Genomic DNA, 67,639 nt, shown 5'->3' on the forward strand with positions numbered 1-67,639 from the left:
CCAAAATGTAATCGTTTCTTCCTTGGGTAATGTCTGACCTTCGCTGAAAATTCATCGAAATCCATCCATTACTTTTTGAGTTGCTAACAAACAGACAAACAGACAAACAGACAGACAAACGTCGGTCCCCGATGAAAACATATACCTCCTTGGCGGATGTAAACAAGCAAGTACACAGTATAGTGCCAGAGATGTAGGTGCAACACACAGAATAAAAAAGTCATAGATTCAATAAGTCACACACATTTATCTTTTTTAGAATAGTTTATTCTAATAATTGATTTAATTTACACAAATATAATTTTCTTCTTTGATAATACAAAGGTAACATCTAGAAAAAAGAGAAATGCTTCCAACACCATACAATAAACATTATATACAGGCAACATGATTGGTAGTTTGGCAAGCGAATAGCCTCGAGCACTGAACAGGATTCTCCTTTCATCACAAATGTAAACAATGGCAAAACAATTTATACAATTTACATCACACTAATTAACACAAAAGTGCATTCACCATTGATGATAACCTGATGTGTTGATGGTGAGGTGATCTGCATAGTTTGAGGGAAGAAATCCTTCTTTTTTAAAAAAAGCGCTGTATTGTTTTAAGACAAGGAGAACTTAACAGTTGGCTGAGCAGATGCTGCATTCAGTGTAAGTCAAAAATTAGGAGAGCTGACATTTTGCATTATGTTAATGTGAATGAAAAAAAGGAAAAGAGTTTGCAGTTCAAAGTTTTCATCGCAAAACTCACTCCTGATTTTCCTCCAAGTTACCTTGAATGCAGCATGAATATAAAAGAGGTGTTTCAAGTGATGAAGGAAACTACTCAAATCATGAAGGTTAAGGTAGCCTATTCCTACATTAGAAAAGAGAAAATATCTAAAAAAAAAAAGACACTGAGAAAACAAAAGGCGCAATAGTGCTAATGAGTTAAATTAATTATACATTAATGTTGTTTGTTTATTTGCTTGCAAAAGTAAAGCATTTATTTATACATTAAGACTTATATCAGTTAAAAAACATCTCTCAAGCCAATAAAAGCTGTAGCAATTTTTGTTTAAACAAATTATTTGTCCTTATAAATGCGCCACAACAACCAATGCTTGTTAACCAATGAGTGTCTGACTCTGGAAGGGGACTGTCAAATATGGGTTAGATATGGACACGGGTCAGACATCAAGGTGAAATCAAGGTTACACCCAGTTCAGAGGCAGCAACTCCATTGGGGTTAAGACTGATGATCAACAGTGACTGAAAAGAGAGCTGTTCTTCCACTAACAACCAAAACAAGGGTGATCCAAAACCTCTGTTAGTCCTTCCCTCATCTTGCATTGAAATCTTAAATATTGTTTATATTGTTATTGATTGATCTAAACAGATCTTTATGGGTAAGCACTTGTTTCTTTCCAAAGACAAAACACTATTCGGACTAACCTTAACAGTACCACTGCCATGGCACAGGGTCATATTGTTTTGCTTTAGCTGTTTTCAAATAGGTTTATTGGGTGTTTCACATTTGCAATAAAAAAACTGTTTTTATAACGTCTTTTGAGTGGCCTTTTATAACAACAGCATCTACTTCACTTTTACTGTTTTGAATTTTCCAATTGGTTGAGAAGCTGTAGTAACTCAAGTTTCCAAGGGAAAATATGCAGGTGTAGGTGATAACAAAGCTATTGTACTGACTGACAAAATGATTATACTATTATACCAGCGAGACCAACATACATCTGTTGTAAACATATACATCACAGTGACAATCATACCTCTGAAAACACTACAGAAAATAAGAAACTGTCCACACATGGTTATCTTTTTATACATGTTTATATTCGGATGTAAAATTGAAAATTGACAGGGGGTATATGAGCAAAGAGTCCAATTTTTGTAGGAATTGAATTATTACCTGTGGAAGTTCTGGAAGAGTCAACAGAAAAATAAAAACGAATAAACAAACAAGTGTGCTACTGAGCAACTGCTCAATGAGCACATTAGCCAGTTTAAAATAGAAGCCAAACGAGGACTCCTGCTAAACCAACCGACCAATTAATTGAAAATAAAAAATACCAACAACTCTTCAGTTTCCACAGTGAATATGCAAATGGAACATTCCAGATGGAGGCCTTATTACATTTACGTGCGTATCTGCTGTGAAGGGCCACTGCAGTAACTGGGAGGGGAGTGGGGGCAGTTATAAATAGTGCAAACTAAAGGGTGGCACACGGAAAGGCCTTCTGTAGAAGACTCCCGTAACTACCAGTTGTATACAGGAGGAGGGGGAGAGGAGAACTGTCATACTCTTCCTGTTGTGAAAACAAAACGTCATATTCAAGCTAAGAAATCTTATTTTATTTTACCATTACAAAAAAAAGTGTAAATAATAAGGATACAAAACCAAACTTTCCGCTCTAAAACAAATAAATAAATTAATCAATAAATAAGGCTCACAGCATAAGGGATATAAAGACAATAGCCTGTACTAAGCATTGCTACACCGGGCTTGTTGGACATCATCTTTGCTTGATTTTTATCACCATAAATAAAAAAATATTTAGATATTGATTTTCTCCAGACTTACTCAAGATACCTCCACAAGAGGCTGAACATGTTTTGAGTAAAAATTACATCAAATTTATTTATTTTCATATCATATTTAGTATGTAATGTTGAAGCTATTAACATTTAAAGAGATTGTTTCAAAATAATTTAAAATAATTTTCATATTGCACCAATATGTAACATTTTCCTGTTTTGACAAACACTGCAGCCTGTTCACATTCGGGTCACCGTTTCAGAAACTTTCTGATTTCAGCTGGTGCAACACTGATTTGCAAACATCTGACCAACAGACACTTATACCCAAACTGTTGACAAGCACAAGTAATTTGCACTACATGGTAGTATTTGCTTTGCCCTGAAAGATTATTGTAAAACCAAGTTATGCCTATATCTGTTGCTGTCTGTTCTTCTAGATGTAGGATAGTAAAGCTGCTGACAAAAATATTGTCACCCCTATAGAAATGTTGGTTTTAAGCAAAATACACACACTTGGAGTTTTTGGAGAAAACAAACCAGGACCATTTCAATAGCTCAACATGACTGAAACAATTGATTTCCCCAAATTCAACACAAAATATCACCAAAATGCTGCGGGAGGTGAACACTGTCAAACTGATTTGGTCAAAAGTCTTGGCACCCTTCACAAAAAGTGTCTTTTGCAGTGATAAAAGCACACTTTCATTGTTCAAATCCAGTGCTACGGTTATGAGTAGTCAGATGTCAGGTCTGGTATAGCATTCCTGACAAATGTCAGTCTATTTCTAATGGATAATAGATTCCATTTCACTAACTTTACAGTTCAAAGGATTTCTATGGACAGTGCTGCTACTGGTCATTTGGGTGTCCAAAAGAGAACTGTGTGGTGCCTAGCTATCTGAATGAAATGCGTTTCAATTGGCATGGCAAATGTGCTTTATGAAAATGCTTAGTTTAAGGCAAACACATTTTTGAAGACTTCAAGACTCCCCAATTCCATTAAAAAAAAGGCAAAGGTCATTCTTCATATTCACAGTCTAAATCACAGTGTGTGCAGCTGTCAAAGTGTCCTCTCACATTGTATAGCCTAAATCTTCTCTAGCTTAGTCTTTGTTGTCTTCATGATTTCTTTTTAAAAGTTTCTATATATTAGAAAGGAAAAATCAATTATCAAGAAGGACACCTGCCACTCTGTTCATAATGTTCAAGTTAGAGCTGCTACATTATATAAGGAGACAGAGAGGATCCAAAAGTATCATGCTTCATATCAAGATGCTGTTGACGCATTTTGACTGTGAACATTCTCTAAAAAGAGTGAAAAGTTTACAGGAAAGCTACTCTGGCTCAATGTTAGTGCATCGCCCTCTCTGTCCCTTGGTGCCCTATGCACATGTGTGTGATGTGCAAGGTGGTAGCGTCAGCACTGTCTGTGGAGGTCATGATGTTTTCTCCTTGTCGGATTTCCAAATTTTTGAATGGCTCTACCTACCACTTTATATGCAGCTGGTTATCAGGGCCAAAAGAAGCAAAATAAGTCTAGAGCATCACCTACAGTAGCTATTGCCATGCATCAGTTTAGATAGGGGGCAGAGTATTTTTTAGTGTATGCTCCATTCTTCCTCATCCAAACATACTGCTGTTCTATAAGCATGAACAAAACAGAATACTGAACTAAAACCATATAAATGTGACAATAGGTTTGACAGTTAACCTTCTGGAGCAACTTTTTGGATCTCCTGACCAGTGGTTATGTCCGGAGCATGAAGAATGAACAGTACCCTGAAAGGTGCACTATGTTTAAAGTGAAGCATGGCCATGGTCAGGTGATGCTATAGGGTTATTTTCCTTCCTTTGACACATTATATCAGTACAATGTGAAGAAGGAATTGATTTCTTTAAATATTTGAAAATCCAAGGAGAAAACATCACACCCTCCATAGAAATCCATTGAACTGTGAGGTTAGTGAAATGGAATCTACATGTCCGTTAGAAATGGACCGATGTTTCTAAGGAATGCTATTAGAGTTGCCGTCTGACTACCCATAACCTTAGCACTGGATTTTAACAATGAAAAGTGTGCTTTTACCAGTGCAGGAGATACTTTTTGTGAAGGGTGCCGAGACTTCTGACCATATCAGTTTGATAGCATTAACCTCCCGCAGCATTTTGGTGATATTTTGTGCTGAATTTGGGGAAATCAATTGTTGTTTCGGTTGTGTTGAGCTATTGAAATGGTCCTGGTTTGTTTGTTTGTCTCAAAAAACTCTAAAAGTGTGTGTTGTATTTTGGTCAAAAACCAAACATTTCTAAAGGGGTGACAATATTTTTATCAGTGACTGTATATGAGAGTATGAGAGTATGTGAGAACGTGTCAAATATAGCATACGACTGAATAAACAAACAAAGAAACAAATATATGAATGAATAAATGGAATGTTGACAAATCAGTGTTTTACTTGGGCTGAGAGCAGAATGTTTGCGGCGGACATTTTGAAGAAGTGTACTATTCACATTTGGGAAAACGTTGAAGTGAAACGTGTTTAGATATTAACATTCGCTTGTGCACATTTTGATTGGGGAGACAAATGACGACAAATAAAGACTCAAATTTTCTGAATAAAAAAAAGAAAGCAAGCAAACCTTCCTTACCCACACACCTGTAGCCCACTCTCTACGGATTTTGTGCGATCCCATCTCGTTAAGTGCTGTTAAGTGCTGGTAGGGTACGTGTGTGTGTGTGTGTGTGTTTGTGTGTTTGTTTGTATGTGTGTATGTACAGTATGTGTATGTATGTATGTGTGTGTGTGTGTGTGTGTGTGTGTGTGTGTGTGTATGTGTGAGTGAAGTGCCCCTCCCTCTCTCCCACCACCAAATGTACCCTCTCGCTCATTTTCAGGCCGAGGGTTGCCGCCCCATAATCTCGAAGAGTGACTCTGCCACAAATGCCAACATGGGCGCCCCGTCCGGTCATACGTCCGACTCTTTGAGTGCCGCCACCTCTTCGCGGGAGAGGGGCCGGGGAGGCATCTCCTGGGGCGCCGCATGGAGCACCACCTCGCTGGTCACCTCCACGGGCACCACCAGGTGGTGTCCAACGGGCGGCCGGGGGTAGGTGGCGTGGGGCTGGGACTGGAGGTGCGGTTGTAGCCTCGCCGAGGAGGCGGGGGGCTGTAGCGACGCTGCCGACTGCTGGTGACCTACAGGGGGCTCCGACGGGTGGGGGTTGACGACGGCGGCGGTGGTGGCGAGGGCGGTGGCGGTCTGGACGGGGGCGTCGGCCGGCGTGGGTCTGGCCTTCATCTCCAGCGCCAGGGCCAGTTCGGGGTTGCTGCCGTACAGGGCGTTCATCTTGCGCGCGACGAGCCCCTCCGTCTCGGACGGCGGGTCGTCGTCCCGCGCCGGCCGCACCTGGCCCCTGTGCCGGTGCAGGTACGCGGCGTGGCGGGCGCCGCGGCGGAACAGGTGCGCCCGGTAGGCGCGCTGCAGCGTCACGGCCGCCTCCGCCTCCTGCTTGCGCCGCACGGTGGTGGTGATGGGCTCGAACGACGCCGACGTGGGGTTGTTCATGACGAACTTGAGCTGGATGCTCTCGCGCATGGCCGCCATCTCGATGGTGTCGCCAAGGACCTCCTGCGTGAGCGCCAGCAGGATGTCCAGGCAGTGGATCTTGTCGCCGATGCAGATGGGCAGGTCCATGGCGATGAGCTGGAGGCGGTTGGGCTTGGGGATGCGGAAGGGCGGGAGGAGCGCGTGGCAGAACTCGGAGATGCGCTCGTAGGGGAGGAACTGCGTGGCCTCCGGGTCGAACTTCTCCCACGTCTCGTAGAACATCTCGAAGTCGTCCTCACAGAGCGCGTCGCCGCTCTCCTCCTGGGCCGTGTTGAAGTTCTCCAGGATGATGGCGATGTACATGTTGACCACCACCAGGAAGGACATGATGATGTAGCTGCAGAAGAACATGATGCCCATGCCCGGGTTTCCGCAGTTGCCCCGCACGTCCGAGCCCGGGTTCTCGATGTCGGGGTCGCAGTCCGGCGGCCCGCTGTTCAGGATGGGCAGCAGCAGACCGTCCCAGCCGGCCGAGGTGGTGATCTCGAAGAGGCAGACGAGGCTGCTGCCGAACGTCTCGAAGCTGAACATGTCGTCGATGCCGGCCTGCTTCTTCACGTAGGCGAAGTTGGACATGCCGAAGATGGAGAAGATGAATATGATGAGGAAGAGCAGCAGGCCGATGTTGAAGAGCGCAGGAAGTGACATCATCAGAGCAAACAGCAGTGTCCTGATGCCCTTGGCACCGCGGATCAGGCGAAGCACACGCCCGATTCTGGCCAATCGGATGACACGGAACAGGGTGGGCGACACAAAGTATTTCTCAATGATGTCTGACAGCGCAAGACCTAAATTCACAGAACACACCAGCGTCAGCAAAAACATACATTGTAGGAGTATGACAGCCTCTTCTTGATAATATACAGTGCACAGTATATTTCACTCAAATATATTTATAAAGAAAAATATAACAAGACTTGCACAATAGTGCACTGTTTTTAAGTGTGTTATGAAAACAAGCTTGAGTAAGATACTGTACGCTAAGGGTGTGAAAGGACATTTTTTTTTATGTATTTTCATTTAAAAAACAAAATGACTTGACTGTTGACTGAAAATAAGCACTGTGTTTTTTGAAACCTGAACAAATGGCCTTATTAAAGTGTTGCTCAAATACTCTAATAATTTTACTGAGATATATTACTGGAATGCACGTAAAAGTATTCTTGGGTAAAAGCATTCTGCCCTGCCGAAATAGCCCAGAACGAAATAACACACATACCAGCGATGGAGAGGATCACAACAACGAAGTCAAAGACATTCCAGCCAACGGTGAAGAAGTACTGTCTGAGGGCGAACATCTTGAGCAGGCACTCGCCAGTAAAGACTACGATGAAAGACAGATTGATCTTGTAGAGAACGTCCTCCTTCTCTACACTCTGGTCGTCTGTCTCGACCATCATGGTCACCATGTTGAGGCAGATGAGGATCATGATGAAGATGTCGAAGGCCTGCTGGGAGATGAAGTCGTATATTGCGCCCAGGATAATATTCTGGATGACAAGGAAGATGGCAGAGAGTGGAGAGTCAGTGGCCCCTCTTTGAGTCATGTACTTACATCTATTCCATTCAGTTCACTATAAACTTCACTAACACAGCACAATAAAGTTCACACTTGACATAGATGTTACCATTATATTACATTACATTTATTCATTTAACAGACACTTTTAGTGACTTACAGTGACTTATTTTTTAGTGACTTACATATGTGAATTATATTACCTACAGTATGGCCATTCTCCCAGAACAACTGGTTGGGTTAAGTACCTTGCTCAAGGGCACAACGGTGGAAGCAGGGAATTGAACCCACAACTTTTCAGGCTATTGCATGCTAGTCTAGGGGCGGTGGTAGCATAGTGGTTAAGGAGCTGGACTAGCACAAGTGAAGTCATTTCACTTGTTAAGTACAGACGATTTGTTTGGCGGTTACTTTTTCCAAGTGTGTGCTTGCTGGATATTTGAGAATTGAAAATAGAAGTGTAACTCACATTCGGTCTAGGGATGGGCTTGACTGGTTTCTTCGAGCCCAGTTTTTTCATGGCCTCATGGTACTTCTTCTGCTCCTCTGTCATGAAGACCGCACCTCCAAAGTACAGTAGGAGAAACAAGACTAATCATTCTTTTCCGTCAATAATACTTTGACCTTTTGGAATTCACAGCTGACAAAAAAAGATATAATTAAAGCTGCAGTATAAAATTCCAAAGTGTTTGTATCAAAAGTCGATAACTTAACAGTCGATAACAATAAAACATGAATTTATATTTGTATGTTTATTTGCTGTTTAAGGTGTTGCTGTAAACAACATTCCGGTTCTAAAAAAACAAGATGCACTAAATGTGAAATTTGACATCTGTTCTTTGTCTACTGCAGTTATAGTATACCCATTTATTCCACTGCTCGGTTGAGTTCCCCATTGTCCTGCGTTCTATAAGGGTGTGCATTAACTTTAGATATACGCACGGCTATGAAGTAGTTCCATTGTTTTTGACCGTATCACACTTGAATATTAATTCGCCAAACTTGTTGTGAAGTTTAAATGCACTGTCACGTTACATACAAGCTGTAAAATACAGACGTTCAGATCATAGTAACGTTTAGCATATGACAGAGGTGTCATTTAGCTAGTTAGGTGGCAGTAGGCTAAAAAAAATAGCAATCTTTCAAAGTTAACGTTCATCAGAATCCTGGGATATGCCAGCTTGACAACGGGAGATTAGAACTAACGACTGGCTTTTGGCCATAGCAACCATCCATTTAGAACTAGTAACCGCAGTTTGAGAAATGAGTTGAAATGTGTCTGGGAAAAGTAGTTCTACAAACAATACAGTTCTAGCGATTAAAACATTTAAATTAGCATCGGAAACGAACTCAACGCAAGTGGCAACAGTGGAATAAGCGGGATAATGGACTTCACGCCGTGCGGTTATTCAAAGTTAATGCACTTTTCTAGACGGAACGTCCCTCCGCTTCGCGTCGGGCCGTATCACCGTCTAGAACGTGCATTAACTTTGAATAACCGCACGGCGTGTCGTCCATTATCCCGTACTTAAATGTGCAGTGTGTGTGTGTGTGTGTGTGTGTGTGTGTGTGTACTGTATGTGTGTGTATGTGCAAGTGTGTGCATGTGCGTGTAGTGATTTGGTGCTTATCTTTGACTTCTGCTGGTTGAAGTTGTCGATGATGACGCCGATGAAGAGGTTGAGGGTGAAGAAGGAGCCGAAGATGATGAAGATGACGAAGTACAGATACATGTACAGGTTGATCTCATACGATGGCTGCTCCTCTGGCTGGACAAGAGAAACGGAAGAAGGAACGTCACATATGGCTACTACTGACAAGACCTGACTGTGTGTTCGACTGTCTCTCTTTCTGCGTGTGAGTATGTGTATAGCCATATAATCTTTTTATCAACTGCATACATTAACTTTGACTGTAAGATCAAAGTACTGATTGGAGCCATTTGTATTGGTAGCACTACCTCTCGAGAATCCACTGCTGCATACATGATGTCCATCCAGCCCTTGAATGTTGCCTTAGAGAGGAGAAATATATCATAAAGCTTATATTTATTTGATACAAAGGAATATTTTGTAAACATTCAACACAGTCAGTTGCTCACCACTTCCAGCAGAAACAGATATCCTTATTTTATATAAAAAAAATGGCAATAAGATGCATGAACATTTATCATTTTTCATTTCTTCATTATTTATATGATTTTTTTTTAATCAAGTAGTTGCCTGGCCTTGCCTGAGTATACAGTACAGTGCATGATTTCACAAATGATACTACTCAAATTCATGGTCAGATTTGGTTGACCAGCAGCTCACCACTTGCAGCAGGGAGAGGTAGCCGAGGCCCACGTTGTCGTAGTTGACCTTGACATTGACCCATCGCGCCTCGTTGGTGTGCATGAGAGCTATGCAGTCGCTATGGTTGTTGACCACGTCAATGGGGAACATCTCGTCGGTGGTGGTATTGATGCACTTGTAGAACTTTCCGGCAAATAGGTTGACGCCCATGATACTGAAGATGAGCCAGAAGATGAGGCAGACAAGCAGCACATTGAAGATGGACGGGATGGCACCCACCAGCGCGTTAACCACCACCTGTCACCATGGAAATGCCAAGGGGTCGGAGGTCAACAAGGAGTTTACACCTAGTTATGGAAATGGCTATGGTGGCTATGGTTGCTTGGTCGACTCTTTTATCCAAAGCAACTAACAAATTTAGAATTGCAAAAAGTCTATATTACAGTTATAGTTATAGTTTATAGTTATAGTAAAATCAAATACATTGAAACCCATACTAGTAGCCTAAAAAAACAACAACTACTACAACAAAAGGGAGCTATAGGCTGGTCTAACCCACTTAAAATAGACATATATAGACATAATACAGACAATATGACTTGATCCATCCTGACAGCCATAATGACATCAATAAAGCTAGACGACTATATGAATATATCCCTGATGTTTGCGTACCCTCATTCCCTCAAACCGGGAGAGCGCTCGGAGGGGTCTCAACGCCCTGAGTGTACGGAGTGATTTGATCGCTCCCAGCTCAGAGTAGCCCATCAGGTTAGCAGTGAGACTGACCAGAGACACCTAGAAGAGAGGAAAACACATAGCAAAGCTTAGAGGACACGCTGGCACAACACACACACACACACACACACACACACACACACAGACACACTAGCGGTAACTGTAACTGTAAGGTACTGCAGCTTTAGCCTCTTTGACAACAATCCCTGCAGAGATACTGTACACCTACTTCTTTGAAGCTTCGAGCTAGTAACCGGAGGGTTGCAGGTTCGATCCCCGACCAGTAGGACTAATGTGGGTGGGGGGAGTGGTTGAGCACAGATCAAAAGAGTATATGTACTTATATTTGATCTGTGTACAGTATATACATCTACATTCAATAAATGTAAAAAAATGTGGAAAATTACTGTATTCCCCCTTTCACACAGCACCTGAAACCCTGCTAATAAAGCTATGTAATTACAGTGTATTTACTACTGAATAGCACGCTGACAAGACAGTGATTAATTACCAATCTAATGATGTCTAACAAATAGCTGATGACATAACTGATAACATTATGTATATAAGTATATGAATTATGATTAATAATTCATATAAACAAATTCATTAAGTAATTCATTATTGATACATATCTTTGAAGCTTATATGACAAATAGCTTTCATGCACTCACTTGCAGTCCTTGACGGAGGCATTTGAGAAAACGAAAAAAGGTAAGCGCTTGCTTCACATCTGTGTTCATGTGCATACTGCTGTACATTTCAATTTAAAACAACTCCACAATAAAAACAGAGGCATCTGGTTATGTGGCCCGCGATGCCTGTACTCACGTCGACAATGAGGAAGTCCAGCCAGCACCAGGCGTTGGTGAAGTAGGTCTTGAAACCGTACGCCACCCACTTGAGCAGCATCTCCACTATGAAGATGTAAGTGAAGACTTTGTCTGCGAACTCCAGAATGATCTTAATCGTTCGCCGGCGCTCAATGTAAATGTCCTCAAACGCCTGGAGGAGAGAAAGCATAAGATGATGAGGACGCATCTTAAATCTCATTTCGCCATTTAGCCGATGCTGCTATTCAGACCAACTTACTATAGTGAACTTTCAATTGGGATAGTCGAGCAATTTGGAGTTAAGTGCCTTGCTCAGGGTTAATATACTGGAAGCTCCCGATACTGGGTTACTATACTGGTAGCTCCCGATGGGTCACCCGATTTGTTGTTGGTTTCAAGAGCTGATTGAAATATTAATGATTTTTATTCATCTGAACTACATGAAGTTTGAATTCATATGTGAGAGTTGGGGTTGTACTTTGTGATAGAGTAATATGGAGCATTATTAATGTCTAATGTTTGTTTACGTTTGCACAGAGGGCTTTTTTTCGGAGCACGCACCAGAGCGCCACTGCTGAGGAGGATCATGAAGACGATGAAGGTCTCAAAGTAGTCGTGCTCCACGATGGTGAAACAAGCCCGGCGCAGGTTCCACCACTGCTTTCCCCTACCCTCCGAGACGTCAAAATCCAGACATGGGAAGCGGCGAATACACTCTGAAGAGGAGAGAAGAGAGAGAGGATATGTGGGCATGCCGTCTAGAGAGGACAAAGGACCTTGGAGAGAGGACCTGTTGGACCTGAATCACATCAGATCAGGATCCTGTCAAGGTCATATAGGAGTCATATCATATAGGAGTCACATGGGGGCCAGATCAGGGTTAGATCGCTCAATGGTGTTTTTTGCCCCCAACGGCACCTTCCAGGCAGCACAGCCTAAAAGGCACTACCTTTACCCTATTCCTAACCTTAACCCCCTCAACCCTCATCCTACCCCTAAACTGAGGGGAGTAGTGCCTTGAAGGCAGCGTAATACCAAAGACCGGTTAGATCAGTGTCTTATCATCACCAGATCAGTGTAGAGGAGAAAGGAGAAGAGAAAAGAACAGAAGTGAGAGGAGCAGAGGAAGGAGACCCACCATCAGTGAAGCAGGCCTCTGGATCCTCTGGTTCCGGCTCGGATTCCTCCTCCACCTCTGGTTCAGGTTCTGGCGGCCTGTAGTCCACAGTGCTGCACACTGACGAGCCGTCATCTGCCAACTGGGACAGGGGCAGCGGTCATTACCAACACACAACCAGGCCTGGCCAAGCCGGGCCATGACAGCCCTTCTGAACTGACCAGAACGGATTTGAATTCAACCGACATAATTGAAGGAGACAAGGCAGTACGATTTGTGTTAAGACGTTAACACAACGACGAGATGGTGAAAAACAACAACAAAACAATTCAGAATATCTAGAACGTATCAACTTGATAACCATTCAGAGTACGCAACAACGTCTGTTCCCTTGTCAGCTGTCACACCTCGACACTTGTCATCTTGACACTTGCATTCAAATAGAGCAAAGATACAGTATAGAGGAAGCAAAAGAATGGAAAAGCAACATATAGTAGAGGAAAGTTAGCAGTTTGACAATTTGTGAGGATTAACATGAAGATGAGATACAAAGATGAAAAAAGAGAAAAATAGTGAGAAATAAGGAGAGGAGGAGAAATAAAAGTAAAGGATGTTTTTGAGAGAGTGGGGTCTAATTCTATTCAGAACCAGTTCAGACAGAGGCTGCTGAAAACCAGGAAACAGCTGCAGTACCTCCTTGGCTTTCTTCTCTTCGTCATCATCGTCATCCTCGTCCGACTCGTCACTCTCATCGTCCTCCACGTCTGTCTCGGCCTTGGCGATGGGCACCTTGAGCGTCAGGTTGTTGGGCATCCCGTCCCCTATCTTGTCCAGGTGATTCATGGGAAGGCCGTCCTTGTCCAGGCCGTCTCCGGCGTCCCCGTCACCCGCTTCGTCCTCGGCGGGAGGCTTCTTGCCCAGGGCGCGCAAGACCAGGCCGGCCACGTGGGCCTTCAGCCAGTCCACTCCGCGCGTGATGCGGCCGATGGCGATCTGGAGGTTGTTCTCGCCTTCATCCTCACCTGCCGACAGGTTGTCCCCGCTGAAAGAGCTCAGCAGCAAGGCAAGAAACAGATTCAACACCTGAGAGAGAGAGAGAGAGACAGAGAGAGAGAGAGAGAAAGAGAGAGAGAGAGAGAGAGAGAAAAAGACGTGGTTTTGCACATTAAAATATCAAGGAAGAGAGTGAACACCTGTGGGAGAATAACTACAGTATGTGAGTTAAATGTTTCATATGATTTGATCATTTGATCTGGGAAAAGCCAGAGGGTGAAATTTCACCAACTTATGAGTGAGACCATCCTATAGCAACATGAGGGATTTTGCAAGGGTGGTTGTTGCTAGGGGACGGTAACCACAATATTGCTAGGATGGTATCAGAACCTTAAGTTGGTGAAATTTCACTAGAGAGGATTGAAATGGAACAGAAATAAAGGATCATTATTGCACCATGTGATGAGTTTTCCTAGATCCCATCATCAGGCCAGACAATGAGAGAGAAAGAAATGGGATTGCATTGACGTATCTTGTGTAAACCATACAATTCCCACAATCCTCTTTTTTGATATGACCCCATGTCTATGACCTCTGCATGTCACGTCACAGTCTGCTTTGCCTGAAAAGAAAATGTTCAGTAAGTTCTCTGATGTCACTGAGACTGCAGCAGCCATAAAACGGAATCTTTTTCACTCGTAAAACGACGCGTCTGGCGTTTTGACATCTCACATATCATGTGTGTGTGTATGTGTGTGTGTGTGTGTGTGTGTGTGAGTGGCGCGGTGACGAGGCATTAATAAATATTATGTTGTCTTGCGGGGTGGAGCAGAGCAGAGCAGAGCAAGGCTATCTTTAGGACCTAAACCCCAGCAGGTCCCACTCGCCGGTCCTATTTCCACTCTCCAGAGCCAGATCATGGTTACACGGGGCCCGCTGGGACCGGACCGGATCATTCCGCCGCCGGTCAAGCTGTGAATCAGTGAGAGGCTCACTTTGGGGGGGTGGGGGGGTGCAAGAGAGAAAGGGGGAGATACAGCTAGGTATGTGTAGGTACCGTATATGTTTTTTTAAAATAAACAAATTGCTTTTGGCTTTTGACATGCCAATAGCTGATAAAGTTTGAACCAAACTGAACCGAACTGCACTGAAGAAAACATTGAGAAACAGAGAAAAAATGTGTCCAAGAGGAGAAGACCAGAGAGGAAAATAGATGGAAAGAGGGAGAGGGCAGCAAGAAAGAGACATATGGTATCACAACAGGGCAAAAACATACTGTATCACAGCAGAAAATCAATCTGTTATCATCTTCCCTGAGCAATGGCAACTCACTGAGAGGGGATGAAATGACTTCATCTTTTTTTAGTTGTCAAGGAGGCAGGACATATCTCCACATAACATCAGCAAGGTGGAATGATATAACATGATATAACAGCAAGGTAGTATGATATGATGTAGACTCTAAGGGGCCTAGACCTGTGCCTGTTTACACCAAGAGGGTCATGTTGCCCTGTAGCTCGAGGACATCAGTGATAACATGGGCCAAAGGAGACAGCATGTTGGTCTGTATGTTTAGGTTTTGCCATCTGGTCAGAGCCGGTTTTGTGCAAATGGTTGGCATACAATCATGCCACGTCGGTATGATTTACGTTTGCATGTTTGATTTATGTTTGTATGTTTGTAAGTAAGGTGGTAGTAGAGCGATATCCCGAATAGAATCATCAGAATCATCTATCTGCCAGAGGCACATAGCGACAGTCCAGTCCAACACATCGACAGTATGTGACCAAGCCCACGAGTCACATGAGATCTGTGCAGACATGCGGGGTGTGAAGGCCCACTATGATGAGTAATTTGATTACCCCCCCCAACACCCCCCAGCACCCCCAATCAATTAGAGCCAGAAGTGCTGCTGTCCACTGTTCCAACCAGCACCAGCACCAGCAATGCCTCACAACCCTCCAGCTCTTAAGCTGCTGCCCCGGACCCCTACCAACAACCCCACATATCACACACCCCTAAGCAGGCTCCTCAGAAGCCCTACCAACTCTGTGTATCACTAGCCCCACCACACACCCACAACCCCCCCCCCCCCCCCCCCCCCAGCCCTATACAACTCCTCAGGAGCCCTACCAACACAACATATCATCCTCCATTGCAATGTTGTTGGCAAAGTTGTACTATGAAAGCTTGGCTTGACTGTGTACTCCTTCAACGAAGTACAGAAGTACACAGTGGGCCAGACAGATTTATTTCTCTGCCCTCTGATCATATACCATGATCCAAATGAGGGAATGCAAAACATGCTGGGTTTGTCACCGATGGAAGCATGCCTACTGATCTAGTGAGAAACAACATCTGCTCTGTTCTGTTCATCTGATCTGTCAATGAAGTCAACATTAAGGTATCTGCCTTAAAGGAGAACCTGTGCCTGCAAGACTGTACTGCTGTATAGCTTGAATACCTGTACAGTTCTGTATGTGCGTGTGTGTGTGTGGGGGGTGTTAGTAGTTTCATCTGGTGTAGTGTGTTGTTAGCAACTTGCCCTGCTAGCGTAGGCAGAAAAGACGTGAGCTATGCAAGGGCACTTAAAGCAGGATCAATAACCAGTGAATCAGAGTTTGTACATGTGTGTGTGTGTGTGTGTGCGCATGTGTGTGTGTTTCCGTGTGCGCGTGCATGTGTGTGTGTGTGTGTGTGTGTGTGTATGTCAGCTATGCAGAGACAGGGGCTCAGAGCAGGGTCAATAACCAGTAAATTAACAGATTCCGCTGATGCATGTTTGTGTGCGTGTATGATGCACAGCTTTATGTTACCATGTTGCCATGGGGGGGTGTATGTGTGTGTGTGTGTGTGTGTGTGTGTGGGTGGGTGGGTGTGTGGGTAGTAGGGGGGGTCTCTGAGTAGCATGGTTAGTCTGAGGATTCTGCTGATGTGATGTTTGCAAGTGTATGATGCTCAGCTTATGAGATGAGGGTGGGGTGAGGGAGACTCAGGACAAGTGTGTGTGTGTGTGTGTGTGTGTGTGTGTGTTTCTTAAGTATCACCCCTGCGCAGGGCCTAAGCTGCTTCTCAGCTGTCTGTGTTTGTTCCACGGGTGCCAGCTCGCTCACTTGAGACGGGTCTTAGCACGTAGCCAAGGTCAGAACCACTGTTGGCCGCCGCAAGTCATATGACTTAAATAGACAAGCAGGCCAGGCAGCAGCCGACTGCAACTGCTCGTGTTGCAGACAGGGGGCGCTGTGGGTGGGAGAGGTGAGAGGATCAAATACATACTCAGGTACACACGTACACACACACACACACACACACACACACACACACACACACACACACACACACACACTATTGAATACACATACTTTACATACACACATGTGTCTGTGTGCGTGACGTGTGCAAGTGTGTGTGCACGTGTGCATATGTGTGTGTGTGTGTGCACATACACATACAGATACTACACTTCCACACCTGCATTTCAATTTTAATTTCAATTAGATACGCAAGAATACACACTCTCACACGTCACTCCTTAAACACACACACAAAGATAGATGATGTTGGTCTTGGCTCAGTGTAAGGTGGCAATGCTTTTGTTAGCCTGCACATGATCCATTTCCTTTTCATTCTATGTTTAACCCCAGACACAGGAAGCACACACACACACACGCACACACACACACACACACACACACGCACACACGCACACACACACAAACACACAGACACACACACAGGAAGCTCATTCCCACAGTGCTGTAAATATGGTGATTATGCCAGCAGCTGCTAACAGCTCCATCTGCACCTCCTGTCTCCACTGCACTGTTTCCATAACCACAAAACCACAGACGCACGCACGCACGCACGCACGCACGCACGCACGCACGCACGCACACACGCACGCAGGCACGCACACACGCACACACACACACACACACACACAGAGACAAGGTTTGCACACACACATACAAATTGCGTATCACCTATCTTCCGTGTCATCACTCATTCTAATTGAAGGGTCCATCTGATGAAATCACGTGACAATTTTAGTTGGTGGTCAAGTCTAGACCAACACTACATAATTCTGAAAAGATTCATTCATTCATTTATTCATACTGTACCTAGTGGAAAATACTGAGAATGTCTGTATTAAGGTATTTTGTTTATTCAATATATACAATGTATCATCTTTTTGTCTCATTTTTTTAATTTTATTTCTAGGGAGAATAATCCTATTGGGGGGAAAAAACTACATAATACTGTATAAATCCATATTTGGCACTAGTATGACTAACACTGGGTCATGAATGTATGTTTGCTTTGATATCTCCTCTTCTGCTCTCCGTCTCCACCCTAATCATGCATTAGTATTATTTTTCTAGCTCTCTCTTCATCATCTCATCTAATACCGCTGCCTGTCCACTCTGGTCCCCCTGGCCTGCCCTGCATGTGGACGAGGCTTTGCCGTATTTAAACCGTGTTAAGAACCGCCGGTGCTAACAATAGCCTGGGCTGCCTCTTTCTGCTGGCAGCCTTGCCCGCGTGGCTGGACTTTGCCCGGGCCAGCTTAAGCGTTAGATCCGCAAGGCTTCCTCTCAACAGTTACCGAGATTTGCGAGTTAACGGGGACAACAGCTGGCCGGTAATGTTTTTGTGTCGCAGAGACCGTTTAATACCTGACATCGAGACAGGTGCAAACAGGTGGCAGCATCCGTATCTACGAGACTCGCTTTCTCATCAGTTTGCCTGAAACGAGTGAAGTGTGTGTGGGGGGGGGAATTATAGCTGCAACGCGAGAGTGAAATAACAGCAGTCAGCACAAATGGATATTTATATCGGGATTTGGAGAGTAAATAACTTGCCTTTGCCAAGCAAGTTATATATATTTGTTTGTGCTTGTTTGTTGGCTTGTTGATTTGTTTGTGTGTCTTTCAGCAGGATTATTCTGGAAATGACCAGCCCGACTTCCACGGAACTTGGGAGTGGAGAGGTGTAGTACTGGCCAACGCCAGCAAATATTCCTCATGGGTTTGCATGAAAAGCAACATGAGTTGTCACACAACAATATAATCAATCACTGCTCTAAAATAGCCTGTACATATAGACGTTTACAAGACAGTAAACCGGAAAGACACACACACAGACACACATACAAAAACACATGCATCAGCAGTTATTGACTACACACTCCGGTATTTTTCGCCATGCCGACCACAGTCTCACATAACAGCATTAAATGAGAAAGTAGACACAGGTGCACTTCCATTTAAGTTAAAGGCCAACAACAGATGATGGCTGAACTGGTCCAAACACCAACTAAACCAACAACACATCAAAACCAAATAGTCAAAGTAAAACAGAAATATATTTCCTTCTGTCTATAATTCTCTTCTTTCACTCATATTCAGTCTGGCTATCACCATACTAAGCTCAATCGTTTAAGATTGAACATTAGTATGGGGAGGCTGCGCTTTGTTTCTACTGCACAAGAAGTGTGATCAATTGGCATCATTCAAATGAATCCGTGTGCTTGGATAGTCCTTCAAACAATCAGACCAACAATCCGGTGCGTCTTTTGGATAAGCCAGTTTCGGATTGGAGCCAAAGGTTCTGGCAGGGAACAGAGCAGATAGCTGTGCAGGTTTCCAGTCTGAGCTGCCGGGCGAAATCCAAATTCGCCGGAAGTTCAGGCAGGGTTCACCCAGCCTAAGTCAGGACAGCATCATGTATCACATTCAAAGAGACTAAAATGCGACATGCTTCTTGTCTTCACCTCCTAACTCTCCCACCTAATGTTTTTGAAAGTCAATAAAAGGTGATAACAAAAATGCTTCTCACTCCAAGATAACCAATGTTTCTTTCTTTCTTTGTTTTTCATTAATTGCCATCATATTCCTAATTGGCATCATTCACAATACTTATTCAAACCCACTAAAAGGGCACACGTCGGTGTGACGGTCAGCGCTACTCACCACCAGGTTGCCGATGACCATGACCATCATGAAGACGATGAGGCACATGCTGGCCCCGGCCACCTCCATGCAGTCCCACATGGTCTCGATCCACTCGCCGCACAGGATGCGGAAGACGATGAGGAAGGAGTGGAAGAAGTCGTGCATGTGCCAGCGGGGCAGCTCGCAGTCCTGGGCGATCTTGCACACGCAGTCCTTGTAGCTCTTGCCGAACAGCTGCATGCCCACCACGGCGAAGATGAAGACGATGATGGCCAGGACGAGGGTCAGGTTGCCGAGGGCGCCCACCGAGTTGCCGATGATCTTGATGAGCATGTTGAGCGTGGGCCAGGACTTGGCCAGCTTAAAGACACGCATCTGCCTCCAGACAGACAGAGATACACACACACAAACAAACGTACAGACAGACAGACAGACAAACACACAGACAGACAAACAGAGTAAACACAAGTATACGCTTCAGTTTAATGGATGCTTATCATAAAATAGTGTATGATTTATAGTACATAATAGTATACGTATTCAGTACATTATAGTTTTATACAAAACACAAAATCCATTATGTGGAAATATTACAATCAATGTAATATGTAGTGGTTATCAACAGTACAATAATGTCTAAAACACATCCTGGCACATACAGCTGGGCTACACCAAAAGCAAAATGGATGCAATTAAGATCCATTCACACCAGTAATGATAACAATACAGTTAAATGTATATAACATACAAGCGTCCACACTGACCAACAATAAGGAAAGTCTCTGATTCTGATTGGCTTTTTATCATTGACCCCAGTGACCCCCAGTGACCCTATTCTTCTGTTCTGTCTATCGTTCTGTTATTGTTATAAAATGTGCTGTCCGGCGTAATCGGAGCTTACCAAACGGAAAGAGCGGAGTACTGACAGGCCCTGGACGTTGGCCAGGCCCAGCTCCACCAGACTGAAGGTGACGATGATGCTGTCAAAGATGTTCCAGCCCACCTGGAAGTAATAGTAGGGATCCATGGCTATCAGCTTGAAGACCATCTCAGCCGTGAAGATACCAGTGAAGACCTGGAACAAGGGTAATGGTTATGGTTATGGTTATGGTTATGGTTGTGGTTGTGGTTGTGGTTATGGTCATGGTCATGGTTATGGTTATGGTCATGGTTAAGGTATTTAGAGGACATACAAATAACAACAATATACTAGTAAAATGTTAAAAATGTTTAAAAGCTGGTAATACTACATTAAGGAGAATAGCAATAATAAACAACAATGTCAATTCAATCAATAGCTTAATGAAAATAACTAAATACTAAAATATATAAACCACAACGCATAAGAAACAAAACTAAGTGCATGTTGAACAGATACAGTATGCCTTTAGACACATTCCACCAAAAAGGAACCACTGAGGAGAAGAGTCTGAATTTATTTAGCACATCATGCACACAGTGCAACACAAAGCATTGGTGGCACTGAAGAGGAGAAGGGGGAAAGGGAATCCAAGGCAATAAATAACCTCTTCAGACTTCAGAGTAAGTTATTACTGTAACATATCTACTTATGTAATGTGTCTAGTGAGGGCAAGCTTTTATTTAAGGAAACTCCTAGCGTGTGGATTATTCATGAGTCACATTTCCACTTGTTAACAGCTTGCCTCAGGAACACAGGAAGGGTTGGAAGTTGAACTCAAATATCAACAACCCTTTCTCCTGAGTCTCGGACTCTACCTTTAAATCCAACTAAACAGCACCAGACTCTTGGACTCTTTAAATCAACCCAGATAGCACCTGAATCTCAGAGTCTATCCTTAATTCAAACCACATAGTGTTTTGCTAAGTTTTAATTTCAGGTGGTATCTTTTTAAAAAAAACTGGCTACGGACAACTAAGCTAATAGGTTCATTTTCATCTAAGTCTGGCTCGTTAAGAGCATTTAGTCTGTTGGTCAACGAGCCTCTAATAAGCAAGCAAACAAACAGACAGACAAACAAACAAACAAACAAACAACACATGCGACTTTAAACCATGTGGTGTGTGGCAGGCAGGCTGAGACGTACCAGGTTGCCCACTGACAGCATGTGGTCAAACTCAGGGCTCATGGGGTAGTGCTCCATGGCCATGAAGAGTGTGTTGAGCACAATGCAGATGGTGATGCCCAGGTCCACAAAGGGGTCCATCACCACAAAGTTCACCCAGTTCTTGAAGACCACCCACGGCGGGCAGCAGTTCCACTTCAGAAAGATGTCGGCGAACTTGTACCAGCCGGGCGGACAAGGCCTCTGAAGCTCCTCCAGCTCTGTGTAACAGACAGAGAGGGGTAGAGAGAGGAGGAGGAGAGAGAGAGAGAGAGAGAGAGAGAGTGTGTGTGAGAGAGAGAGAGAGAGAGAGAGAGAGAGAGAGAGAGAGGGGGGGGGGCATTTGGACTATTACTGTAGCACATAGACAGACAGATCAAAAGGTTCCACTCTCCTCAAAAAAATTATTATCATAATACTGGTATTAACTTAACTGGTGTTAACTTATAAGGCCGGAGCCCATCGGACACGGCGTGCAGTGGTCTAGGCTTGACGCGCAGGATTTTAGAACAGTTTTCTAACCCAGCTGCCACACGGCAGACATTTCTAGAGGGCTTTGCTCCGTTAAAAAACAATGGAGTTAATTTTTTTTTTCTTGTCGCGTCACACCGCGTTCGTGTCCTAGTGGGTGCCGGCCTTTATACAGATGTTAGATCTTACTTACTTTTTAATCAGATTATATATAAAAAAAATTCGTACAGTTCAATTAATTAAATTATCTGCAGAGATAATTGTCTTACTCTCAATTAAGTTTGAAGAAGCTAAATATAAACGAATGAGAGCCACAGATGAGGTCAGGGCTTGACAAAAATAAAGCTCTTGTGTCCACACAAACTCAACTCATTTACTCGAAAATAGCCTCAAGCTTATCACTATGGCGAAGGGCATGGTCCTGCGTGTAATCGGGATTTCTCACAAACACACAGCCGCTTACCATCCCTGCCCCCGGGTCGCCGTCCACGCGGTGCTGCCCCAAAGCCGGTGTCCGGCAAAGGCCGCATGTCCACTACCGAACACTAATCTAGTCAATTACAGCTCACATTAGAGCCACGAGGGGCCTGGGCGCCAGCACTAAGCCCTGATGTATTTAAAAAGCTGCCAGAGTGATCTCGGGGGCAGACGCAAGCACGCTGCCGCACAGCGATGGTCAGATACACTAAATTAAACTGCTGGCAGGGAGTCAGAGAAAGAGAAAGAGAAAGAGAGAGAGAGATGGGGGAGAGAGAGAGAGAGATAGAGAGGGAAGGATAGGCTAGGCTGGGCTATCACAGCAAATCATGACAAAAAGGGACATATATTATTTATGGTTATGGTTATGGTTATTTAGCAGACGCCTTTGTCCAAAGCGGATTATTTATTATGCTATGTGGTAAAAACAGATGACGATGATGATAGTGATGAAGATGATGGTAATAATGATTGTATTATGAGATGTTCTCACTGCACAAACTTGTGTGACACATTGCTCTCTGCTGCCCCATCAGCAAGTGTGGCCAGAAGTGGAACTGCAGCACAAGAACTGCACAATTCTCCCAGCTACTGGCCCATTTGTATCTAGCAGTGTGTTAAGCTCCATGTGTGTGTGTGTGTGTGTGTGTGTGTTCTGTACCCTCCATGGCGTTAGAGAGGACCGTCAGGGCACTGGCTGTCCGTTTACCCAAGCCCGGCTCCAGGTACATCTTACTGTGTTTGGACCCAATGGAGTTCAAATCTCTACTCTTGTCATCATCTGGGGATGTCTACACACACACACACACACACACACACACACACACACACACACACATTATCAAGTTGTAAATACATAAATATATTGTATGTTAAAATGGGTTTAACTGGTAATGGTTACTAGATCCCAGTAAATCCCAAATATATGAAGTGCCTGCACTGATGAAGATATATTACAGGACAGCAGCACGATGAACAGAAATAAAAAATAAATAATAAATAAATAAAAATGTGTCCTGTTACTCTGCACACATTTTCCTTCTAGTTACCAATTTGAAATGTTCGAAATGGAATGATTTGAAGTGTCACTCTAGTGAAGATAGCACAGTGTGTAACATGTGTAAGCCTTTATGTTCATAACTACTACTACCAAAATCATCACCATATATTTTTAAGAATCCTCACTTCTCTTTCGGAAGAGACTCTGTTGATGACAAATCGTGGAACTATTCTTCCATTGCAGTCCTTTATGACGTCATCGTTGTCTTGGAGACTGCGTGTGTCATTGGTGCCTCGACTTCGGCTCCGTCCGCTCGTCAGAGACATCTGACTACCCACAATCATCTGCTGATATTACAATGACTAAGTCAGCATCAAAGCTTGAAAAGGCAGATCCTACCACTACTGAATCTACTGCCTGCCAGGGTTCAACCACTTAGTAGGGTGTGGTAGGTAGACAGAGTATGTAAAGATTTGCTATCAACACATATTTTTTTCCCACCCAAATTCAATCTTGCATTACTTGTTAATATGACAGAAACATCAATTAACATGTCACACAAATGTCACAATGAAACAATAGTCAGCATAATTAACACACATTTAGGAGATAATACAAATATAATATAAATTAGATAAATTAGACAAGTGTCATAAAATTAGAAAAGTGTCATACAATTCAATAAATAACAATAAGCAATAACCACAACTAATCCACACACAATCTCTATTCCTGTTCTCTTTAGCAAGTTTGACAGGAAGTCGTCACCTGACCTCTTCCTCTTGGTTGTGGAGTTGTTCTAGAAGCCTCTGGAACTCCTCCTCCTTCTCCTTGGCCTCGGCCATGGTGGCCTGGTTCTGCTCGTCATACGCCATAGCAACCACGGCCAGGATGAGGTTGATGAGGTAAAAGGAGCCCAGGAAGATGACCACCACGAAGAAGAGCATGTAGGTCTTTCCTGCCGCCCTGAGGGTCTAAACACAATCTGAGACTCAACAACTACGGCAACTGATATACAGTAGGACATTTCACCCAAATCTATGCATCTAACTACATACATAGCATCTCATATACTCAGTCAGAGGGTCAGCAACCCAATTTTGATAATGAAAACTACAGTACTTTTAAGAGTTAAGATCAAGGGTGACAATCAATTAATGATACTTTTGGGTGAAGTATCAAGCCTAGCATCAGTCATTGAAAAGAATTTAGGTGGCACTTCCTCACTCTCTCTCTCTCTCTCTCTTGGTCTATATACCGTACTACCTAAACAGTCAACATAAAAGTGGCAGTTAAATACTATATCCATAAATAGTCCATACACACCAGCTGGAAGAGGTTCTCCCAGTAGTCTTGTGTCATGAGCCGGAACAGGGCCAGGAAGGCCCAGCCAAACGAGTCGTAGCTGGTGTATCCGTAGTTGGGGTTCCGCCCGGCCTTCATGCAAACGTATCCTTCTGGGCACTTCCTGTCAGCAGGGAGAACAGTGAAGCATCCGCACGCACGCCGTCACCTCCCTGGCCCTGGGGCTAAACTTTCCAACACCCTCTGTCGCCCATTGCAAAGCTCAGAAAATGTATGCTGAACTATAGCATAACTGATTTAACGTAACTAAACTGAATTAAACTAAAGGAAAGGAATTGGGTCCCTAATTTAAAAGACGGGCAAAGTGCCTCAAGTCCCTCAATAAGTAAAGTGTCTTGTGGCACGTAGGAGCACTAAGTTGACCAGCAACGTTTGTGCATAGGACGTTGGGTCATGGTATTAAATTAGCTAGTAGACTTTACCTTGTTATTAAGTTTGATTGACTTTCCAGGGCTTTTGTCCCACACAAAACAGTCTGCCTGGCTGTTGTGCATAGGCTTAATTTGCGGGGGGGTTACAGGGGTCATGACCCCCCCAAAAAATCATATCCAGCTAATATAACCCCCCCAATATCATCACATAATTCAGATTAAACTAAATATGAAATATTCTGAATGAGTAACTTTTGTTCGTTTTCTTTATTCATTTCTTTTTCCAGCAAAATAGCATCATGTTTTAAATATTCTGTAATGTACCGCCCACCAACTACTTGGTATTACCCAACCTGAGTACTCTACCGAAAGTTTGTTTACTATTTTGCGCAGTCGCTTTATTATTCAATAAATAAATAAATTGATAAATATGCCACAAGTTTAACCCCCCCAACGGTAGACCCAAAGTTACACCCTTGCTATTGTGTAAGGATAACTGAGGCCTATGCCACTGATAAAGACACACATACCCAGCATCTGAGCTGTTTCCACACAGCAGCGCATCCAAGCTGCCTTCTAAGAAGTACTGGTTTTCTGAAAAAGAGAAAATGAATGAATCAAATACATCTTCAAGGAGGGATCAAGAGAGAAGAAGATAACCAGGCTCATACAGTACCTGAACAAGAAACAAGAGTATTTGTAATTGTTTGTAATTGTTTGAACAATTCAAAGATACAGTCAGGGCAGAAATATAGAAAAAGCTGGTAGTGGGTGGTGGTAGCATAGTGCTGAAGGAGCTGGGCTAGAATGTAGTAGCCTGAATGTTGTGGATTCAATTCCGGGCTTCCACCGTTGTCCCCTTGAGCAAGACACTTAACCCCAAGTTGCTCTAGTGACAATGTAAAACCTTGTAATATAGTTGACATATGTTAGTCACTTTGGACAACAGTGTCTGCTAAACGTAAAAATCAAAACAATTGAGATTTCTGCCCTGTTTGCATCCTTAGGACATCTTGTCAACATAACTTTTATGCGGCGCCCATATTTTTCTATCTATCAATTATAGAACAGTACCTTCATTTTCTAGGTAGGCCTTGAAATCAAAGGTGCTGGTCTCGTTGACAGTGGCGTTGTAGGCCATGGTGGTGTTGTAGTCCATGGTGGTGTTGAAGAAGTCATCAAACGTGGTGTCGGTGTCGTTGAGGAGGGGCCAGCGTATGCACTTCTGTCGCAGGTTCCCCATGAACAGCTGCAGGCCGATGAGAGCGAAGACGGCAAGTGCGAACACCGTCAAAATCATCACGTCGCCCATCTTCTTCACCGACTGGATAAGAGCTCCAACGATGGTTTTCAAACCTTAACCACCCCCCAAGAAAGAAAAAACAAAAAAGACAGGAAATGACTGAGGAGAAGAATTTGTGTACAAACATCAAAATATCACGTCAAACATCAAAATGGATTTTTAAACCATACTCCCCCACAAAGGAGAATGACAGAAGAAATAAATCCTTGCTTACACTATTACCCAGCTAAGCTATAGCAACACCCACAACACAACACCACCAAGACTAAGGTATTCAGGTAAGATAATGCAAAGATCTTTATTAACATCGTATTGACTTAAGCTGATCAATTTGCTCAATTATTTTACAGATTTACATATTTATATTCCATTGTAGTTATAGCTATTGCAATAGTCATTGTTGCTACTACTGTGAAATGTTCTATTATGATTTTCTATCAAAATAGAAACTAAAAATATATATACACCTTTTGCGCATATTATGAATTCATTTCATTTTTTTGCAGTATTCTCTATGGGTCACTTTGGATACTGGATGCTTACTCATCTGCAGTGATTTTGCCAACGTGTGGGCTGTTTTGTGTGTATGGCATGTGGTACCGTACGCTGAAGTAATGTGACACTCACCAGGAATCACTGTGATGGTCTTCAGAGCTCGGAGGACGCGGAACGTCCTGAGGGCCGACACGTTGCCAAGGTCGACAAACTCTGTGATGTACCTGACAGTTAACACAGTCAAATATCAGAATAAAAGCAGAAGACACATGCACCCACGCACGCACGCATGCACGCACGCACGCAAACACGCACGCATGCACGCACGCACGCACGCACGCACGCACGCACGCACGCACGCACGCACGCACACACAGACACAGACTAAAAAAAAATAGAAGATCAACATACTCATACTATAGTGTATACTAACATACAACATACTATAATTTATCTGACAGAATAAAGAATAAAGAGAGTGCTCACACACAATCACATACATGTAGGCTCAAACAGGCACAGAGTGTATCTGCTTATATTAAAACGTAAAGTCAAACTGGAGGATGATGACAGAGAAGTGTTTAAAGAAACAGTGGCATGCGAAACACGAACTGAGTGCCCTCCAGCCCGTTAAACAATAAATACTTCTCACACTGCAGTTTTTATTTGGTTTGGTTGTTGAACATGAGTCTGTGCGCTTAGCTGTAAGTAAGTGATCTGTCTTAATGAAGGCTATTTTTAAGGCTGTCCAGTCTAAATGGCAGCACAAGTTAACAGTCATGGAGAGGAGGAGGCTTGATCAGTGCATCAGTTACTCCAAGTGTACATAGAAACAACCTTTTAAATGGCACATAGATCTGTGCGCAGCAATATGCCAAAGAAGTTTGATGAAACATACCATCATCTTATCAGATCAGTCTATGCAATGACACTGACGTAGGTTGAGAAGAACAGGTTGATCCGATCAAGGTCAGATATTGCCAAAATGTTATACATTACTACTACACAATACTGTGATGTATTGACTGTGACAAGTCTTTTATCCCGGCTCCAGCTGCTCTCAGAAATGCTCGTTTTTATCCATAGACAGTAAAAGACATTTTTTTTCCCACTGTTCAAAATAGCCTTGAACCTTGACAAGTGAATTATTGGCAAATGTCAATGATTGATACAAATCCAGGAACAATGTTAAAGTTCAGAATACTGTTAAATAATACTGTAAAAAATCAGATCTACTCACGCCATACTGATCACCATGAAATCCAGCCAGTTCCATGGATCTCTTAGGAATGTAAAGTTTCCGATGCAGAAGCCTCGTGATAAGACCTTTATCGATGCCTCAAAGGTATAAATACCAGTGAAAACATATCTGCAATGACAAACATATGCAACTTGTGTGTGAATGTGGAGATTTTTTTCAAATGTTATGAAAAAATGACACAACTAGCACCGTTACAAAGGCAAGTCAGCATGAAAAAAGGCCTAAGTTAGATCTAGTTTACAAGTACACAATGTTTATGGTAATAGACAGTTTGTTAACAACACTACAAGCATGATCTCAACTTAAACTGTATAAAAGTACAATCAATACCATAAAACAGTAGGAAAAGGCCAGGCAATGATGTGTTGTGGTTAATATAATAAATAACATCTCTAAAAAAACATAAGTTCTAAATAAAAATATAAAGTCAGCAGATGGACTTACTCAACTGTCTTGCTCCATGGCGGGGGGTTGCTCATGGTCATAAACACACAGTTCGCTAATATGGTGATCATGATGATCATGCTAAATATTGTAATATAGAGTCAAGGGAAAGGACAGGAAACAGTTCACACAGACAGACAGCTAACCAATGGAAATGATAGGAAAACAGGAGGGTGACGTCTGTTTCAGTGTTCCTGAGACAAAGACTACCTTGAAACTGTGTGTGTGTGTGTGTGTGTGTGTGTGTGTGCGTGTGTGTGTGTGTGTGATCTCTTATCCTTTCTGTTTTATTATTCTGACAATATGTAAAAGCATTAACATAGCCATAGACCATGCAATTTTTATGTTCTTGCTCAGTATATTTTAAACATAACATAAAAGCTACAGACATTCTGTTAAAACAGAACAGAAATAGTAAAAGCTACTTTACTGAATAAACTACATGAACCTTCCATCAATTCATCATATAATAATAATGTGCTACATGCTAATGCTACACAATTCCTATAAAACAAATACTAACTAACTAACTAACTAACTAACTATCAGCATACTCACTAGTGTCTATGTTTTATCTATGGACCAGCACCTGGAGTCCATGGGCTTAGCCCTGGTACCCTGGTGACTGCTTGCTAAAAGGAGTTCAACCTCTATGCTTTTTGAAACATCTTGAGACAATGTCAATAGTTACTATCTTTATAATTCTATAAAGATAGAATTGAGTAGATCTGAACAGCAGTAGGCATTGTAACTGAAAGGATATGAATGTATGAGTATTCTGATGGATCCTCTTCGTAGAAGGTTGAAGGGGCTGAGAATGTAACAAGCAGGATCAGCATTGAACCTGAAGATTGTGTTACCTTTGGTGACCACTATAAAGGTCTGCACAACAAGGAGATACACAAAAAACAGCATGTTATTCATATTAACAAGGAATGCAACAATCTTAAAAAGTCTGGGTATTCTGGAGAGATAACAATTTGTCTGATAACCTATATTTACTGTTAGCTTATCCACTTAATTTTTGTTGTCAATTATCATCATCTAACTGTAAGCAATCACTTGCAGAAGTTTACAATATATTTGTATGCACGACTTCACAATTTCACACTTCACTTCACTCACTTTACACTGAATAACAGACATGCGTTGGTCCTGATTCTGTCACATCAAGGACGCAAGCCAACCAGAGTGGCGTGCAAATTAGCTCTGAACTATGCACAGTCATTAGGGGTAACTATGTGAAGAAGACCTCCTGCAATACACACTGCAAAGACTGATCATCAAGGTCAAGATCATGGTGACTTTTATTAGGGCTCATCGGCCTTTCTCATCACACTCAGTGGACTTCTGTCAACTCTGAACCAACTAAGCAAGCCGCCCCCAACCGCTTATTCAACTTCAAACACTAAGTTCTTCACAAAGTCACAGATTATTCTGCCAGTCAGGGCTAAATAGACATTCTGACAGGAATTCATATGCTACGCATGAAGGAGTGACCGAATAGAGGCTGTCCCTTGGTGGTCAGAAGCCTGAACTAACTGACCAAGCCACCATTACCTACAGTACCCCCTGCCTCTGACACCACAGAGCACGGAGAAACATAACCTTCCACATTACAAGCCTGAACTAACAAACACCAACACAGTATCAAACATTTTGAACTATACCCAACCCTAGACTTGATCCTCATACTGTACATAACTATACGCAACCCTAGACTTGATATTCATATAACTATACCCAACCCTAGACTTGATCCTCATACATAACCCAATCCAACCCTAGACTTGATCCTCATACATAACTATACCTAACCCTAACCCTAATCCTAAACCTATGCTTGATCCTCATACAAAACTCATCCCAACCCTAGCCAGCCACTGACTTTCTGATTTTCTTTGTAGTAGGGGTCAATGTCCTCCAGGGGTGTGTTGAGCAAATCCTCCGGCGCGTCTCCATAGATCATGGGCAGGGTCTTTCCGGCCTCCATGTCCCTGCTGGGTTCAGTGGGACCGGGCGGCGGTTCTTCACCCGCGAGCTCCAGCCGCTTGCGGTCCTCGATACGCCGCTCGATCTCCGCCAGACACTCAGGGGTGAAGCGGCGGAGCACATGTGGGCCTTTGTGAGCTGGCAGGCTGGCCATCTTCGCATCGCGAAGAGATACCACCACACCGGGGAGGCTCGACAGAGAGCTGGAGGAGAGAGAGAAAGAAGAGACGTCAACACACACTGGAGAGGGAGTCAAAATAAGAGTCAGTGAAGGTCGGAAACATGAAACTAAATGAAACATTTCTGAGATACAGATAAAGATCTGCAAGAGCTTCAGGAGAAGTTGTATGTTGTATTTGAGTATTGTTTTGACTGTGTATCAATATAATCGCAGAGATTTCTCCAAATAACCCTGAGGAGAAACTCTTTGAGACAGAAATGCGATGAGGTACACTAATAGTCAACCCTCTGTACAATGGTTGTCTAAGACTGAAGGAGGAGAGAGATGAGAAACAGAAAGGGATGGGACACCACCACACTGGGAAGGCTTAGAAAGACCTGGGGGGGGGGGGGGGGGGTAGTTGGAGAGAAAAGCGTGAGTGTGTGGGGGGAGTGCAATGCTGTGCACTATACATAATGGGCAAAAGGCCACAGAAACTGGGCAGAGGTGTATTGGAAAAAGTGTTATGGGCAGAGTGTGAGTTAATCAGGGTTTGACTGGGGAGATTTGACTCTGAGCAGAAGGGATGAAGGAGAGGAGGTGGAGGAGAGAGAGACAGACAGACAGAGAGAGAGAGAGAGAGAGAGAGAGAGAGAGAGAGAGAGAGAGAGAGAGAGAGGAGTTTTTTTGGGATTGGATACATTATTATGCCACCTGTGAGCAAGAAGACAGAGAGAGAGGGGATGGAGTTGAACACCCATTTGCTATAAACTGCCACCACTGCTATGACAATGTCCAACACAGACACGTGATTAGACTCCCATGTACTCATTGAATCCCCAACATGAGGTGAGGGGATATAAGGAGGGATAAGGGTGAGAGAAATGCTGAAGAGAAATAAAGGATGAGAAGAAAGGAGTTGGGGAGGGATTGTTTGAGCTTCGCTGAGTGAGAGACTGACAGAGAGGAGTTGAGAGAGAGGAGGAGTGATCAGGAACAGAAACACAAACACATTCCCAGTGCAGATCTTAGTGCATCTATTCTACAATGAGCCTGAGGTGGTGTGTGTTTGTATGGAGGGGATGGAGAGGGCTCATTTCCTCAATCCATACCACTGGGGATTCTCTAGAGTGAGGTAGTGTGGCAGGGTGTGTGAAAAAAGATGAGAAATGTTAGAAGCTAAGAGAAACGAGTTGATCTGCTTTGGACTTTTTTCTCTATGTCCACTCGCATTGCATTATATGTTAGTGGATGAAACAGTCATGTGAAGTTACGTGAAGTCAAGACCTGAAGTGTCAACCTGCTTTACAATGAGGATGGTTTGATACCGTATACAGTATAAGCCTATGAAACACTGTTAATGTTCTTGTGTCAAAGAGATATTTGTCTGCACGTAGGCATTTAGAGAAACATAAACACAAACCTACACTAGCCTAAAACATGCTGGCTCGATATAGGCCCCACTGGCTTACATTCTACAGTACTGTGTCATTCCCTGAGAGGTTATCAATTTAGACTATCACTGAGCTTGTTTACATGCACACTTACATGCATTTAAATAGTTACTCATATTTTGTTTATTGAATACGTAATCTGGAATACATGTATTCGGTTACCTGCCAATACAGGGTGTGCTCTACTGAACTGAGGGCATGGGATGACAGGAATATAGAGGAAGGAAGGAGAGGGATTGGTAGCAACACAGAGGGGGCTGAGAATCACAGGAGTTTACCTCAGAGCTGAGAGCAGTGCTATGGGGGGCAGGAGAAAATATCAACAGGTGCCACTTTTGTTTACATGTTTACATCTCTGTTTACTTTTGCAATACTGTAACAGGAAGTACATAAGGGGAAAAGAAAAGACACCAGAGATAGAGAGTGAATAACAGCTTGCAAGGAAATGGCAACTTGTAAAAGAGGAAGGTCCATGACCGAAACGTTGTGAATTCGAAATAAATGTATGCATGCATAATGGACAGTGTGCGGGATTCTCTTTTACAAGTTTAACTTGGTAACCTATTCCGACGCATCTGTCCCCACAAAAGAGGGGTGCAAAAGCGTTTTGTAAACTAAGGAAATGGCAACTACCACAGAAGCAATGTGAATGAGGATGTCTATGTGTAAAAATGTGTGCACAACATAAACACCATTCATATTAATCTATGTAAGCTATCCAAATATATTTCAGTCGTTATAAATTGAATTGACAGATCCTGATCCATAGAACAACCCTTATCCTCTGCTTGGGCGGCAGAGACAGTGATGACATGTCTGCGATTATCAGTGTGAGTGTGTGTATAAGTGCACTTGTATGTGTATGTTTGTGTATGTATGTGTGTTTGTGTGTGTGTGTGTGTGTGTGTGTGTGTGTGTGAGAGAGAGAGGAGGGAAGAGGGAGGGAGAGAGAGAGAGAGAGAGAGAGAGAGAAGAGGGGACAGTCAAGGACAGTGACTGAGCTGAAGATTGATGGGGGGAACTTCATGTAAATCCCATTGATGACATGTCACTTTAGCTCTTACACTCACCATGCCTATCACTGATGGATGCAAACACATGCAACCTCACCAACCGCCGCAGGTCCTAAGCACAGCACAGGTCAGAGGGACACTTAACACAATGACTCCTTAATGGCAGTAAACACAGGAACGCAGGCTTTATGGGCCATTCACAACCATTCACACCGATATAGCCTTAACGATAATGGCAAAAAAAAGTATTGGTCAAGTATTGATCACTTCCAGAGCAATTCGGAGAACGATAAAAAGCTGACAGCCTATCAGAAACCGTCAAATTTGAAACCTCACATTCATCGACATGAGGAGACACTTTCTTATCATTGGTCACCATGTACAGTATACGCTCATATCGTACGCTCACCCCCTGTAGCTATAGTTATCCTTGTAGCTATCATTCCTGGTGTGAACAGCCCTTTATTGTGGATGTACTGTACACACCATTTTATGGTATTGTCAGGTAAGACAATAAGCAGAAAGTGAGAGGGTTCACCACACTGTAGCCTATGTGACCATAATTTGGTAAAAAGGATAAATGTGCCTTGAAGTATAATAATCTAACAATCCATTAAGAGCCTAACATCACTCCGACGTTTTGCTTTAAAGACCTTACCATGAAAACATATCAAGAACGTCATCAAATCTGTACTGTGACTTAATGTTAGTCTCCAGCTCTTTTTACTCTTATAAATATTTCCAGCCCGACTGGGTGCTTTCAGACTCCCGCACTATGCCCTGACGACTTCATCAAGACCCATGTAACAAGACCTTAAAAGTGCTATGGAGTGTTTATGAAGGTGCACTGACCCACAGCGTGTGTCGTGTGTGGGGACTATGAGTTCAGTTCACGTAGTATGTGTAGTGAATGTGAGGGCACATTACAACAACTTTAAGCCCACTCGCTGTGCTTCACTACAGACAAAACAGGTTACGAACTGGCACTGCGCAGATGCTTTGCTTTTCAACTGACAAGCGGGTTAGGCGTAACAGACCGAATTGCCTCAACAGGAAAGGAAACAGAGGATGGGACTTTAAAACGGTCGAATCTAATTATCCAATCAATTGTAAACAGTAGATCAGTCAATAATCAGTCAGATGAAAAAAGGCTGTTCTTCTGGGGAATAAACACCCTATACTGCATTAGTGATAGCGACATTGAGAGATCTAGCTAAATCAAATGCTCAGACAGAGGTCAGTTGCCTGATGTCAATGGGGGCGTGACTCCTTCACCTGATGATACAGTGAACGCCTAAAAGAATGTTAAAAATATAGCAGCGAGTTAGGGACAAATTTCAGTTATATGACTACATGGTTTTCTGTTTGAAAATAAAGACGAACAAAAGTTTATCTTTAAATGAAGCAATCATTCTAATTATTAGAGCTTTAGACAGTAAGGTTTGCTGAACATAATAGTTACTCTCTAAGCACAGAGTAAGGTTTGTTGCTGTATGCATGTTTATATGAAGGCCTACAGTATGTACTTGTTGCACTATGTGCTCCAGCATCTCTGTAGACTACATATAACTTTTCATCAGTGTTTCATATTCATCTCTGTGTCTCTGTTTATCGGGGCGCTCGTAGACATTTCCCAATAGGATACCTTACCCCTACGTACCCTACCAACCGCTCCCCGCGCGCCACCCGCCACCCGCCACCCGCCTTCTCCAGTCACTTTCCCAGGACCCGACCAGAGTGGTGACCCACATAAAAGTGTCAAGGTAATGACAAAGTGAGGAGGCCAGGGCCCTCAGACGAGAGTGGGAGCGCGAGCAAGAGAGCGCAGCGGAGGAACTTTCCCACAGTACCCAAAGAAACCCTCACATTACTGTCCCACATCAGGTTACTTATTAGCTTAGCAGACGCTCCCGCCCGCCACCGCCACCACCACCACCAAATGTACCCCCACCCCCCGACCCCCGCCCCAACCTCCATTGGCTTGGCTGGCTTGTTGGATGGCTGGCTCACATTGCTCACATCTTGCGTCTCTCTCTCTCTCTCTCTCTCACTCTATCTCTCCGGCATGTTCCGTCAGCAGTGGAGACCTACAAGGGCCCCCAGTGCTGAGCTGCTGGAGCAGTTGAGGTTACAATTTGCGAGAGCGGCCCAAGGCGGCCATTTTGTGTGGACAGGGTTTTATGGCCGGGTAACAACAGAAAGCAGGCCCAGATAGGGACCAACAGTTTGTTGTTTCTAACACATTTGTTATCAGAGTGTAAACACATCAGATCCTTATTTGAATGATGGGCAAAATGCAGTCGTAGTTCTGAAATGTGACTACATGGACCTTAAACATGAACACAAGTCTCCTCAATGCTCCCACAAGCCAGAGAATGGCTAAAGTTTGTGTAGGAGAACTTTACTTGTGGACAGAATTTGCAAAGGGATCCACAAAACCTACATGCCTGCACTGAAGTGAGACACTAGTGCCATCTGAAAAGAGACGTGTTGCTAAAGGGAGGGTGCATGTTGTTTTGTGTAGTACTACTTAGACAGTAGCAGTGGCATTCTAGCTTCCATTTGACCTGGGAGCTGGGATCATAGGGTATCAGTATACAGTAGCCTGCAATCAAGCATTCTCTCCCAATGACTCCCTCCAGCACTCACTCCATTGGGTGGGCACGCTCACACACACACACACACACACACGCATGCATGCACACACACACACACACACACACACACACACACACACACACACACACACACACACACACACACACACACACACACGCACACACATAAAACACATGAAACAAACACACACATACTGTATGAACTCAGATACATTGACACACACTGTATGGAGCGCACACGCACACACACACGCATTGGATTCAAGATTCTTTTTGTCAGCAGCATTGCTAATCAGGGAGGGCAAGTAGGGCTTGTACACACACACTCGCGGGCGCGCGCGCACACACACACACACACACACATATAAGCATACCCTCACACACTTGAGCTCTCTCATTTCTCTCCTTCACTCTTTCTCTAATCGTCACTCTTTCTCTCTATCCTCGCAATCTCTTTTTTCACTCACACTCACAGTCTCTCTCGCTCTCTCCCTCTCTCTATCTATCTATCTAACACACACACACACACACACACACACACACACACACACACACACACACAGATACGGTGGCTGCCCAGCTGCTGTGGGCCATCACGGTTGGGCGTCGGATTACAGAAGCACGATGACTCCGCTCATTCCTGACTCTCGCTGGCCTCCTTCTCTCCGTCACATCCCACCGATAAACAGACCCGTACACCAGGCCCACGGACCACCACCACTGAGGAGTCCTCGGCAGAATCACGGAAAACTACAGGACGTCCACCGCAGGTTCACCAGAATCAATGAAACTACAGAATAGCGTCGACAACCTCACCGGAATGAAATCACTTCCAACAAACAACAAAATAGTGTTCCGCAAGTTCACCAGAATCACTTAAGCGACAAAGTGTCACCAGCAAGCCCACCAGAATCACTCAAACAACAGAATAATGTTCAGCAAGTTCACTAGTCACTGATTGAGACCCTCAGTCAATAGGCTCACCAGAATCAATTGAACTATTGTCTACCCTCTGCATAATTATCGGAACCCCTGAAACTACCAAATAGCTTCATTAAAATAATATCGCTAGTCAAGACCATCTACTGTACAAGCTAACCCATGTCACAAAAATCACGAAATACTCCCACATCATTAAAACTATTAATAAACATATAAAGATAACTCAAATCACCAGATCATCACAATCATTAGCCTGTTAACCTAAATCTCTGAAAACTTTACAGGCCGTCCTGAGATCGTAGTTTGATTATCACCAGACTAAGCTCTTTTAAGATTGAACATCAGTAGGGAGGTCTGCACTGTATTTCTACTGCTCAAGAGGCATGATCAAATGGGCATAGTTCAAATGACTCTGTACGCTTGGATAGTCCTTCAACCAATCAGACCAACGATCCCTGTGTGCCTGGTGGATAAACCAGTTTATGATTGGTTCCAGCAAACATGAACAGGAAGCAGGAGAGATAAATGTGCAGGTTTCCAGCCTGAGCTGCAGGGCGAAATCCAATCAATGGCAGATCAGGCTGGGTTTGCCCAGTCTACTGGGATACTACAATCTGGGCAAGATAATCTGTATCACTAAAATAACTAATAAATAAAGTTAAATAACAATAAATAAGTTGTGATAATAAATCACAACTACCAAAAAAGGCAACCAAATGGCAAATCAGCAAAATATTTTCTGATCCAACAATACTACCTAACACTAACACTAATTGTCTATAGAAAACCAAATCACAAACTCAATTAATTACTTTCTATTTATAAATAGTAAAACTATGAATAGACCAACTCCAAATCAGATCATTAACATTAAACGATTGGCCAAATATACTGTATAGACCAACAGCAGAAAATCACAGAACAATCTGCCTTTCTACATTCTGCTCAGCAACTAAAAAAGGCCAGACTCACTTATGCCAAGTCAGTTCCATAACAAACTCTAAACTACTAACACTGCTCTCCCTTTTTTAAACAACTTCACTGCACTCGCAATACTACTATTATCTATATATAGAATTTAGAATATGAATAATAGTTGGTGGTTAAATTCCAAATCATAATGTGTGTGATTAATGAAACATAATCTGACTTTGACTGTATTCCTTAGAATAGCCCACAAACCGCATTCAGGTAACTAATAACTTTCTTAATTCATAGTAATACATTCCCTGTCAACCCAGCCTGCATCCCCATGACCTCTAGTAAGGCTAGAGCATGCAACTCGCCCTTATTTCTACTCTTTTATCTATTGCCAGCTCTACATTACTGTCAGTACATACTCTCTCTCTCTCTCTCTCGCTCTCTCACACACACAGAGAGAGAGAGAGAGAGGCACACACACACACACACACACACACAGACACACACACAGACACACACACACACACACACACACACACACACCGTCTTGCACAGAGCCACCCAACCGTGGACACACACACCACCCTCCCTCTACCCCTCTTGGCGTGTGTTACACAGAGAGCCCCCACTGCTGGGGGGGTGGGCAAGTCTGCAAGAGACTGGTGCTCAGTCAGTTTTCCCACAACTATTAGGCTTCACTGTGCCATTCTGGGTGAGACCGTTAAGAAGGCATTCGAACGCTGTGCCCTCTTTACCCACCTCTATACCCATCTATCTCTCTCTCTACATAACGTGTCTCATTCTCTTGCCCCACGTGTTCTATATATCTATCTATCTACATAACGTGTTTCGCTCCCTTGCCTCACATGTTCTATATATCTACATATCTACATAACGTGTCTCGTTCTCTTGCATCACATGTTCTATATATCTACATAACGTCTCTCGTTCTCTTGCCTCACATGTTCTATTCATCTATCTATCTATATAACGTACCTTGTTCTCTCGCTTTCACATGTTCTATCTATCTATATCTATCTATCTATCTACTGTACATAACATTGCTCTCTCCTCATAAGATCCACCTCATATCTATTCATCTGCACATAACAAAGCTCTAACCGTCTCCCTCTCTATCTGCATATATTCTACCTTGTCTATCAATCTCTCTCTCTCTACATGTCTATCTCTCCTCACATGAGCTATCTCTTCTCTCCATCAGACCATCTTTCTCTGTAGAACATTTCTCTCTCTAGCTCCACACATTTTCTTCATCTATCTCTCTGTTAGGGATATCTACTGTATCTACCTTTTCTTATTCTCCCGTCTCTATATCTTTCACTCTATAGTCCATAGTCTCTGCATCATTCAAGCCTATATATACATGTTGCTTCCTTTCCCTGCCTTCTCTATGCTTCTTTTATTTCTGCATCAGTATTATCCATCTGAAACTCCCTCTATCACTCTCTCCATGTCTCTCTATCATTCTCTCCTCATGCATCTCTCACTCTCTCTCCTCTGTCCACCACAACCCCCCCCCCCCCTACTCTCACTCTCCACATGTCTCTATATAACTTTCCCTCTCCACTACATCACAAGCCCTTTTCGTCTCTCCCTCTCTCCTCACTCTCTCTCTCTCTCTCTCTCCCACCACAGCATTTGTGTAACCTCTCCCCCCCGCACCTTATCCATCCTTCCTCAGCACTGATACTCTTCATCCCATGATGGAGGGGATTTGTGGACGCAGACGTAACTTAAAATATCCAACCTGGGGACGGATGTGTCACCCCCACACCCCAACCCCTCCGCCCTCACCTCACCCGCGGATTATTGAAGACATTTCCTGATCGCATCATGTAAAGATGTCAGTCAAGAGGTTTGTGAGACTGAACTCCTTCCACTGCTACCACACACACACACACACACACACACACACACACACACACACACACACACACACACACACACACACACACACACACACACACACACACACACACACACACACACACACCCTAAAATTGAGCTCTCCCAGTGCTATAAGAGGTTTGCTTGTTTTGATAATAGAGGTGGAAAGTCAACATCAACCCGCAGGAGGGGACAAGTAGAGAGGTGTCGGGTGAGAGTTTGCGATGTCCCGCTCAGTGTTTGATAAAGCACTTAAATGTTCCTTGATGACAAGCTAACATTTGTGGCAGTACTGGGGTGGCAAATGCCCACTTGGTGACCTGATATTAACTGTGACCGCATTAGATGGCAACACGTAATGTCAGATCAAAACCTTTACAGTTAAAGAGTTACTTCACCCCATAACTCCACCCACTTCACATTTCTGAAAACGGCTTTCAAAATGGGCGAGACGTTCTGAAATTTGGAGAGAGAGTGCAGCACTGCTGCAACCAATCAACCATGGTGATTTCGTGTCAATCTGGGAATGAGTGCTGCAGACATGGCTTATCACAGGTAGGCTAATCAGGGCAGCAGGTGTTGGGGCGTTTGTCAATATTAACCCTGGTAATAGTACAGTTCACCACTTATGAGTATTTTCAATCAATCAACAGCTCAAAAAACCTATTTTAGGGTGCAGTGACCCTTTAAGTTTAAAAGAAAAAGATAATTTGGTGTGCATTCAAGGGACATACTTACTAAATACTCACACAACCCCTTCACTCTATATAAATCTGTATTCCGTTAAGCGCCATGACTTATAAACTGATCATTTCAATTCAATTTCAATGTTTACTGCCATCACTGTAAAGGGCCGTTCACGGCAGGGCCGATAACTATAACCATAACGATAAAGGCATCCACACTGACCAACGAAAAGCAAAGTCTCTCTTTGTGTAAATGAATGTGATGGGTTCTAATCGGCGGTCGTTCTAAAATTCGCTCTGAAAGTGATGACCAACAATAACGTTCATGTCGCTATCGTTATAGTTTATGTGGGAACGTCATCGTTCCCACATAAACGTTCCCGTCATCATGGGAACGTTAACAAGAACAATATTTTGTTATAGTTATCGTTATTGGTGCAAAAGTCCCTTTGAATCATAAACATGCTTGGCAAGCAATTGACCGAGAACCAAGAATGACCTGATGCCTGTTCATTCCTGACATGCCTCAAACTTTTGAAGGTAAACCTAATCACAAGCCTCCCAGTAAAGACTGCTATGACAACAGTTTCAAGAAATGAAACTTTCTACCAAGTTCCAGTCTACCAAGTATCTTACTATCTATGTTGTTAAATAATCAACAAATAACTTGAATCAATTACCACTTGAGGTCAGTTAGCATAAAACGTAACACACATTCACACAATTTAGTTTATTGAATGTATTGATTAGGGTGTATTTTAGACTGTGTGAATTCCTCTCATAACAGCTCCCTATGAAAGGAAACATGAACGGTAACTCAAGCGCAGGCACATCCACATACGTGTCGCTTGTCATGTCACTGAAAGCCACGGGTCCACTCGGCGCCGGATATAGCCAGAGTATATCAGACACTCGCCTGCCACTCTAGATGGTTTCAAAATGCAAGCTCTGAGGTTCCTCTCCGGAAACCAGGCTACACGAAACAGGCGCTGGATTTCTGGCACACAGACAATCATCACCTACGATGAGCTCATGGGAAAGAAAAAGCCGTAACCATCTCAGCAAGGAGAGGATGTAACAGATTTGTCCGAATTCTCCTCCAGGGAAGAAACCACCACAAAAGTGGATCTGACTTTATTTTAAGTGGCCTTTGTTAGTATGAACTCATTACCTAACTAAATAGTACAGCACGCATGTTAGATAACTACACATTGTAACAGCTTGGTGTGTATTTGCATAAGTGAGCAGCTGAAGTAAGCTGGAAATAGTTTTAAAGGACAATATGGAATAAAAGAATACGTCAATTAATGCATTCATCTAATCTTTTTCTATTATAATACAAGATGGACTAGAAGGCTATTTTTAAACCACACATACAAGCGTGCATACTGTAGTAGACCTATATGTAGCCTTGTCCAAATGCAGCATTTTCCTCAGTGGAGAGGGCATGTTGCTATCGTAAAAAGGCAACCATCTCTCAATAGCAACGTGGATAGGTACAAACCCTTAAAATTAGTAACGTTCCTTTCGTCTAAAGTATGGCATCGAATCTAATCCCACAAGCATGCACTGCAACAATCCCCCGCTACAATTCACGGCTTAAACTTCACAACCACACCTGTCAGTACGTAGCCCATAGGAACTCCACACTCGCTCTAAACACCCCCACCCAACCCACCCAACTCGGGACAGTCTGAGTGCGTCTCAATCCACACTGTGTCCATGTTGTCACACCTATAGCCATGTCTGGTATGTGGTAAGCTGTAAACGAAGGATCCCCTGTGCAAACAAGGGCTCTTTATCTGCGTGGCCTGGTGACATAGGCCGTGCCCCCCAGCCCCCTCCACACACTAGTCTCTTCAACACCCTGCCACCCCCTGCTTAACCTTGCCCTGCTGCCTCTATAGGGGGCTAGGCCCCGCTAAGCCCCCGACTACCCCCTCACCACCACCCCCACAACCACCACGACCACCAGGCCCTCACAATCCACACTGAGGCACAGAGAGGAATCCAGAGAAGGAAAAAGACATTTACATTCATGCCATTCCCAGTATAAACACTATCAACACTACAGTATGGACTTGACACATCTCACTGTAGACTATAGCATCCAGTAGGCTAAATCAGATTTAACACAGGAAGGGTTTTATTCTACCCAGTACAGTGCATGACATCCTCACTCATTTATGTGTCTCTGTCTGCCATAAAATATCCATATCAAAGCTGAAACAATTTGATTAATCAATTTGTTGTCAACAATCAAACAAAATCAACAACTATTTCTGGTAATTGGTCAATCCATTTGTGTCATTTAAAATTCATTTAAAAGTTTCTTAAAATTCATTCATTTCTGCTTTACTAACACCTCACAGTACAGTAAGCCTATCTTTAGAGTGTGGACAAAACAAAGTGAATAGAGTCTGGTGACTTATGATTGGGATTTGTGTCCAACACTTGCATCACGACATTCACTAACTTCATTCGTCCAGCCTTGCCAATCGCATTGATCTGAGATTCCTAACGTTACTTCCTACTTCCCCGAAACATTAAAAAATGAGTGATAAATAAACAGCATGAACAGTTAGCAAACAATGTATGTGGGTCTACCTTTTGCTGTAAATATGTTTTTGCATTTTTTATGTTTGCAGGTGTCGCTGCTTCTGTTTTTTTTTTTTTTTTTCGTTTCGTTTTCATCTTCCCTTCTCGTCTCTGATTGGCCTGACCTTGTTCTTGTCTGAGGGAAATGGTTATGTGGTGTTCCAGACTAGATCTCCAGGCTGCAAAATAAGGCTTTTGAGGTCATAATCTTGACCTTTGGTCGACTGACCAAGATTCTTCAGCATTTCCGTCCAGTTTATTGAACAAACGAAGTAACAAACAAATTAATCGATTAATCAGGAAAATAACTGACAGATTAATCATCTGACTATCATCACAGTTGCAGCCCTAATGTTAGTACTTGAAAGCACCCTCGAGACCCTCCATCTATCCAACTACATACTTGGCTCAGCTTCCATTAACAGTCACTGTGCCCCCTGCTTTGCCAACCTCTGCTTTGGCACAGTGCAATGCCACTGGTGGTGCCGTTGTTTGTGTCCACAGAGCCAATTTAGGTTGGGTAATGCATTACACACCCTAGCACTCACAACTATCAGCATTAGCAGATGTTTATGTGGTTACCAGACAGTGCCAACGCATCATCAGGTAGCACACACACACACAGTCAGTATCGTTTTCGATTCCATGTGATCCAACCGCCGTCAACGTGTCGCCATTACGGAGAAAACTATGAACACTGACCGTCACAAGCTAGACGAGCCTAAGCAAGTTCACATATGTGTCGTCCAATACAATATCTCACAGGTAAACCAGCCATGATCAAATTTCTGATCAGCTCATCCCAATCAATCCCTGTTTAAGAGTGCTGTATTATCGCTACGCTTCTTAATGCTCCCACAAAGCAGAGAAAACGTAGTGAGGGAAAGCTGCGGGGGGGTTTTGTGATGACTTTTAATTTCGATAGCTTCAACCTTAGCTCACCTTTTGCCCACATTAGGGAGAGAGGTGGTGGTGGTGGAGGTGGGAGGGGGGGCTTATGAGGGTGGGTGGGGGGGTGTCTTACCCCCGCCGAATCACATGGTACCTCGGCGATAGAAACTCAAAACCAACACCCTCAGCGTCCAAGAGCATGTGATGGTTTATGCTCCCCACTCACACACACACACACACACACACACAGAAACAGACACACACACACACACACAGTCAAGAAGGAAAGTTCTCACACTTGTAGGCAACATGGAAAGATTCACATACATAATGTCTGACTTAATAAAAAGTGGTGTCACACTACCAAACAAATTTGAGCAATGCATGGGATCATGTTATGTTTGAAATCTGATCATTTGTCAAAACAGACAATTACACTCAAAGAGCAATTTTCAAAATTGTGCCCCATGAGTTGCTACTTGCTACAGCAACGGAAAAACAACAACAACAGTGTCTGGTTTTAAAAAGCATTTGAAACATCTCAAGGGCAATAATCCATCAATCCACATAAACCATAAATCATAGACCGTTAAAAAAAAACCTGTGTTAGACAACCCTTTATCAATTAATTTAGCGAGATTATGAATTCTTATGATGTTTCATACAAATCCATGTGAGTGAGGATTGTGTGTTCATGAGAGTAACGTGTAACATACTGCGCGTATATGCATGTGTACGGTTCCTGTGTAGCCTAGTTAGTGTACGTGTAATGAGGAGGTGGTGGTGATGACCAAGGAGGTGTTGGGGGGGGGGGGGGGGGGGGCGCGCACAAAGAGAGGGGGGCACAACCCGATCTCTCCCGAGTTAAACGACAGCCCAGGGACCCGAGAGGCACCAGTGCCTCCATCACCCTACACCCTGGACTTGGGCAAGGTGGATTAGCGAGGACACGGGCACAGCGGGCACAGCCAGCAGCAGCAGCAGCAGCAGCAGCAGCAGCATCAGAGCGCTGAAATGAAGACATGAGCTAAAAATACACACTCAGAGAACAGCCCAGACTCCTTCAGGAGGGGAGAACTGGCCGCACAATAGATAGCCAATAGGCCGCTATGCTCAGTCTGACGGCGGACAAAAACGGTGGTGGGGGAGAGGGGGGGGATTTGTTCTACACCATCAGGTGAAAGTCAGGTGTCTGCAGTGTGACGGTGGGCTTACAGAGAGAGGGAGCCAATGAGAGAGAGAGAAGAGTGATAGAGAAAGACAGGAAGGGGCTGGAGGAAAAGATGATCAATCACTCTGACAGACCAATGGATCATAGACATGTATGACACATCCTGTTCCATAAATGAACTCTATGATTTTCTTTTTAGCATAATTTGTTGTTGCTCACGGAAATGTAGGACATTTCAATTGGGTTTTATTCGTCCCGCGTATAAATAAACGCACGCCGCATCTTGTATTGCGCACAAATCACAGCCAAGACTATTCCCTTCCTCTAAATGTCTCGCTGTAAAACATATGGCAAAACAATTACAAAACATATCGTCTCTGGGCCTTTATACATGTTTCTGACCAGAAAGGTAAAAATACCAGCAAGGTAAATTATGTGACATGTTATAATTTAATTAATTTAGCATCCATCTGAATTTTCAGGTATACACAAAGCCAAAAAACTAAGCTAAGAAAACTGCCCAAACATGGTGATATATGACCAATTTCTCCACAACAGTTCCATACAGGTGCACAACCACTATTATATAAGAGTAACAGGGAAAGGCGGCATTCAGTCGAACTAAACTTCTAGATGAGTGCAGCAGACAACAAAAAAATGGTCAGTACTAAGAATTTCAGTGCTATCAACACAGAATTAATCAATAGCTGTAGGCTAATATAGAAGTCTAAAGTCTAAACTCACTCAATCTAAATCACCTGACGTGATATATCAATTAACAGATATAATTACAAATAAATATAGAACATTACCTTACTCAGTTAAATAAATATATGTCCACAGAACACAAGGTATAACCCGTTGGTCTTCTGTCAAGTCTTTGGGGATCAGAACTTAGTTCTCCCTGTCTCAGGCCAGCGCGAGCTGCAGGACAGCTGTTGCTGACGCAGTGGGGTCTTGGATGAAACCTGACCGTCGCTTCAGGTAGGATCATCACGTCAAAATCTTTCTGACACTTCGCTTGCAGGGTGTAGTTGACTTTTTTCCCACGGAGCACGAACTGTGTTTATGATATCTCAATGTGTTCAAGGTGTCAGAAATACACGTGGAGGGGAATTTTTTTAACACAAGATTAGCCTAATTTGCGTGACGAAAAAGGAAAGAAACTAGAATGATTCGGTGTTCAATGATCAATCACGTTTTCCATGAAACGATTTCTATACTTCTATGCTGAATGCACGAATTTTGTTCGTCGATAATGTTCACTTCTCACGCATTGCAGTCGACCACGTGCAAATGTCTTCTCACAAACACTTGCGTTCTCAGCATGTTTGAAGAGCCACGGGTTCTAAATCATTTAGTGCAGCAACGACGTGTGCATATTCATGCAAATGGGTTTTGGTTGCATTTGGCTATATTTGATCGGAGATTAGCTCTAAAATGGGTCCAAAATCCACAGCCTATGCTGAAGTGGGTCACTTGCAAATAAACGAGCACCTAGATAGTGACTTCAAAGCGCGTGATATCGGATGTCACCAAAGATGTCTTTTTATGCCAGATGCGTGGATATGGACACGTGGATAGCACTCGGTACTGTTGGCGCGCACAGAGAGAAACTGCATTGAACACAAAATAGAGAAACTCGAAAAGTTTTTACAAGAAGAACTGAAAATGCTCACTCCTGTTTTTAAGTTAAGCCTAGTTTCTGGCAGTAAATGCATGTGCAACTCAAGTGGTGTTGCAACCGTACTAATGTTTTTGAAGGGACCATGTACAAGTCGAGATGCTTGGCTCACTCCGTCTCACTCTCAGTTTTGGCTGAAGACGCCGAGAAGAAATTTAATGCCAAGCCTGATCTCGGTCTCTGATAATGTTGCCATGTTCCAGCATAACGGGCAGCCGCTTCTCGGAAGGATGGAGCGCGCGAGCTCAAGACCCGAGCGCCCGTCGCACTGTCAGCGGCTCCCGTTGCAAAATGTCATAGACTGAAGCAGTGACGTTTAATTACGTTTACGTATTTTTACACACCAGTGGGATATAGACGCTGACTCAGGATAGCCTTGATGAATATAATTTTACATAGGTTACATCATAATAATCTTTCTGTTAGAGAACTGAGATTTCCATTGAATATCCAGGTACATGTCTAAGAATAAAGCCCAGCAACAGGGTTGTTTTGGCAAGATATTCATAATCTTACTTTAATAACCCTATATAAACTATCCTGGTGTTTGGTCTGATGTGTGCACATGACAAATATAGTGTCGCCACCCAGTGGTGATGCTATGCCAAGAAGTTTGGCTTGTGTTGTAAGCATGTGTTATAAATGATTACCAACTGGCTTTAACCAGCCCAATGCAATAAAAATAATTATCCAACAGATGGCAGTATTGATTAACTGTTTATTTGCATTCATTGCAATGCAGTTCTCTTACTATTATTTAGTCAGTAGTGACTATAGTTAGTCAGAATGATGTGACTTTGACACTAACATTATTTTAAATAAAGAAATAAATAATCATATAATACAAATAAAATAAATACATGGAATTATTAAATTGATTCGTATTTTGATTAAATTGATAGAATAGTGATTTTAACATTAAATTCTGAGACCTGAGGTTATTTTTTGAGCCCACTCCCCATCTATCTCTGCCACTCGGTAAGGAGATTGCTGGGCACCAACCTGGGTTTAAATGGCAAAATCAAGTGGTTCGGCTGCGGTGGGTTGAGTTGGCAAGTCTTCCTCTCTTTCTTCAACCAGACCCTGTGAGGAAGACCAATCCCAGACATACTGCTCATCGGCTGGGACTACCTTGAATGATCAAATACTGTAGTATCCGTCTCATCAGAGATGAAGCAGGACCTGTGCAGTTTCCGTCCAATTAACCTCGGGTGAAAAAAGGTTCCTTTGTTCTCAAGCCAGTGATCTTTTCCATCATCTTTGCAGATTGACATTCTCATAGCTGATGGTCTGCCTTGAGTAAGGGCCGGTTTGCCCAATTTTGTTAAGAGACCCATTGCTACACTCTGCTGAAAGGCCTAGAGATCTGAAGAACAGCCAGCTGTTGACCATCACGCTGTGAAGAGTCCAAGAAAGATTGGCCACCGCCATTTCTTTGACCTTATTATTAGCATGTACAGTATCTGGACACCTTGAGATCAAAGATCAACACCCCCCATGTTTTTGTTGTCCTTGAAGACACATGTGGGCTGTAGAACGTTATAATAGCCTTTTCTTTTCTCTCCTTATTCCACCTGTTGATAGGAACCACAGAAAACTTCTTCCTAGAATTTGATGGTCACCACATTTTTGTCTTTCCAGCTTCTCTTGCTTAGTGAAGATCTCTGTCATTCCACGAGGCTCTTTATGGAATTAGTTAACGTCAGTGAATGGAACATTGTGCAGATGACACATACACATGCTTGAGTGTACCAAGGCACCCATAACCACACTGTGTCATCTCATCAAGAAGACTGAGAACACAGGTTGTCATGCACTAAGTGGCACCCATAGGCCCTGTCCATGGTACATGTACCCTGTAGGTGATGCAAGACTCCACAACTTATAGCCAAATCGGATTGGCTTGCCCTTGATTAACTGCTTGCAACTGTGCCTTCCATAATAAGGGACTGTACTTTCATTAGCTGGCAGCCATTTGGAGTATGGCATAACTTTGAAAGATTAATTTAGTGCAGTGAATATGGGCCGCACTTTGTAGAAAGGGTCGGTTATGGGCCGGTTATTTCATTAAACCTTCTCACTGCATTGGAGATGGCTTCCATGGTCAGGTCAAGCATTTTGCCTTTGATCTGTATGGAGTATGCCTTTGACATTTCAATTTTGAGTTCCCTGAGGGTGGGAGGATACATCAGCAAAAACAAATCAAGCGGATCAGGATTAGTTTTTTTCCGATGCACTCTGCTGTTGTTGGTCTGTAGGTCACAAAATCAGGAATGTTTGGTGCAGCTGGGCATTAGCATCTTTTAAAAGCTCTCCGTTTGTTACTGTGTTTTGGGAACTCATTTAACACAGATGGAGTGGAAGGATCTGGAGTGCAGTATCAGCACAGCGAGGAGGAGAGGGAGATGGGGGCGCCATCTCGCATCGTGGTGCGAGATGGAGTGGTAAATGCCCACACAATGTGACATGGAGTGGCAGGTGCCTGGCTAGGAGGAGCGTTAGAGGGAGGTGTCTGTGTGGTGCGATTTGTGGTTGTCCATGTGCTACAAGATGCCTGTGTGGTAGGATCTGAAGTGGGTGGTAACTGTGTGGTAGGACTGGATTGGGCAGTGGGGGTGTGGACGGACTAGCTGGTTGTCAGGAATATCAGAGTCATCCCCTTGAAATGTCACCTCCGCTATGCCATTCTGCAGCCTTGCTGGTAAATGGTGTGTTTCTCCCAAAAATTCCCTGTCTGAACCGTCACTTTCCACTGCATCTCTCTCAAGTGTGGGGGTAACGGTAATGCTACAAACAGCATGTGGGGGTTCTTTTAAGTCCAGTAGGTCCAACACATTTAATCATTTTATACTGTATAAAATAAATATTAACAATAACTTACATTAATTGCCAAAACATGTGCATTGCATTCAATACAATGTATAATGCTTCCGATCACAATTTAATTTTAAGTAAAATGTGCCAATCAAACCCAACAGAATCAATACTTGATCCACTGGAAGAAAACTAGAAAAGCACTCTGAGAGCGCAGATCTCCGCCTGTATTGTTCCTATAGGCTAAGGCTTTAAGGACACAACGATCAGGATGCAACTCATAAATAGTGTTATGCACTCTGATAAAATGTCCATGAAAAGCCTGATTTACCTCTTTATAGTCCTTTAGTTTGGCTTCTGTCAACTGCCCAGACAGTAGACCACTGCTGCCCCAATTACATAATAACTGCACCCATCTGCCATCTGGTGAGCGTAGAGCTGAAAATGATGACACATGTACTACCCAGTGCTTGAGTCAATGGCTGGTAGCGTTACAAAGACGATTCTCTAAACGCAACTGCAAAATGATAGGGGCCGGACCATTGGTCCGACATCCCATTAGTCCGACATCCCATTCGTCCGAAAATGAACCATTCAATAGAGATACCATTAGTCCGACATCTCATTACTCCGAAAAAAAGAGAACCATTGGTCCGACGTCCCATTAGTCCGACCATACACAGTAGAGATGCATGGATGACTTGAAACTGAAAGATGCAAAATTCGCAGAAAAGAGGAGACATCTTTTTTTGCAGCATTGTGTGTCTAACAACAGGTGGAAATGTGCTAGCCTGTTGTAACAATCAACCGTTTACCTTCGGCTGTGTTAATTAAACGCAGAAGGGTTTTTTTGAATGACTAAATATGAATGGCAATAAACAGATAATTCTGAGAATGAAGTAGGCTACAACGTAGACTACACATCTGAGTGCGTCTCTTGATTATAACAATGAAACAATGTCGCTTTCTTCGGTTTAACAGTAAAGGAAGACACACACCAAACAATAACCCAGGTCGTGCACAGCGGCGCTTTATATTCACACACAATTAAATGTCCCAAACAATCCCAAGCGTTGCAATTCCCCCTTTCATTCAGTCCCGAAAATAAACCTAAAAGTCCAAACTAAACGAAAGATGTCCTGTATTTTGCCAGGACCGCACACAAGAGTCAATAATCCAATCCAGGAAAACTAAAGGGCCGCCGCCGACAAAACGTCCCGCAGCAATCAAAAAAATATAATGCTCAGAAAAAAGGGAAAACGCGATTGCTGTCTCTCTGCTAGACCAAGCAATATGAAAACACAGAAAAGCAATCGATCTCACCAAATCTGGTGAATGCACCAGCAGTCCCCGAATTCGGCTTTTTCTCTTCGTGCGCCCTCTGTTTGGTAACGCAACGGTCCAAACTGCGCACAGCGTTTAACTAATGTGAAAGTACGTTTCCTCGGTATTGTTGTTAGTTTCAAACTCGAAGGAAAACATTTACAAACACTCGTTGCCGCAGCACTGAGTAGGCTAGGCCTACTGGCGCCACAGATTCAAAATCTCACACGCACTTGCTACCCTCTTCAGACCGCCCCCCATCATAGCGCATTCGGGTAAGGTGCGCGGGTGCGCGTGCATATAAAAAAAATACATAGAAATAAGTAGGCTACATATACATACAATGATATTACATGAGAACAGAGTTATTATATGCAATTAAACAATGTAATATTTAAGAAATGGCACCTAAACCAATGTGGCAGTGTGTTGTGCGACATTTTGGGAAGCCAGGACTATGCACAAATTAAAACCAGTTTCTGGAGTGAAACTTTGAATTTAGTCAGACCTGTGTGATAGAAGAATATGGCAAGGCTCTATTTCTAGCTCATATCGAGAAGAACGCACGATGGAAATAACTGTGCCTAACTGTGGATAACTTGTAGCCTAGAACATAAAGGTAAGAGTTCATTGTCCTATACGTTTAGCTATGTTGGAATGTAGGCTAATTTGTGGTTTTGTATACGACTGAAACACGTTTGCTTCGATGTTCGTTTGCAAAAATATAAAACACATCTCATGCTAGATGAAGTTCATCGCGGGATGTGAGCCTGGGTCACCTGCATGACAGTCACGCACCCATCCACTAGCCTATGTCCCTGCTATTGAAATCATACTACAAATAGCGTCACATCACTCTAACTGTAAACAGTGGTAGACGGAGTTTTTAGGAAATAGACCAAAGTCTGGATTTGTTTATGTATTGTATGGTCGGACTAATGAGATGTCGGACCAATGGGCTTCTTTTTTTCGGACCAATGGGATGTCGGACTAATGGGATCTCTGGTCAATGGTTCATTTTCGGACTAATGAGATGTCGGACTTATGGGATGTCGGACCAATGATACGGAACCAAATGATAAGGGGGTTTCAAACACTTCACCCATAAAATGTTATCTTTTTACAAGAGGAGGACTTTTGACTCAAATGTTGAGGACTTGTAAAATGAGCTGCACAGATCAAGAGAGTGCTGGATAGGAAAGAAAAAAGTGAAATGCCGAGATTAACCATGCTGCTTTGCATGCCAAGTTTGTTGGTTTTCTGGAGCCTTTCAAAGAGGTGTTGCATGAGCTTTTCAGGCTTGGCAGGATTGCTGTATTAACACCAGTAAGCAGAGCTTCTTGTGAGAGAAGCTTTTCAGTTCTAGCGCTTAACTTACTACTGTCAGCTTGACATTAGTAGTAGTGACAAAATGCTTTGTGCACACCTAATAAGATCCACTGATTTCCTATTTCCAGTTCATGCCTTGCGAGCTCACAAATGTTGTGGATGGCGAACAGGCATAATTGTATGCATTGTGCACACAGCTGTTTAATTTATGCTTGTTTTGTTTTTTATTCATATTTAGATATTCTTTGGAAAAGCAGTCCATGATGAATCATACCTGCAATTCGGCTTTACAGTCACAGATGATCTGAGACCTCAGTGTGTCGTTTGTGCCGAGGTGCTGGCAAACGACAGCATGAAGCCCTGCAAGCTTAAAAGGCACCTCGAAACGACACATGTTGCCAAGATAAGCAGGCAGACTATTTTAAAAGAAAGCGTGATGGCCTCCATCAGCAACAGACGAGAGACAAGTGCAGAATAATGTTACGAGATAGTGCAGCTGCCAAATTCGGTGCAGTACCACTGTCCAATGACACAGATGCTAGGAGGATATCAGTCGTGTCTAATGACATCAGAGAGCAGCTCATACAGTTCATTAAACAGAGTCCTTACTACGCACTGCAGCTGGTCGAATCCACTGATACTGCTGGGCAGGCACAGCTCCTCGCATGTCAGGTATCTGCGTGACAAGGCAATTGAGGAGGATGTCCTGTTTTGCCGGCCTCTTCAATCGCACACTACAGGAGAAGCCATCATCAATGTCCTTGATGGGTTTTTCAGAGAAAATGGTTTGGCTTGGGACCTCTGCGTTGGCCTATATGGACGGATGGTGCATGGTCAATGAAGCCTCACCCTTCCCATTGTTTTCATCACCCCGAAGTTCATCATCAAGCTCCTCAAGCCCAGGACTTGATGTACAGTGGGGAGACTTTGAAATCCCTTGCCGCAAGTTTCCTGAAGAATTGATGCATTTTTTGGAGAGAGGACAGAGGCCAGGCCCAAAGCTGAGGAGGCAGATGGTCTGGATTGTTGTAGGAGAGATGATAGCAGAAAGCACTCATGTCAGTGTAACCTGTGTTGTGTGGAACCACCGCGGTCCAGCCCTGCACACGCCCGGACTCGAACCCGCGAGACAGCAGCACCACGGATCGGGAGTCGAGCGCGCTAACAATCCAGCTAAAAGCCCAGGCTACTAGCTTTCATGCCAGCAGCGCTCTTGAAGCGTCGGGGAGTGAGGTTTACTAACGTTCCACAGCATAGCTAACCAGCTAGCACCCGTTACACTCACCCCCCTAAACCTCACTCCCGATCCGGGTCACGGCACCAATGTAACCTGCGTTGTGTGGAACCACCGCGGTCCAGCCCTGCACACGCCCGGACTCGAACCCGCGAGACAGCAGCACCACGGATCGGGAGTCGAGCGCGCTAACAATCCAGCTAAAAGCCCAGGCTACTAGCTTTCATGCCAGCAGCGCTCTTGAAGCGTCGGGGAGTGAGGTTTACTAACGTTCCACAGCATAGCTAACCAGCTAGCACCCGTTACATCAGCAAAAAACATGCAACTGCTGTTGGAAAGAAATTGGTGGCAAAGTATCCCCGGTCCTTACAAGATGTCATAGAGGGTGATGTTGTTGGGGCTGGCTACCATTCTCTTGAGAAGCAGCTGTTTAACAGGATTGAGAATGTGAGGCGCACGACAACTTAAGAAAAAGAAGATTGGCGACTGACGACTCGGACCAGACAGACAAGATACCATTGGAGAGAAGCAATGCAAGACACTTATCATGTGTTAAATGGAATGTGACATTTCTGCCCTTCAAAGAAACACAGCAGAGCAAGCAACACAAATTGGAAAAGTTGAAGGTGATGTTCCAACAATCTGATGGCACCCCAGAGGAGATACAGAGGGCGTATTCACACCTGCCTTGTTTAGTTCGATTAAAACAAACTCAAATTCGTTTCTTGTTTGGTTCGGACCTTTTTGACTGGTGTGAATACAATCACTCGAACTCTCGTGCGGACCAAACAAGCGGACCGAGACCCAGCTGAGGAGGTGCTCGGAGCGGTTCCTATCGAACCCTGGTGCGGTTCCTTTATGGTGTGAAAGCAGCCCGACCTCGATCCGACTCGTAGGCTACTCACTTTTCGTGACGTTAGCCATCCCGCACATTGCTGTAACTCGTTTGATAGACGTTCGTCTTTAATATTATTATTATGTTTACTTGCCTCTAAGCAGTGCTTAATTTAAGCCGGAACAAGATCCGGAACCTCCGACGTTGGATCCGGCAGCTATTCAAGGCTTAATTGAGATCCGGAACCTCTGACATTGGATCCGGCAGCTATTAAATTAGATCCACCACCTCCATGACCATATCACAATGAAATAAAGCAAACAATAATTCATTCATTCATTAAATAAAAGTTCGTTCGGACCTTTTGGCCGCGGTCAACACTGTCCCCATCTCAAGTGCAGAGTGAGCGGGGTTTTTCGCAGATTAACTTGATTTGCGCAGCAAATAGAGCATATCTTTTCCCCTCTACCATCTCCTCACAACTCTTTATTGGCCTTGTCGGCCCACTGCTTAAACTACCCGGTTCAATCCCATTCTATACGTAAAATCATGGATTGCCAAAGGACATATCTGCACGGGATCTGCAGGAGTAGGGAAATAGAGGCAGGTGTCTACCTATGGATAGCCTACTGTATGGGCTGTTTTGGACAAATAAGATATATGTGTAAGTAAAATGAAGTCTTAATTATTCTCTGCTTTTACCCTCAATATATTGAAGTCTTTGTTTTATTTGTTAGCCTAATTATTGATTCATTGTGTTGCGTTAACGTGTGTTTGGAGAGTTAACGGGCGAACTTTGAGTGAGTAGGCCTTGTGTGCTTGTTTGGAGTTCATCCTTAGGCTACTCTGAGCGTTGTCCGTTGTGGTTAAAATAACCTTGGCTAGCTTACTGTCTTGCAGTGTTGGCGAAATAAAGCCTTAAACATGCGAATCTGCACTCTGTCTCCGCACTCGGTAAGTGGTTTAATTGTAGGCTACTAGAGCATACAGAATCGTTGTGCGTCGTCGTCCCGCCGACCCTTTATTTATTTATTAATTTATTAATTTATTTATTTTTTAGTCGCCGGATCCACCCATCCTCTGCGTTCCGGCACCTCCCACTTTACAAATTAAGCACTGCCTCTAAGTAATGCTTTACCCTATCAAACAGTAGGCTACCGTAGGCTACACGCTTATTCACTGATCATGCGAATGACTTTCCGTCATGGTTTTCGTGCAGGCTGGACTGAGCTCTTGCAGCCAATTCACTGACCTTCTTATCCAAACATTACGGGAAGTGCGACGTCGAACGTTAGCTTCCCTCCGGGGTCATCCCTATGTTCCCCGGGTCCTATGTTCCCCGGTTTTCCCCAAAAGGGTCCTATGTTCCCCGGTCGCAATACATAACGGGGAACATAGGACCCTTTTTTGGAAAAGCGGGGAACATAGGACCCTTTATAAAATGTAAGAAAAAGGGTCCTATGTTCCCCAGTCCCATACAAAGTGGGGAACACAGGACCCGGGGAACATAGGTATGCTCCCCTTCCCAGCAACCGACATGTTAACTATACTTCTTTATGGGAAACCAACGTTATATACCGGGAAGACGTGAATTCGTTTTGCCTTCGATGCCCTATAGAATATACAGAAGCTATAAGGGCAACCAGTGCTTAATTTGAGCCGGAACAAGATCCGGAACCTCCGACGTTGGATCCGGCAGCTATTCAAGGCTTAATTTGAGATCCGGAACCTCCGACATTGGATCCGGCAGCTATTAAATTAGATCCACCTCCATCACCATATCACAATGAAATAAAGCAAACAATACTTCATTCATTCACACCTCCATGACCATATCACAATGAAATAAAGCAAACAATACTTCATTCATTCATTAAATAAAAGTTTGTTTGGACCTCTTGTCCCCATCTCAAGCAGAGTGAGCGGGTTTTTTTGCAGATTAACTTGATTTGCGCAGCAAATAGAGCATTTCTTTTCCCCTCTACCATCTCCTCACAAATCTTTATTGGCCTTATCGGCCCACTGCTTAAGCTACCCGGTTCAATCCCATTCCCTACATGAAATCATGGATTGCCAAAGGACATATCTGCACGGGATCTGAGGAGTAGGGAAATAGAGGCAGGTGTCTATCTATGGATACTGTATGGGCTGTTTTGGACAAATAAGATATATAAGTAAAATGAAGTCTTAATTATTCTCTGCTGGTATACTCTCAATATATTGTAGTCTTTGTTTTATTTGTTAGCCTAATTATTGATTCATTATCTCCCTCAACAATGGAATTCTCTTCTCTGATTGGCTGATGGGGTGGCCATTAACTTCGTATAACCTGCTACCTTTGAAGTAGTTCCCGTATCACACTTGAATATTAATTCGCCAAACTCGTTGCAAAGTTTAAATGAACTGTCACGTTACATCCAAGCTGAAATACAGACGTGCAGAACCATAGTAACATTGTAGCATATGACGGAGGTGGATTGTAGCTAGTTGGATGCCATGTAGGCTATAAAAGTAGCGATCTTTCAAAGTTAAAGTTAATCAGAATCCTGGGATATGCCCGCTTGACAACGGGAGAGATAGAACTAACGACTGGCTTTTGGCCGTAGCAACCAGCCATTTAGAACTAACGACTGGCTTTTAGCCATAGCAACCATCCATTTAGAACTAGTAACGGCAGTTTTGTCCTGCAAGTAGAAAGTTGATATGTGGCGGAAAGTAGTCCCATAGTCAAGACAGTTTAAGCGATGTTAACGGACGCAACGGTGGAATAAAACTATGTTCTAAATATACAGGTTATGAATACAAACGGGAGATAAGCGGGATAACGGCCTTCGAGGTCGACCGGTTCGATGGAAATAATGGCACGGCGGAGGTAACTCCGTCTCCGTGCTTCGCACGTCGCCGGAGTTCTAGACCTCCACCTAGCCATTATTTCCATCGAACCGGTCACCTCGTCGGCCGTTATCCCTTACTTGTGTTGCGTTAACGTGTGTTTGGAGAGTTAACGGGCGAACTTTGAGTGAGTGTGCTTGTTTGGAGTTCATCCTTTTACTCTGAGCGCTGTCCGTTGTGGTTAAAATAACCTTGGCTAGCTTAGGCTACTGTCTTGCAGTGTTGGCAAAATAAAGCCTTATGGTGCATTCCAGACAGCATTTAAACTAGTGCGATGTGGGATTTATCCTACCTCCAACTACGAAAGATGCACTGGAGCGCCTGTCGAAGTGGGAGTTCCCACTCGCGAACTCGTATGAGCTCAACCTGCCCCGACCTCAACAAAATGAAGTGGGAGGATTATGGCGGCGCCCATGGAGACATGCTCCGTGAGGGGTAACTTCAAGGAATACGCTATAAACTTTAGGGTAGGGTTGTTTTAGACACGGTAATTAACTTGTTCTTCATATTATGACTTAAAATTGTGTCAACAAAGAATACAACGTATTGTGAAAGTAACATTATAACGTTATACAGTTAGCCTAGCCTAATATGCTAACGTTACGGCGGTCACCCATGTTTTCTAAACCTCCCACTCCAAAATGCTTGGAACGCTTTGAAGTGGGAGGTAGAACCTTTCAGGTAGGGTAGGTCCCACCTCCCACTTGTTTGGATGAGGTCTGGAATGCAGCATTAAACATGCACATCTGTACTCTGTCTCCGCACTCGGTAACTGGTTTAATTATAGGCTAATGCATACAGAATCGTTGTGCGTCGTCGTCCCGCCGACCCTTTATTAATTTTTTTATTTATTTATTTTTGAGTCGCCGGATCTACCCATCCTCTGCGTTCCGGCACCTCCCACTTTACAAATTAAGCACTGAGGGCGACACAGGGCACATATGTTACATTAAGTTATGGGATCGCAAAAAAACTGCAATCTATGGCCGTCCATGGGAGTTAGCAGAGCGTTGATTCCTGCCCCCTTGATCCGACCCAGTTGCAGAAATTTACCTTTTAGGGATTTGACGAGCTCCCGTAGCTCTTCCGCGCATTATGGGAAATGTAAGATGGCTCAGTGACACACACCAGCTGTACGCAGCAGTAGGCTAGCGCTTTTTGGCAACAATAATTTGATTTTGCATCTCCTACCTGTTCCGCCTTCCGCAGGCCTGCTGTTAGTGTAGCATGTTGGACACATGAGAGCTCTCCTATTCAGCTGTTTTGCTGCACGTTTTCGTTGTTGCAAAATTACGAGTATGATATTGTTAAACTCATGTTGCATCAAACGGTCTTGATGCTTGAGCTCTTCTGCAAAGCTGTAACTAAACTATATTGCTAGGATAATAACGAGTACAGTATGCAAAGTTTCCATAGTATTTACGTGGGCCAACTTTGACTTTGGCTTCCTTATTCTTTACCACGCCTGCACGTTTACCGGCCAATGGTTGAACGACCTTAGTACATGTAGATTTGTTTATAAATTCTGGTCTGGTTGCAATTAATCACAGTGTGAAAGCGAACCGCACTAAGAGAAAAACAAATTTGATCCGGATCAAAGCAAGTGAACTAGAGTTTAATTTGTATCCTGACAAGGCACTGTAATTTTTTATATCCTCCATTAATATTGGTAAAGATTGACTTACTTCTGTTATATAAATAATTACATCATCTGCATATAAAGCAATTTTATGTTCTTTGTCCTGTACAAGTAGGCCTTTTATCTTTGTATTTTGTCTTATATTTTCTGCTAATGGCTCTATACATAAGGCAAATAATTGTGGTGATAACGGGTCCCCTTGTTTGGTTCCCCTTTTTACTGGAAATGTTTGTGAAAGAGTCCCATTTACTCTAACCCTAGCACTTGGATCTTTATACATTGCTTTTATCAAATTAATAAATCTATGATGGAACCCACATTTTTTACACACTCCTAATAGAAAAGGCCATGATACCCGATCAAATGCCTTTTCTGCATCTAGCATTAATGCTAGCACTGGAATTTTTTTTCTTTGAGCGTGATCTATAACATTAAGAGTTCTTCGAATGTTATCCCCAAGGAGACGGTCTTTAACAAAACCAGTTTGGTCAAAGTTAATCAGGTTTGGTAATATTTCTGACAATCTATTTGCAATAATCGCTGTAAATATTTTTTGATCCACATTTAGCAGCGATATTGGCCTATAGGACGAACAGTTTTCAGGGTCTTTCCCTTCTTTATGAATGACTGATATCACTGCCAAACACCAAGTCGTTGGCCAGACCCCTGTTTGTAGAATTTCGTTAAAGACCCTACACAAAACAGGTATTATAAACTTAAACTCTTTGTAAAATTCATATGTAAATCCATCGCTACCAGGACTCCTTCCAGTCTTACTTTTATGAAGGATTTTTAGAACTTCTATCTCTTCTATTGGCTTTACTAATTCATTGTTTTGTACGCTCGTAACTAATGGGAGGCTTAACTGATCTAAATAACTCCAAATATCTTGTCCCTTTACTTTTGATTCTGGGGTGTAAAGGTCTTGATAAAAATCGCTAAAACATGCAGCAATTTTTGATTTTCCCCTTTGAGGGGCGCCCTTGTTATCTTTAATTACTGCTATTGTGGATTTTTCTTGCTGTTTCCTTAATTTAAATGATAATTTGTTCAGTGCTTTGGGACTATTGTCAAAATTACTTTGCCTACAGAACATCATTTGCTTTTTAATCTCCGTGACATCTATTGTTTTAAGCAATTTTTTCGTTGTTATTAATTTTTCCTCTACTTCCTTTGTTCTTACCCTTTCATAATGCTTTTGTAGGTTTTTAATCTTAGTTTCTATTTGTTTCCTCTCTTTTTCTTTTTGTTTCTTTTTCCAAGATGAATATGCTATTATTTCTCCTCGAAATGTTGCTTTTGCAGCTTCCCATAATATTGTGTTAGTTACTTCCCCATTGTTATTAATGTCAAAAAAGGATTTAATACTAGTTTCCATATTTTTCTTAAAAACCCTGTCCTCCAGTAATGAATTATTCAATCTCCAAAGTGTTTCTCTCTTTTCGATATTCAATTCTAACTCCATTACTACAGGTGCATGAAATGGATAGTATTTCACATTTGGTGACTTTTGCAATATCCCTTTTGAACATGAAAAAGTAGTCCAACCTAGAGAAAACTTTATGAGCACCTGAATAAAAAGTAAATCCTTTCTCTTGGGGGTGTAAGGTACGCCAAACGTCCAGTAACCCCATCTCCATTTGGGCTTTTTAAACTAGGCCTGCTGCCTTTTCCGATTTATGTTTAACTTTACTTTGAGTGTCTATATTCTGATTCATAATTAAATTAAAATCCCCTCCTATTATTGTTATTCCTTTTGCTTCCATCATGATCAAATGTAGAATTTTCTGCAGTGGTTCTTCTCCTTTCCCGGGTGGCATATAGACGTTGACAAGTGTTATAGACTGTTGATCAATTTCCCCAGTTACCATCACATACCTTCCTTCTTTATCTCTAAAGCTTTTTTCCTTTTGAAACATGAGGTTATTTTTAATTAAGATTGCTACCCCTCTCTTAGCAAGTCTTAGTTTCTCAAAGCAAGTGAACTAATGGACCTTTCTGGTGTGAATACGCCCAGAGTCTCATGGAGTCCATGTATTACACACAGCACCAACATATCAATCAGGGAAAAAGTGTCAAGTGGCTTAGAGAGGAGTGGCCATTTTCGTTTGAGGACCTTGGATTGCCTGTGGGACCTTTTCCATAAAGAGACATGCCTCCACTGCGACTATTGGACGTCAATGTCGGAGTGGGGATATGTCAGAATGAACGGCAGATACCACTTACCGGGGTTGACCTCAAAGACAGTGTTGCCAGATTGGGTTGATTGATTTCCGCCCAATCACCCTGCCGTCTTCAGCAAAAAAACGGCCAAAACGTTTTGAACACATGGATTAAAGTTTTCCGTCGCTACGACGGATTTCCGTCAAACGGAGGCGCTAGAGGTCAATCATGAGATTGATGCAGATCCGCGGAGAAAATATTTGTGTGTGTGGGGGGGGGGGGGGGGTGCAGACGGGTGATCTCCCTTGCAAGCAGCAATGATGGTTACACTTCTTGTTGAACAATATTTTGTGATAGGCCTGTGTTTTTGTTGCCTATGTTAAAATCTTCGTTGTGCGCAAAATAAATAAATAAATAAATGCGTTAGTGCAAATGCGTTAATGATGAACATTAGGCTGGAGGGCTACTACTACCACTATTAGGCTGCTACTACTATTAGGCTACTACTACTAATAATAATAATAATAGCCTAATAATGATAATCATCATCATCATCATAATTGCATCAAAACGTTGCACTGCACTCACGCATGCCATTAGCAAGACTTGTCAATTGTTAGGTCAGTCGGATGAGTGGTTCGAGAGTTACCGTATGTGTGAAACGGACAGACAGTGACACACTGACAGACGTTCCTTGCATTAGCCTAATATAGATAGATACTGTAGATAGATAGATAGATAGATAGATAGATAGATAGATAGATAGATAGATACTGTAGATAGATAGACAGATTCTACGGCAGCATAATCCCCGATTAACAATTTATCAAATAGTGTTGGAGTAGCCTACAATGTAAGGGTATTTAATCTGGTGAATTCTGCTTTAAGCTAAATTGAAATGAAGCAGCATTAGTCACTTATCTTGCCGTTAACAGAGAATTGGCATCGGGGAGCTGATCTCATTCTTGTAGTTTAGGTCGGGAGGTTGGAGAAAATTCCTCGTAATAACAGGTTATAGTGTCTAGCAGATTGGAGCACTCTTAATAAGCAACAGTCTGCAGTGTTGAATAGTTATGCCTACTTTAAAATACGTTTAGGCTAGGCCTACTTGTAAACGGTAGACGGTTGTAAAGGGTAGCCTACAATTAGTCTGTATGGCCCTATTTTATGTAGCTACGTCTACGCTAAGACCCTTTACAGCATCACTTGCGTGTGTGTGCTTTCGGTTTTGAGCATGGACGCTCTGCTGGTGATGGAAGGCACTGATGTGTCGGACATTGACAAAACTGTTAAGAATAAATGGAGATGGGCCTGGTTAAATGAAGTGGGCGGTAATGGTAGGCCATTTAGTTCATGGTGCAAGAAGATGAAAATGGCAGGTGTGTGCTTTTGTGTAGTTTGCCATAAAAAAATTGTCTATGGAAGCAACGGTAAGAAAGTGCTAGCGCGCCACCAGTCAGAAACTAGCCATAAAAATAACGTCAGATCGCTACAACACACATCCTCATTGCCTGGCGCAACGACCACCAACACCGAGGTTTGCACTTCTATGGCTGACCGTGTTTGCACACAGAAAGTGCGCATATGCTCATTTATAGCTGAGCATGATCTGTCGTTCACCATTTCTCAGCCACTTGTTAATCTAATTAGAGTAATTGCTGAAGACCAAAGCGCCCTCTCCAGGCTGTCCATATCAAATGCACATGCTTCATACATGTGCACACATGGCATTGCAGCACAATGCAAAAAAGAATTATCAAATAAGCTTCAAAACAAAATGTTTTCTTTGAATGCTGATGAAGCAACTAATGTGAACATGGACAGAATTTTAAATGTCCTTATTCGTTTTTTTGACGAAGACATGGGGAAAGTGATCACTCAGCATCTTGGCTCAAGGAAGCTGAACATTGCAGATGCGTCAGCAGTCACAGACTCAATGGCAGACATCCTCCAGTCTTACAAGCTGAACTGGGATCAGGTTGTGTCTGTCCTGCTGGACAACTGTAGTGTAATGAGAGGGAAGCGGTCTGGGGTGGAAACCCAGATTCGTCAACAAAATCCTTCCCTACTTGATATCAGTGGAGATACTGTTCACATGGTTTCCAATGCTGCCAAGGCTCTTTTAAGCCCTTTCAAGGACTTTGTGGAAGACTTTTCTGCAGATGTCTATTATGACATCGAAAAATTTCCAAAGCAAAAGGAAATCTTTGCAGAATTTCAATCCCTGTTACACATGGAGAAGAAGAGTCTAATCCGCCCCATCAGTAGCAGGTTCCTCCAGATGCTGGATGTGTCAAACAGAGTACGGGAGCTTCTTGATCCCCTTATTGTGCACTACTTCGCCTTCCTGTCACCCCATGACCAGCGCAAATACAGGTGAGATAACATTTCCTTTTCATATTTTTTCAATTCTCAGTTTTGTGAATTCAGATCATGTTGGGGGGGAAAAACTTCAAGATACTAATTGTGAATAAGGATACAATGAATAGCATTGAATAAAGATGTAATAATTATGTGTACTTTTAATGATTTAAGATCTATGTATGTATGTATATTTATTTATTTATTCAGATGGCTGCTGCATAAGGTCCTGCAAAAGCATGGGGTAACAGCCGAAGAAACGGCAAGAATAAATGTTTTGCAACATCAACAGGAAAAATCCTCAAAGGGTCAAACAGATGTAAACAGCAACAGGAAGACAAGAATATCTGTGCTTTTCACAGGGTTCAACAAGCTCACAGCCATGATAGACTTATACAGAGGTATGTTTAAAAAGTACTGTAGAATAACTATTTTATTTTCTTTGTTGTCTATATTTGAAGCTAAACATGATCTAATCTTTAATCAAAAGTATGCCTATGAACTGCTGAATACATTACTTAGAAAAACAAAAAAGTGTTGAACTTATGTTGCAATTATGGAGATCATTATCATAGTAATCTTATTATTTGTGTATTAGGTGTGGTTTTTTAGAAAAATACTTTCAGTAGCAAGTCATGTATTTGCATTGAAAAGACTTTGTAAATATTTGTTTTTGCAGGTATACTCCCATTCTTCCAGGTCTTCCTCAAGAGACTACAGCATGAGAAGCCTATGCTCCATGTTCTCCATGTTGAGATGGTGCTGCTAGTGAGAGACATTCTCTCGAAGTTTCTGAAGCCTGATGCCATCCCCCTAGATGTGAAGGGCCTATTGAAGCTGGATTTGCAGAACAGAGATTTGCATCTAACAGACAAATTGTTGGCTGTAGGGAAATTCAGCTATATTGCTCTCAACAAAGCCAGGGTGGAGAAGAAGTCCTGGGTGGGAGAGGTCTACAACTCACTCAGAGAAGGCTACGTCAAAGCAGCAACATTCCTGCTGAAAAACCTGCCCATGGATAATGAAGTCATATCCTCCTTGTCCGCACTCTCACCATGGTTAATACAAGACCATCACATCCGAGCTGCATTTAGCACTTTGGCCAAGTTCCTGCCTAATGTCACTACCTCTGGTGAACTGGGTCAGCTGGATGAAGAGGTGAGGGTATACCAGATCGACCTAGATCTGGTAGTCAAGGCCAAAGGTTTTGACGATAATGAGTCACGGATTGATGTTGACTGGTGGAGGGAGATATTTTCAATGAAGACCGCAGAAGGGGAAATCAGATTTCCTGTCTTGGGGAAATTGGTCAGGGCACTGTTGTCTGTGTTCACGGGTCCTCTTGTTGAAGGCTCTTTCAACATTATGGATGATATCATTGAAAAAGACAGAGTCAGGTTAAATATTGAAACCTATGAAGGCTTTGCCGTAATAAAGACACACCTGAAGGCGGCAGAAAAGACTGCCTCAACAATGCAAATCAGTGCATCATTGAGGAGTTCATGCATGGCATCTTATAGCAGATACAAAAGCCATCTGAAGAAAAAGAAGGACAAAATGAGTCAGGAAAAAGAAAGAAAAATGCGGGAAGCTGTAAAGGTCCTTGCAGCTATAAAAGTGAGGAAGGTGAAAAAATCTTTCACCACTGCAGCAACATCCACTGGTGCCATACAGTCCTCCTCTACTACAGCCACCTCATGCAGATCAAGAAGTTTAACGTGTGCAACCAAGTCCTCACACTCTTCCACCCTAACCAGAAAACCCACTCCTGCAGGCCAAACTCTTTCCTCCTCTTCCTCTACAAAATCCAAACCTACAGGACAGCCCTCCTCCTCCTCACAATCCAAGCCTGCAGATAAAGACAGACCCACAGGTAACCCCCCCTCTTCTTCCAGTGTAAAGGGTACATCCGGAAAACCCTCCTCATCAGCATCTGGAACAAGTGAACACACAGAAAAACCCTCTGCCTCCTCCTCCTCACAATCCAAGCCTGCAGATAAAGACAAACCCACAGGTAACCCCCCCTCTTCTTCCAGTGTGAAGGGTACATCTGGGAAACCCTCCTCATCAGCATCTGGAACAAGTAGACACACAGAAAAACCCTCTGCCTCCTCCTCCTCACAATCCAAGCCTGCAGATAAAGACAAACCCACAGGTAACCCCCCCTCTTCTTCCAGTGTGAAGGGTACATCTGGGAAACCCTCCTCATCAGCATCTGGAAAAAGTAGACACACAGAAAAACCCTCTGCCTCCTCCTCCTCACAATCCAAGCCTGCAGATAAAGACAAACCCACAGGTAACCCCCCCTCTTCTTCCAGTGTGAAGGGTACATCTGGGAAACCCTCCTCATCAGCATCTGGAAAAAGTAGACACACAAAAAAACCCTCTGCCTCCTCCTCCTCACAATCCAAGCCTGCAGATAAAGACAAACCCACAGGTAACCCCCCCTCTTCTTCCAGTGTGAAGGGTACATCTGGGAAACCCTCCTCATCAGCATCTGGAACAAGTAGACACACAGAAAAACCCTCTGCCTCCTCCTCCTCACAATCCAAGCCTGCAGATAAAGACAAACCCACAGGTAACCCCCCCTCTTCTTCCAGTGTGAAGGGTACATCTGGGAAACCCTCCTCATCAGCATCTGGAACAAGTAAACACACAAAAAAACCCTCTGCCTCCTCCTCATCATCTGGAGTAGCTGCAGGAAACCCTCCATCTTTATCCTCAGGAGGTACACCTGCTGGAACCCCACCTTTGATTACCTCTCCTGCTCCTGTGCCAAGGAAAAAAACCCAGAAACGGGCATCAGGTGTTGCCAAACTGGATGACTTTGGCTTCACTGCGAAGAAGCAGAAAAAGTAGAAATGAACCTCTTCTTTCTTTTGTTTTATTTTAAATTCCATTTTTCTGTTCTACAGTTGTGCTTATTTTGAAAACATTGTTGTAGTTGGTCTGCACTTGCACTTTTTTCCTATGCACTATAGTTATTGAAGCATTGTTATTGAAAACCCAGTAACGGGCATCAGGTGGTGTCAAACAAAATTACTGGCTTCACTGTCAAGAAGCAGAAAAGTTGAACTTAACTACTTGCCTTGTTTAATTTCAAATTCCATTTTTTGTTACACAGTTGTGCTTATTGAAAGCATTGTTCTAGTTGATCTGCACTTGCACTTTTTTCTTATGCACTATTGACATTAAAGCATTGTTAACTTTGCTCTGAAAACTTGATGTCTCGTAATTTATATCTAAATGACAATAATGAGGTCTTACCTTAGCTTGAGTTATTGGTACATTATGTAAATGTAATACAAGTAGGGGCTGGACTACACAGCGTTGTAGCGTTGTTGTGCTGTGTGTGCTGTGTGCATTGCCGAGGTTTTTTTTTTTTGACAAAAAAATTTCAGTCAGATGATTTTTTTTCACTTTAATCCATGTGAACAGCTAATTTCCCCCCGCTGAACAATGTAGGAAGAAGCCCAATGGCAACACTGCTCAAAGAAAGTTTCTAAAAAAAATTGGATTGAAAGGGGCAAAGGCTTCTCAACTACTTGACCACAGTGTGTGTCCCCGAGAACAGAAGTTGCTGGAGACTTATGCAAGAATCCAGAGGATTCGAGGACAGGAGAGTGGCTGCTCCAAGGATGTGAAAGAGATGCTCCTGCTCCTGCTTAAGCCTACCTTACATTGCCAGACTTTGCAAAGATTTGGAAAAGATTTTTGAAAGACTACAGTCTCAGACCCTCTCACATCTAAAGACAATTCATTGAGTTTTTAGTCACAGACTAGTCACAGGCCAGTCTCAGATTAGGATTTTGCAAAGACTGTGGGTCACTATTTACAAGACTGCTGCTAGATTCCTTCAAATTATTTCCATCGTGCAATAGGCTACACGTCATCATTAACAGGAAATCACATGATAGCCTACTCATATCAAAGTATTTTTTTCGCGTTTCTGCAGCATTGTTTGATGTGTGACATCACTAACAGATATAGAGTTGTTCTGTCTCGTAGAATAGCCGACTAATAAATGATAAGAAATGAAATAACAAATAATCATATAGGCTACAGCTGTCGCCTATTTTGCCCCTTCCTGTTTTCGTGTTCGCGAGAGGTTACTATTGGTTTTTAATGTTCACGTCACTATTT

The 67,639-nt window shown here is 43.1% G+C and overlaps 1 protein-coding gene across 1 annotated transcript; it reads right to left on the reverse strand.

Moving 5' to 3' along the window:
- Positions 1-5,402: 5,402 nt before the first annotated feature.
- On the reverse strand, positions 5,403-46,098 carry scn4aa (sodium channel, voltage-gated, type IV, alpha, a). The gene is made up of 27 exons (XM_062525980.1): positions 46,035-46,098; positions 30,757-31,063; positions 29,632-29,750; positions 28,869-28,958; positions 28,404-28,532; positions 27,296-27,387; positions 26,440-26,721; positions 25,896-25,959; positions 24,956-25,097; positions 24,403-24,603; positions 23,815-23,973; positions 23,291-23,420; positions 21,664-21,902; positions 20,499-20,672; positions 19,616-19,972; positions 13,344-13,733; positions 12,672-12,792; positions 12,095-12,249; positions 11,532-11,705; positions 10,638-10,760; positions 9,981-10,259; positions 9,629-9,682; positions 9,287-9,437; positions 8,138-8,229; positions 7,369-7,639; positions 5,808-6,937; positions 5,403-5,669 (listed from the first exon to the last, which is right to left on the reverse strand). The coding sequence occupies exons 2-27, from the start codon at positions 31,012-31,014 to the stop codon at positions 5,508-5,510; spliced, it is 5,538 nt and encodes a 1,845-aa protein (XP_062381964.1). The 5' UTR covers positions 31,015-31,063; positions 46,035-46,098; the 3' UTR covers positions 5,403-5,507.
- Positions 46,099-67,639: the final 21,541 nt, after the last annotated feature.

The sequence above is a fragment of the Sardina pilchardus genome, chromosome 22 (genome assembly GCF_963854185.1).
Source record: "Sardina pilchardus chromosome 22, fSarPil1.1, whole genome shotgun sequence".
Lineage (NCBI taxonomy): Eukaryota > Metazoa > Chordata > Actinopteri > Clupeiformes > Clupeidae > Sardina > Sardina pilchardus.

What these genes read in the sequence shown, in the direction of transcription:
- scn4aa (XM_062525980.1), bottom strand. Translation starts at nt 31,014, where the DNA reads ATGGCCAGCCTGCCAGCTCACAAAGGCCCACATGTGCTCCGCCGCTTC. An exon ending in CCTCTCTAACGCCATGGAGG is followed by an intron (nt 21,903 to 23,290) that starts GTACAGAACACA and finishes TCTGTTACACAG; the next exon opens with AGCTGGAGGAGCTTCAGAGG. An exon ending in CAGCAGTGGATTCTCGAGAG is followed by an intron (nt 9,438 to 9,628) that starts GTAGTGCTACCA and finishes TCTCTTGTCCAG; the next exon opens with CCAGAGGAGCAGCCATCGTA.